This window comes from Mya arenaria, chromosome 9 (genome assembly GCF_026914265.1).
Source record: "Mya arenaria isolate MELC-2E11 chromosome 9, ASM2691426v1".
NCBI classification, from domain to species: Eukaryota; Metazoa; Mollusca; class Bivalvia; order Myida; family Myidae; genus Mya; species Mya arenaria.
Window position 1 is genome coordinate 45,404,494 of NC_069130.1, and position 66,303 is coordinate 45,470,796.

A 66,303-nucleotide genomic window follows, 5' to 3' on the forward strand; every position below is an offset into this window, starting at 1 on the left:
TGATAATGGTAAATCTATGTAATAAACGATGGACCAGTATTACATTATTTGCCGAGCAGAGATGACACATCAGGAGAGGCCATAAAGACCAATACCTCGCATTCCAATACACCAGTCCAATTAAATGTGAAAATACGTACAGTCGAAACCCATTGGCTCGATATCCCAGGGACCGGCCAAAATACCTCGACTCTCGAAAATATCTGGCCAATCGTGAGTGCTTAATATATAGAGACTAAAATCGGTCCTTTACATCAAGTTCGAGCCAACGAGGAAATCGAGCCAAGCAATATCGAGCGAACGGGTTTCGATTGTATTATGAACTTTTATTTGGATCTAAATATAAAAATAATTTGAAATACATGTATGTTTAATATTAATAGACAGAAATATGCCATGTATATTTTAGGTTTTATATCAATGTATCGAGGGTTTTCAAATAAACCTTAAAAAGGACCAAATTTGAATATAACATGAACATTAAAAAACGTATCAAATGAAATGAGGCATATTTTTTCTAGTAGCACAAGAGCTAGGAAGATTTATTATGAATAAATAAGCTACGCCAGTTTGAATATTTTTCTCTAACATGGGTTCTGTTTAAGCCCAATTGTTGGACATAGGTACAGGAAAATTTCGTCATCACCGCCAAATGTGAGTGACACCCTTATTCATAAATCAAGACATACACATTTATAACAAACATAATTTTGAGTGATGAACGTTTAACTTCTAACTTTAATTGATACATTTATTGAAAATATTAATGACTGATAACAAGATAACAAGAACGTGGATTTGAGAGCTGAAAACGCAACTAAAATCAACTGATTGGGTTGTGCGAAAAGATTTACTGTGATCTACTCCAGTTTCATAAGGTATAAATACCGTATTTCCTGTTCCTATCTTTCAAATTAAACTCTGTTTCCTTCATGAGCACCATTGTTTTCGATATTTATTCATCCGTTTTGATATATTAAAGGCAATCGCCACGGTCTGCCGACTTCAAGAGAATCTATAAATAGAAAAACGGCGAAACGTCTCTGATTGGCTGAAACATTCGCTGTTTGCATCCAGACTCGGGTCAAATGAACTAGAGTGCTGTATATAAGCACAGTATCATCGCTCTGGTGATGTAAATCAGTGAGTTATGCTCATATGCTAGTTTCATGACGTGATATGTTTTTAAAATGTAGATATTTTTTTCATGCGCTATATATTTACACGTATGAATAAAATTAAATAAAAATTAATATCCAGAAATCAAAAGAACGAAACAACATTTTCTTCTTTCTATTCATTTCCCTAATAAAGTTCATAACTACACACTTACTTAAAGAAGATAAAAGGAATCGGGAAAAGGCCAAATCTTACGCTGACACATGCACAGGATACCGGAACATGTCTCTTCCGGAAAACAATTCCGCGAGAACCCGAGTACTCGATCGGAAAATTATCCAAGGACTCGACTCGAGTTCCGATTGTACACTCGTTGTCAACCCTAAATTAAATACTTCACAGTGACTGTTACCTTGAACTATTTTTGGTTAGATAATAACCGAATCGTTTCAATTCCATTCATTAAGTGTTGATTTTCTCACACCATAATGTATGGGAAATGAGGTATGTATATGCATACACGGCATGGCGGCAGATACATGATTAAATTTAGAATGTAATACCCAACGGAGAGTCATGAATTTAACTTGAAATCTGACCTAGGTAAACATATATACGGTTTTATTCCTGTATATACAAATATCATGCTGTTTTGCTCGTTTGTTCAACTCTCCATATTTATATATACATAGGAAGAATTGATATTTAATAAATTCATCCTTTTTCCGGTTATATTCCTCTTTTTTAATTTGGAACTAAACTTGATTTGCGAAATGTACTTCGTTCATATATAATTCTAATTAATGTAAAACATAATTTGATATCATAAATATCCGATTCGGTGAATGTTTAATTTTCTGCATAACTTAAATCTATTGTACCTCAGAATCCTCAGGAATAGTTCTATATGACAGTGGTTGGGGATGTTTAGGTCAATGGTTGTTTTGTCTACCTTTTTAAATACCTTTTGGTGGTGTTTTGTCCACGTATACACAAATGAGCGGATTTTTGTCCAAAGCTCTTATACAAGGCGGACAGAACAGCCCCTCAGATAAAGATGTATGGACCTTAAAACTAGTGTTGACATGTCGAACTATAAGCAACACAATACAATTATAAAACAACAAGGTGTTTGTCAAACATTATGTTCCTGAGCGCCATGTTATCAGGAATATTTGGACAATTTTATATAATATGCATGGACCGAAATGCCAGCTGATTTGATCTGATGATCTCATAACCAGTAGGGTGTCACCTTATGGTCACACCTAACTTTAACGTGAAGTTTGAGGACCGCCGGTCCATGCATTGTCGTGTTATCACTGAGACAAGATTATTGCATTCAATGTTATCGTGACCCCAAAACCCAAATGTTTTATTCACTGGTCACATCCAACTTTAAAGACAAGTTTGAGGGCCATATGCCCTTTGCATTGTCTAGTTATATCTCGGACAAGCTTTTCGCATATAATGTCACTATGGCCTTGACTGTTGACCTGATTACCTCAAACTAGGGGTCATCTACTGGTCACACCCACAACCTTCATTTAAAGTTGTGGGCCATTGGTACAGGACTTGCCAAGTTATCATTAGGACAAACCTTTACATTCAATGCCACTTTGACCTCAAAATCAATAAAGGTCAACTACTTGTGTCATCCAACCTTATGTAAAGTTTGAGGGCCATGGTTGAAAGCAATGTCAAGTTGTTACTTGAACAAGCTTTTCGAAAGTAAGGACACTGTGTCGTTGCCCGATTAACTCAAAGTCAATAGTGAGCATGTACTTGTCTCGCCCAACCTTTAGGTCAAGTTAGAGAGTCATGGGTGCAGGCATTGTCAAGTTATCACCTGGCCAAGGTTTTCGCAATCAATGTCACTGTGACCTTGACCTTTGACTCGATTACCTTAAAATCAATAGGAATCATTTACTGGTCAGTCCCATCCTCCAAGTCCAGTTTGAGGTTCAGGCGTTATCACTTGGACAAGCTTTTTACATTCAAGCCCACAGTGACCTTGATCGTTAAGCCGATGACCTCAAAATCAAAAGGAATCATCTGCTGGTCACGCTAAAACCACCAAGTCAAGCTTGACGGCCATAGTTCCATGCATTGGCGAGTTTTCACTCGAACAAACTTTGGACTACCGACTGAGCGACTAACATGTGCAAAGCAATATACCCCCTGTTCTTTGAAGGGGTGGGGGGCATAATAACAGGAAATAGTAGTATTATGTGAAAAAACACATACAAATGACAGTAGACTACATGTGGCAGGGATTGCCCAACAAGATGGGTAAGATGCAATGTAAGTACACAATGCTTGCGCGACCTCTACGCTACTTCAGCCCCGATCAATGTCAAATCATTACATTACGTATTTTTAATGAATTTGCTTTAATGTTGTTCTGTACTTCGCTTAGTCTAAGCTCGGAAAATTTAGAAGTGGTTCTTGTCGCAGCTTATACGAGAAAAAAACGTATGTCTCTCAAAACACTATCTTATGTCATAGTTGCCGTTAAAATCAATTCCTAGTACACTGTTACATTTACAGCAACTAGTACCGCTTGATATCCGAACACGGACAGAAGACCTTTATCAACACATGTCACAAGTAATCATCAAATTTAAAACTTTCCATGCGCACGAGTTTGACAATGTCCTCATATTATAACAAGGGTCCATTTATTAAATATTTTAAGCTTAGTCGAACTGAGTCCCTCAAGTAAATAATTACCATCGCAAAATTCATTCCCGCCAGGATTTCAAGTTATTGCAATCAAATTTTCAAAGTTATTGTCATCACGATTTCAAGTTTTCTCGTAATGTGTTAAAATCAAATACTTTATTTTTTTAATTGTCTATATAAATTGTAAGGTATCCTAGATTCCAAAAAAATAAAGAAAACTATGTGTGAACTGGTGACAACCGATGTCCACGCTGAGGATGAGTAGACTGTAAACCATAGATTTTGTCCTAACGTCGTATTGCCCGGAAATAGTTAAGTTTAGCCCATGAAACACCAATGTCAGGTCATCTAATTGTGAACAAATCCTATCATAATACATTTTATTATTCCTCTTGGCCTGGCCTCAAAGTAGATGTTTCAACTTGCTACAGTGCTACACATACTAGATGGTAGGAAAACATTACCAGAAAATACCAAACGTTTCTCGTATATTTTAAACATTTGTTGGTCATTCAAAATCAGTCCAGTCCGGTCAAGTCAAAAGCTGTATGTCTAGCATTTTTAGCAGTTCATGCACGAGTTAGGACTCTAACAATATAGGTCATCAACCTAACGCCATTTCAGTCAAGTTCCATTAGAAAGATTTCACCAGACATATATGATACGGTTATACTGTTTTGACCATGAGAAAGACAAGGAAGATGGCATCAATTTTCTATAACTTGCAATAAGAGAATCTGTACAATAGTAACTTGGTTTCAGCCAATTTGAGCTAGTTTTGGGCCATTCTATTCTAGGACTTTATAACATTTGAAAGTAAGTTCCTTTCGGATAATGATCACACTTCAGTATACTTGCTTCATTATGTTTCTTAATTCCGAAACAAGATGTAAAAGCTATGTGAAGTTGCATGGTTCAATCTCATTATGTCACATAATTCTGGTTACAGCTTAATGTAACCAGCGTTATCGTGGCGTACAGTTCTTTTTTACCATACCAGTCTATACTACCGTAACCAGTCTATCACTCTAGAATCTATCCGATGACGTCAGCGTTTACATTGTTACTTCCCCTTTTCTTCTACGACTTTTGAGAAGGTAGCCCGTACATTTTTCTCAAATTCCTGCCCAGCCCATCCTCTTTACATGATTATAATTAACTATGTATATACATGTGTTTTTTAAGTTCAGGATTTGTGCGTATAGAGCTTAATGTTATCCATAGTTGTCAAATACCTTTCGGTATACTTGAAATGAGCCATAGCCTTATCTGAACTTCAACATAACATATGAAACTTTTAATTAAATGTGTTTTGTTTGCTCGCGTCTGTGATGTTTATTTTAGTCGAGCCACCAGATACCATTGCCATGAACGTGAACCCGAGGATCAGGACGTTTGTTCCGGGAAGGCGCGGTGGCGATTTACATTTAGTCAATACTTAAAATATTTAATACGCCTAGGCAGTTCAGTACCGCTGTTACCAGAGTCTATCTGTTGATGGTGTTTTTAGTGTGTTCAATACGGTGCGTCTTTATGGTGACGCTTGGAAGGGTCTATTATGGTGACCCTTGTACTTGATAGGGACGACAGGTTTTCAACCACCGCGTCTCCCGCCATTAGCCGTGCAAGTGTAATGCAAAATTAAATTAAATAAATGTGTTATTGCTATTGTTATTGTATATGTTGCTAAGTGTACGCGGGTCCCGTCTTTTTATACTGGGGTCCGTCGATAATGCATGAAGCAAAAGTTTGATGAGAATGCTTAAGAGAGTAATTTTAACCTGCAGATAATGCACTTGCTTTTCTACCTATACCTGGCAAAGCATTACATGCTAGATATTTTGATCCATACACTGTTGACAAAAAGGTCGGTGATCGCAGCCTACCGTAAAGTGAGTTGTGTGACTAAAACAACTCATTACCGATGCCGAGAATTAATGATTGCATAGTAAATGTGGAAAAAGTGTAATATGTGACGAAAAGGATTTTGGCCAGTTTCACTTTAAAACCAAGCTAATGATATATCAGCCTTTATATCACATTATGGTTTCTTCCATTACACGGTTATGCCATTTGTGATGAATAATTCACCAGCTACATTTCGGTGGCTTGTAAATATGATGATATCCTATTTTGATGTAAACATCGATAATGTCATCATCTACACCGACACATGGAATGACGATCTCCAGAAAATCATATCTTTCTTTGAACGACTTACTGAACCCACGTCGACCATCAATCTTGCAAAAAGGGAATGTTGTTATGTAACTGCAACATTCTTAAGTCGTTTAACGGATAGGGTCATGTCAGACTATAAATGCAAATGTCAAAGCCATATCTCTGATTTTCCTATGCCTACATGCAAAAGACAACTGGCTTGATATTATCGGAAAATCGAATAACAATCATAAGACAAATAACTCTAGAACAGAAAAACAGTGTCCTGCTCTTGTTCTTGCCGGTTATCATTTTTAAGTTTATATGACTTTTTCAATTGACTCATTTTTGTCTTAACTGAACACAACCCCTTTCAGTTTCTTACAAAAATTGAAGAAAAAAAAGTCAAAGGTTGCTGAGGATGAGTTTGTTGTTGTAGGAACATCATCATAAAACATAAAAAGGAAAGTTCATTCCAGATGCACTGTCCCGTTAGAAGTTTGTATACTCAATATAACGAAAGTAGGCGTATTCAAACCTTATGTTCTGTCTATGGACTTTCTTAAGTTATAACCGAGCCGACCCACTTTACTGAAAATAACTCATCCACACTAGATCTGATCTTCGCTTCAAACACTAATAGCTTAATATCTTCGGGTGTTGGGGATCCTTTTCTCCCATCCAATATTCGGTACCATTGTCCTATATTTGGAATACTAAAATTCGCTAAGTGTAAGACAACCTCGTTTCCGAGGCAAGTATGGTATTACGACAGGGGTAACTACGAGGAGCTACGAGGTCTTCTCGACAATACTGAATGGGACTCTCTTTCTGATGCAAATATTAATACATACACTAACAATGTAACTAACGCAATTTTGAATCACGCCAAAAGATGTATCCCAACTAAAACGGTCGTTATTCGACCAGACGACGTTCCCTGGAGGACTTTGCATTTAAAAAAAACTCATTCGCAAGCGTAAACGGTACTATAAAAATGCTAAGAGTAAAACTCAACTCTACTTTGGGATAAGTTTCGAAGTTTTCGAAACGAAACCACTCTGGCCATTCGGAGTGCAAAGGAAACTTACTATTCTAATCTTTCGGAAATGATTTGTTCTGGGTCTGTCCAATCTAAAGGCTGGTGGACGATTTTAAAGTATTTTCTTAATCCTCAATCTAAGCCATGTATCAATGCAATTCAAGATCCCACTAACGGAGAACTGTGTCTAGATGACGCTGATAAAGCTGAACTGATCAATACACATTTTAGAAACCAATCTTTATTAGACGATAGTGGTCATGTCGTTCCGCCGGTAAACAATCGCTACAGTAATTATAATCGTGATAATATAACTTTACTACCAAGTGATATCACATTTTAACCTCCCTCCCCATAAACAAAGCCTCAGGTCCTGATGGAATAAGCAACCGATTACTAAAAGAATGCTCGCACTATTTAGCTCGCCCGCTGTGTTCCCTTTTTAATACATCTCTTTCTACCGGTCAGTTTCCCAAGCAGTGGAAAGATGCCAATGTATGTGCAGTTTTCAAAAAGGGAGATCCGACACTTCCTGTAAACTATCGTCCTATTTCCCTACTTAATACAATGGAAAAAGTGTTCGAGCGGGCAGAATATAAACATTTTTTTAACAATCTTCGTGATATAAACTTTCTAACCTCGTTTCAGTCAGGCTTTCGGCCAGGTGATTCCACTGTTAATCAACTTACCTTCCTTTACAACACTTTTTGCAAGGCATTAGATGATGGCCTTGAAGTTCGAAGCGTATTTTTTTATATTAGCAAGGGGTTTGATAAAGTTTGGCACAAGGGTTTGCTTGTGAAGCTTCAAGAAACAGGTGTCCATGGCAACTTACTATCGTGGTTCCGTGACTATCTCAGTAATCGTAGGCAACGCGTAGTTCTCCCTGGCTCCATGTCTAATTGGGCCCAACTTGAGGCCGGTGTTCCGCAAGGTTCCATTCTAGGTCCCCTTTTATTTCTTATATTCATAAATGACATTGTTGTTAATATAGGTAGTAATATTAGGTTATTCGCAGACGATACCAGTCTGTACATTCTCGTTGATGAGCCCCTGAGGGCCACTGAAATAATACAGAGGGATGTTGATAGCATAAGTACTTGGGCTGATAAATGGTTAGTAACCTTTAACCCTGCAAAAACTATGTCAATTGTGTTTTCCCGAAAACGACAACCTCGTTTCTATCCCGAGTTAACTATGTATGGTCAACAAATTTCAGAAACTAACTCGCACAAACATCTTGGTCCTCAAACGCATATGCATCATGCGAAAGCTAAAATTCCGTTTGGACAGAAAATTGTCTAGAAATTATCTATTTTTCATACATTCGCCTAATTCTTGAATATGCTGACACAGTGTGGGATAATTGTACAGACTATAAAAAAATGAACTTCAAAAGATTCAAAATGAGGCCGGTAGAATCGTCTGTGGGGCTACAAAGCTAGTATCTATTTCCGGTCTTCACAAGGAAATGAGCTGGCCTACTCTTTCAGAAAGACGACTCAATCACAAACTATGTCTCTTCTATAAAATGGACAACGGCCTTGTACCTGAGAATTTATCATCCCTTACACCCCAAACTGTTGGTTCTCAGAATTATCCACTACGCAATGCATCTAATACAACTAGTAATTTCAAAAGAAAGATCCATAACATAAAACGATTTTTTCTGGAATATAGAGGTATTGTTATATGTACATGTTTTTGTATTTAAGATTTAGTACGTCATTATTAAGTTGTCTAGTTTCATTGTTGGGTGACCTACATTCACAAACATAAACTATGTTTTCAATTATTTGGTATATAAGCGCAAACTTATCTGATCTAGATTACAGGGAGAGAAAATTTAAAAGTTTCTATAAAATGTTCAGAGTGTTAAATATTTCATTCGATATCAGTTAAGATATTTTGTGAACCTTTAGAGTTTTGCGTTTAATATTCTTTACTTAAAGGGGCTGTACTCCGTATGATGAAATAGCGAAAAAATGAAAATTGTCGAAAGCTGACATAAACTTGGCATCGATATGTACAATGCATTGAAACTTACTAACTGAAGTAGCACATAGTTTACAATTAATTTATTTTTCGCAGTTTTTTCGTGTTTTTTTCCATTAACAAAAGATTACTAGGTATGTCTACCTAGTAGAATTCATTCCTTATGCGTGATTGGCTAGTCGATGTTATCACGTAAGCCTTCGTAGCACAGTGGATACAACATTGGACTGCAATTTTGGCGACACCGGTTCGAACCCGGTCTCTGACTTGGTTTCTTTTTTTACATTTTTGGTATTAAATCATTTTATTAAATAACTGTCCTGAGATTCGTTACAGAAAAAAAAACGTTTTTTGGTGCCAATCTGGTGTACAGTCCCTTTAAGGCATTTCAATTTTGGCAAAACTTATTCGAAATTACTTTGTTCAGAGTTTGTTACTGGTTTCTCTTTCACTGTCGTTTGGTGTGTGTGCGTGTGTTGTGTGTTTGTGCATGCAAGTGTACTAAAGTATTACAAACAAGAGATGTTTGTCAGACCTTATACTCCCCCCTCCACCACTATGTTTTCAGAAATATTTGGACAATTGAATGAAGTTAGCATGGACCGAAATGGCAGCCGATTTGTCATTGATATTGGGTGCCTTTGAGGCAGTTTTACGATTATGAACATTCAAAGTGTGATGATAGTAGGCACAGTTTTTAATCATGTTTAGATGATGACTGATATTTGCAGAAAAACAAAGAAGCAATGAATAAGTAAATATGACTCAAACTTTAATAACCTATATGAGGTGTGACGTTGACCGTTGACTCTATGACCTAAAAATCCATAGGGGTCATCTACTGGTCACCACCAACCTAAATGTCAAGTTTTAGAACCATGTGTCCAGGCATTGGTGAGTCATCACTCAGACAAGCGTTTTGCTTTCAAGGTGACCTTGACCTCAAAAATCAATAGGGGTCATCTACTGGTCAAGCCCAACCTCCAATCTAAGTTCGAGGGCCATGGGTGCAGGAACTGTCCAGTTATCAGTCGGACAACCTTTTAGCATTCAAGGTCACGGTCACCTTAGACCCGAATACCCTTTAAATCGATAGTGGCCATCAACTAGTCAGGACAAGCCTCCATGCCAATTTTGATGACCATAGTCGAGTTATTACTCGGACAAGCTTTGACAACCTTTTCCTGATAAAGGTCTCTGTGTTCTTGACCTTTGACAGGATGACCCCTAAAATCAATATGGGTCATTTCCTGGTCACGCCCAACCTTCATGTCAAGTTTGATGATCAAAGGTCGAAGTATAGTCCAGTTATCACTCGGACAAGCTCTGGTCTATCAACGGACGGACCAACTTGTGCAAAGCAATATACCCCTTCTTTTTCGTAGGGGTGGTATAAAAAGAATAGCTTGGTTACTAGTTACAACGCCGTATTTAAAATTGTATGCATTTATTCATGTATTGAGTTGTACTCTTTGTGAAAAAAAGGAGAACAGAATACAATTGTTCACAATAAATATTTATTTCATTTGCAATGACAACTCTGCACCATACATGTCATAGCTTATACACAAACAGACAATGAACAAATAGTTAATAGAAATTATACAAATGACTAGACAATTATGTTTTAATTTTTCTTCTTCTTTGATTTTTGCACTGGAGCGGTGGTGCTACCAACTTCTTCCGGTTCCGGACGAGCCTTCTGCCATTTTAAAGAGGTTTTCCTGAACATGGGCCATGGTGGAAGGGTCAACTAAAGAAGAGAACAAATAAACAAAACATTACGGTAACAATTTATGTTTATTGCATTGCATTATGAACAAGCAATGACAAGGTCTGACAAGCTTAAAAAGCGACAAAAATTTGCCAATGTCCTTATCATCAATGAAGCTTTGAATGGGGGTCAACCTAGGACCCCTGACCCAGAGTCTGATTCGTTAATTTCTCTGCCACTGATAAACACATGTGCATAGTTCATAGTTTTGTTCTAAAAACATACATGTTTGTTAATCTTAAACAATGCTTTTTGATGTATGCCTTGCAGCGTTTGTTTAATTTTGCATCTTCACCTCTGTTCTTACTTGTATGAATATTTGGTAGGGTATTATCAATTTTCAAAAGCACTTGCAAGTATTTTATCATATTGATTGATATGAGATCATCTGCTTTCAAAGGACAATTCATTGCATCATTGTTTCATTGTCTTTGTTGGCTGTTAATGTGGAATCTGGTTTTCGTTAATGATTTGTTCTTAAAAAAAGTATTAAAAACTGTAGGGACAAGTGTGAGATAAAGCCCTTAAAAACTTGTTCAATCCCACAATGAATTCTTACTTAAGTTTTCACTGACCAGGCCAGGCCCTGATTTCTTGAAAATTCTTAAGCCTAACAGACATTTAAAAGTGGCTTATTTTGTGTAGCAAAATTTCTAGCTTTATTTTTGATAAATAAAACTTAGTTTTTCATGATTATCAGACAGATAACCTTAATAAACAGTTATAAAAAAAATCAAAAACCAAAATATTTCACAAATCGTAGAAGAACAAAAAAGTGAGATTAGCTTAATCCTGTTATAAAAGACTTAAGTAATTTCGAGAAATCAGCCCATGGACTCTTACCCCAACATTTACCAATGCTGGGCTTGTCCCTGTGGTTACCATTGTTTGTTATATGGATGAACTTGGATAATTAAAATAAGTCTTGGTAAAATTAAACCTGTTTTAATACATAAAAGAGTCTCTCTCACTATTGCCTGCTTTATAGGGTCAGACTAGGGGCACCACTTTGCATAATGTGTACTGTGAACAAAATACTTGTAACAATTTAGAGTCATTATTTGAAGTTATCAAAACAGTTTTTTTTATCATTTTAGCTATGATAGGTTATGATGAATACTTGTTGAAAAGTGTAAGTAATACTATTAAAATTTGTGTGATTCATATTTAAATTTACAAATTTGTGTTTAAATAGATAGTTGTCAGTTACAGTTTGGTAGATAGAAAAAATAAACTTGATTACATATTTAAACTAATGTCGCCAACATCTTAACTGTGAGAGAATCCCTTTAACATCATTAGACATTTAATAATTGTAGAAGCATTTGTGTGGAAAAGTCAACAATAATGACAGATATTGCCACTCACCAAACATGAGATAACAAATCCTGTGATGAGAATGTACATGGTCTGAGAGAACTGTTGACAGATGTAGCCCCATACCAACCCTACAGTCTGAAATAAAAGAATGAAGACATGGATTTATTTGTGAGAAAATACCATTAAAAACCATCTTATAACTGTAGAATACTCTTCTAGATTGAATTTTACTCTGAAGTTCATTGCATAGTTTATAAATGCCAATTGGTCTGTACTCCTGATTTCACTGAATAGTTTAATAGAATTTGCCGTTTGGTATTCACTTTTTATCTGAAATGTTACAGTAATATTGTCTCCCATTCAGTCATTATTTTTTACTCTTTATTTCATTGCACTTTCATTGCAATGTTTAATAATACCTGCTTTTTGGTTTTTACTATTTAATTCATTGAAACGTTTAACAATATCTGTAATTGGTATTCACTATTTATTGCATTGCAAAGTTTAATAATATTTGCCATAAATATTATGTCTCTCCTTACAGCAAATGAAAGAATTATTGTCTGGAACATTCTTTCTGCCTTTTGTTGCCCTGCAAAGTCCTGAAGCAAAAAAACACTCTATGTTATATGAAATCATGCCAATCAACATATCTATCAGTAGGCAGATAGAACTTGGAAAGGAGTTGTTTTAAAAACAGTCAAGATATTTCATTTGTTTTTTTTGGGTAAAATTTCACAATAATTGCCATAAGGTAAAAATATCTCCATAAACAGGTCAGCCTAGTTGACATAAAACTATGGGAAAATACATAAGTTTTAAGGTGGGGAATGGGGCCAAATATTGACTCCAAAACTATATGAATAACAGCCCTTTTGGAATTTATTGTCAAACACATAGTAGCTGGAGTGCTTGACAAGTATAAATGACTCTAGTTATAATACAATGGCAACAGCTGGCTACAAAAAAAACATGTTTGTAAAGAAGAAGAAATGACACATTCCCACACATAAATATAGAAACATTTCCAAGGGTAAAAGGTGACATTTACCATTTTTTAAACTCTCAAGTTATGGTTTAGATGATCAAATGTTTATACCAATTAACTTTGGCTTTCACCTAATTTATAATTTATTTTTAGAAACAAACTGACACAAGTTATGCTTATTCCAGTAACATTTGTAAAGCCTTTACTAAAATAAGAAGTTAACTGGAATAACCTTTAAGATACTTGAAATTCTAGCCAACAACAGTTGAACACACCTGGACAACCCTATAAATAATTCAGCCCACATTGAAATTGAATATTCATCTCACAAAATAAACAATCATGATCACCATTATCAGACTAACTGCATCTGTGTTTGATACCTTTAGAATGTTAGTACAAATAAGAGCTTTTGTTTGGCTGTGTAAAATTTTATTTGTGGGATGATGTCTTCAAATTTGGTAGGGCTTGTCAGTGATATTTTTTGGTGCAATTTACTGCATTTTAAAGGCTGTTTCCCCTTGCGAAAAACTATCATTTTTCCCAAAAAATTATATATATTTGTGCCAATTTGATAAATGTCCATTACATTGATGAATAAAAAAGCAATGAATTTCTTAAAATATAAACAAAATCTTGACAATACTTACTCTTTCACAGCATTATGTATGCACTAAAAATTTAATGCATGTATATTTGCCATCATATTAGCTATTTTGACCTGATTTTGTATTTTCCCCAAAGGCAACAATTTTTCCCAATTTGCAAGGCACAGGCAGTGAAAATATTTCGAAAAAAAAAAATCACTGCTTGTTTAAAGTTAGTATTTTGAAATTGTGTTGGTACAACTGCTCTTGTAAATGGTCAGACTAAAAGCAAAAATTGGTCACTCCAAAAGCAGTAATTAATAAAACTAAGATTATTGATAAGGCAAATCCATCATGTACAAATTGTTCCCTAAAGTGGTTAGTTATTCCAATCATGATTCCGGGTTTAAGCATATTGTTTCTATAAAACATCATAAAAACAAGCAATATTACCAAATAATGATAATTTATATTAGTTCCGTACAAAAAAAAAAATATCCAACAAATTATTATGAGTTTGATGTGTTTTTATTCATTTCCAACTGTCACAACATAACAATATATATACATGAAAGGCAACTGCAAGGTTGTGGTTCAGTTTTTCAACAATCGGAACACCTGGGCCATGGTGGAGTAGTTACGATTGAATTTACGAGGTCTATCACAAAGCTTACCGGAGATGATGGAGTTGTTACGCTTGGCATAATTGTTGTCTGTGTCAGTCAAGTTTCGTTTTATTGGCAAGTTTTGTTTTATTGTTATTGTTTGTTATTATTATCTATTTCAAACATAAGCATGTCCGTCATTGAGTATCCAGGAACTCTAATAACAAGCTTTGACATTGCAATTTGAACAATGTTTATCAACCATTTTCCAGCAATTTTAAACAGTTTAGCGTTTAACTTAAGTAAAACATGATGAAGTTTCACAGTACCGTATGTTTAACAAGGCAAAAACTACATTTTAATTCAAGCGTGATTGATATTTTAGCGGAAAAAAATGACAAAAGTATTTACAAAGAATGTATACCATATGTGTAGGTATCTTCTTTATGCATTCAGGGAGGTATTTAGCGATATCCATGTTTAGTTGCTGTAGTTTGTTAAATTTCGTACACGTATCGATAAGACCCGGAAGTAAATATAGTCTAGATCATCTAAACACTAATGTTTAAAACGGCTAAATTTAAAACGGTCACGATAACCGCGCTGCAGTTTCGCAATGAGTTGCAACGTGAAGCTTGAGATGTATAATATAAACAATGTATTTCAGATAAATGTACCGTATACCTACATACATGGGTGTCCAACACTTGTTAAATATGCAAACCCAAATCTATGGGCGCTCAATAGCCGTCGCCAGTCCCTTAAACGTGGTCAATTTATTCCACTACAACCATCCCTGAAACGTCCCCACAACAGATGTATGCGCTAAGATATAATACGAACACAAAACAGACCAGTTTGCTAATATGGGCGACTGTTAGCCTGAAATGAACAAAGGGCTTCTCATTGATAGACTGGATGGTCGTTTCTCTGATTGCAATCATGAAGAAAGAGTCCGAGTCTATCTATCTAACCGTATCCATACAAAATATGCATAAACGAGTTTATTCCTATACTGACCATTAACGGTGCGCAGTAAACTGCGCACATATATGTACATGTACAAGATGCCATCTCAAAATCTTTAAGAATTAAACAGAATGAACTTTTTTTAAAACCTAATACCTAGCTTATATTGTTATTAATAAATGGACCAACACGTGCTATTCAAACCACTTTTTGGTAACGATTTATGTGTGTTTACATAAGGATGGAAAAGCAGACGGCCATGTTAAGCGTATCTCGAGCAATTCAGTTCTCCAACGAGTTTTGATCAAGCTCCGGATAGCATTAAAAGGCCTAGTTTAAGGAATGTTTGGCATGACAATCCACTAGCTGCTGTGCATACCCTGCTAATTGCACTGGTGTAACAGTAGGGGTCATTTTCCTGGGTATTTGTTTATTGGCTCATGCAGTGCTATTTAAGGTCCATTTCTTTACTAAAACATCGAAAACTGCACAGCAGGTTACTCAGATCAGAGATCCGATAAGACAAATATGCAATTATATAAAGATCAATACAAAGAAGTTGTGTATTATACACGATTTTCTTATTATTATTATTTTTTTTTTTTTTTTTTTTTTTTTTTTGGGGGGGGGGGGGGTCACTTATAGGAGGATTAAACTAGGCCTTTAACTAGTGCCGTGAGCCAGTGTTCGTGACAAACATGTGTGGCGCAAAACAGTAGCACTGAGACAGCGAGTTTGCCAGGCCATCAATAATAAAAAAAATACTGAAATCGATTCTCAATCTCAACTTATTTGTCCACAGTATTTCACGATATGATCCAGCAACTTGTCAATTTTAATTTTTCTATAAGCGTTTTTTTTTTCAGATATAAAACTGGCATTCGGAATTCCTCGGCCATTTTTTTTCAAAAACAATCTCGGTTTTTGAAAATAATGGCCGAGGAGTTCCGAATGATAAAACTGGGCGATACCATTTCCCCATCTCTCACCGTATTATCCGGTCTCACCCGGTCTCCTAATTCCCGGACCACTAGGTATTGCAATAATTTATGGCTTCATGCAACGGATTGTGTTGCCGATGTTTGTAAAACAAAATTGACAATTTGCTTTTAATAGGAGTTTAAAATTTTGTAGATAATCGAAAGAAAAATACCCAGGGCAAGAACTAGAATATGCATGAGCATTTGCTCAAAACCAATGTGTTGAAATCAATTACATTTCGTGCTTATATTTAAATTATCTTTTTCCGAAAATTGACGGAAACATTTAAAAAATAAATAATAAAAATTGAGTTGAGACTGAGATTGAGATTCCACTTATGTTTTGGTGTAATACTGCGGTCCAGTTAGTGCGACATAAGACCGTTGACGGTCTGTTACCTAGTCAGACAATTATACATTTAAACTTCATACATTGTTCGACTGTGCTAAAAAAAACATTCCTGCTATGCATTGCGGAAAGGGTTGGAAAGGCATGAAACCGTCGCCTGATACTTTCCCTGTTCGATATTATCGGCCAGAATGATTTCAAAATCTTAACTTTATCTCACGTAAACACTACGTCGTACAACGTACAACATGGTATTTCGCTGCAGCACACATGGTTAAGCACAAAACGTGTTCGTGGTTAATTAAAACAAACTAAAACCACTGGTTGTTACACTGAGCTTGCCCGACATTATCCACTTACACGCCAAAGGTGGCAATATCTGCAAATACAAATCAAATAAAACATTATTGGCTCGTCCGAGATTTTAATCCGGGACCTCTCGCACCCAAAGCGAGAATCATACCCCTAGACCAACGAGCCGCCCTTATTACGTAACGCTTTTCTTATCATATATAAACATGATAAGTCTGTGACGGTGCGCATTGTGATTCATTATCAAGCTTACTGACGCCAAGCGCATATATACACATACTATTTGTCCACGATGGATGTAATACCGATACTGACAAGTAAAATACGTCAAAGGCTATATACTTCATGGCATAGGCAATGGCTTATATCGTGAAACAGTGCGGTAATTGTATTGCTTTTTCACTAACGTCAATCATTTATATTAGCATGCGATTAGGATTTTTTTCTAGATTCGTTAAAGGAGGTTTAGGTTTTACCCATTTGTACATCTTCTGACCGCAAAGGACCAAATATTTATATACCTATTTCAATTATTCTAACTTTGTCCAATAAAATGAACGACAGTTGGCAAATCAAATTAAAACATATTTACAAAATACGGATAAAATGCGCAAATTTCGAGATCTGTTTTTCGAGAAAAGCATTCGTGTCACACAGCATTGATAAAGACTTGATGGAATATGCAACGATCAATGTGTACATGAAGATTCCCTCTTTCTTGATCTACGTAAAGCATTTGATTTAGTTAATCACGAAATATATCCACAGAAAGCAAAATGCATGTTGTTAGGAACATATTCAAAGTTAAAAATATGCAAATGCTCTTCATTCATATGTAAACAACGTTCTTATCGATAATGTAAATTTTTTTTATATCAAATCAATTCAAAATCCTTCCATTGATTTTTTTTTTTCAAAGAGTTACGAGACGAAAACGAAAAATGGTTATATATATCACGAACCTATAAGGTTTGTAGGTCCGTGTATATATTATGTGTGTCTGTACCCATATGTGATACCTTGTTCTGGACGGTACGTGGCGGGATAATGCGCTCTGGCTGTCGGCTCGATGTTAAAACATGTGTTGTGCCAAATTATATATATATTTTTTAAATCGTTCCTTTCCAGTGACTGGGTTATGGTGCTGATACGAAATGAGGACGGATAGAACCGGATAGATATATATATATATATATATATAATATATAACAAATTAACATTAGCTGCAAATTAGAACATGCAGAATTTGATACACGTACGCAATCTCATTAAAATCAGATTCACAGAAATCACTTCACGACGTACTTAACGATAAACAGCATCCGGATTAAGTTTGCAAATCCGGAATTTTTGCAAACTTATTTTTTTTATTTTTCACCCAATGTTTTTTATTTTTGTATTTTTAAAATGTGTTAGGTAAAACTAATAAGAGATATTTTTTGTTTCCTGAAATTTAATTTAGAAATATGTTTTTTTGGCATTTAAAGTCAACTTTTCCAATGGGAGTCCCATTGGAAAATGGCCTTCCCATTGGAAAATGGCTTTTTCAAGCTTTTCCAATTGGAAAACTGGCTCTATTAAAATTGTGGGAGAATTTGGAACATAATTTTTAAAATTGAAATTGACTGTTTAATTAAGAATATTTTACACTCACTACATGAAAAATAATATATTCATTAAAAATGAAGAACCGATAGATTCATTTAAGGCATTTGTTTGCGAATCCTTCCCATGAGTGAATCTTTCCAATTGGAGGATTCCCACATTCAAAGTGGGAAAGTATGAACATTGGAAAATTCCAATTGGAATATTTGGTTAATGGGAAAATTCCAATTGGAGAATAAAGTTCAGTTTTAAAATGGGAAATTTCCAATTGGAAGGACAGGTAAGATTTTGTAATGGGAACATGTAGGAAATGGGAATAAAGAAAAATATTGCCATATTTAAAGCAAAAATTAGCAAAATGACACTTCTTACAATGTCCTTACCTGTCAACTGTCGACTTATCCATATTCCTCATCGCTGTTATACTATACAATGGTTAGCATGACGTCTAACCATCGTATTGCTTCATTAACCCTGTATCAGATACTAGTACAATTTTTTATCCGATTGAAAAAAAAAGACAAACAAAAAAATCCACCTTTCATCAATGTCACAAAAACGCTGTCGTTAAGCTTGATTACAAACATCTTGCCATTTAACCGATTATTTTCAAGGTTAAAGGCAACTAAAATTTGGTCAAGAATTAGCATTAATGAAGTTCTTTGAAGTCGAAGATATAAACTTTTTTACACTTCTATCTTTGTTAAAGACCACATGATTATGATCATATATTTACACAAATTATAAAGGAGTCGGAGAGGTGATGGAGATCTATTGTATGAAAAGGCTTAATTTATGGTATTTATGGGTAAAAATAGTGAAGGAACGACTCGCCATACTGTCATTATTTCATGTACATTGTGCTATATGAAATTATTCTCGTTCACCAGAGTGATGGTGCCATGCGTTACACATTTGATTTATCACTATCAAACCTATTGTAAATGAGAATGTGTGAATATGGTGTTGATAAATCAATGAATGGTTTAGAAAATAAATTTTGAATTTTGAAAAAAAGAAGCCTGAACTTGAAGAATACTGCCATGACTAATGAGATGCAATGTGCCAGGCCGCAAAAGTTTTATCAGTGAACATATTAACAGACAATTAAGATATTACATTCAAACAGGGAAAAAGTAATATGAAAACCTATCGCTGTCGCTAAAGTAATGCACCAGTCAATGGTAAGCATCCCCCACCCCCACCCCAGGTCCGGGGGGACAGTCGGTGGTTTTGTGTTCGCGCCAAAATAGCGGGGAATTGGCCTTGGACCGACTGTGTAGCTCAAGGAATTTGGTCGAAGCGCTAGCTGTTTAAGCGCCCGGCTTGCGCCACCTCTAAAATAATCGGAGTTTACTGTTTTCATCAATATCGGAGAAACAAAGGTAATAAAATAAGCTCATAATGCACCATTTCCGACTACATACATGAGGGAGTAACCCCAAATTCCCGTAAAACAGTTTATGCCATATACTTTCGGTTCTGAGGGAGGAGCACATGTCAAAAGTTGCGCCCCTAAGTTACTACCCTCTAACATCAATTCCTGGATCCGCACCTGCGATGTGCCATGTTTCCGCAACCTGGGAGATTTAATAAAAACGCTTCTGTTTCTGGGGCTGTGATTACGAAGTTCGTAATCACTGCTTCTGCTGTAATAAACCAAGATGATACTTGACTTCTACTACTACAAGTTACCTAGATTCACGTGCATTATTTAGCACGTTATTGCTATGTGTTTCACAAGATTTATACCCTGTGTACTGCTAATATTTAGCATTCTCAAACATTTATTGTTGAATAAGATTTTAGCTGATAGCTATTTTCTATTTGTCTGAAGATGATGAAAAACATAATCTTATATATTCAACCTCAAGTCAGTTTCCTAGTCTGAATTTTGAGAGGATACAAAAAGTATTCCTGGTGGGTACAACCTTTAAGGTAAAAGACAGACACAAATACATGCATGCCATACTTTTGAGAGGCTTTGCAGTGAATTTTAGTCTGAATTCCAGGGAATATTGGTCTAAAGTCCAGCGGATTTTGGTCTTAACAATATCAACATTTATTATTTAAGACTAAATACAGAAATTTGAATGCATATTTACTTATATTTATTTAACGATCTAGAATACATACAATAAAAGAATAAATAATATATTATGAAATTATAATCAATTGTCAATGCATATGATAAATAAATAATACATAAAACAAGAGGACCATGATGGCCCTAAATCGCTCACCTGAGTAAAAGAGTTTAACCTTTGTTATTAATATAGCTTGTTTCTCAAAGAATATTGAACAAGAGCTGTCAAAGTATGTGACAAATGCCCCCCAATGTGACATTGATCTATGAACAAGTACATAACAAGAGCACCGCGAAACGGAGCATTATACGCCCGAAGAAGAATCGGCTTGAGGTCCTTTTAATGTAGTGATGATTTGTATAAAGTTATTTGAAAATCGCTTTATTAGTTACCAAGTTATGGCCCGGACACGGAATTGCTAACGGACGAGTAACAAAGATGTGGCCCGGACACAGAATTGCTAATGCCCCCCCATGGTGATTCTAGTCTTTGAGTTATGGCCTGGACATGGAATTGCTAACGTCCCCCCATGGTGATTCTAGACTTTGAGGTATGGACCTGGAAATTGCATGTGACACATCCTTTTAATGTAGTGATGATTTGTATGAAGTTATTTGAAAATCACTTTATTAGTATTAAAGATGTGGCCCAGACACAGAATTGCTAACGCCCCCCCCCCCCCCATGGTGATTCTAGTGTTTGAGGTATGGACCTGGAAATTGCGTGCGACACATCCTTTTAATGTAATGATCCTTTGTATAAAGTTATTTGAAAATGACTTAGTGACCAAGTTGTGGCCCGGACACGGATTTGCTAACGCACCACCATGGTGATTCTAGTCTGTGAGGTATGGACCTGGAAATTGCGCGCGACACATCCTTTTAATGTAGTGATGATTTGTATAAAGTTATTTGAAAATCGCTTTATTAGTTACCAAGTTATGGCCCGGAAACAGAATTGCTAATGCCCCCCATGGTGATTCTAGTCTTTGAGGTATGGACCTGGAAATTGCGCGCGACACATCCTTTTAATGTAGTGATGATTTGTATAAAGTTATTTGAAAATGACTTTATTAGTTACCAAGTTATGGCCCGGACACGGAATTGCTAACGGACGGACAGACGGACGGACAGACGGACAGACGATGGAGGCCATAACATAATACGACCCTTCGGGCGTATAAAAAGTTTATCTTGCCTTTATGTGTCAAATACATATTGCAAGTTATATTAAATTGCCTCTGAGCAAAAAAAAAAACAATCATACTAAATGACAGCCAACACTCTTTATGTCCTCATATTCAGCATTCCATTGTGAATAAACACTTAGTGTATCTTTCACCTTAGAGGTAGGGACATGGGTCTTGCACACGACACGTTGTCTTGGTATGTTGAAAACATATGGCATTTTCATTTTAAAATCTGTCCATAGAAGAGAAAGTCACAGCGCGGACACGACAGCCTATAATTTCCTTCAGGTTGCCATGGCAACCAGAGTTCTGCAAGGAATTAATTTGTTTTAACAATTTTGAAAAAGCACCAACCAAGGATCATTCCTATGAAGTTTCATCAAAATTGTCCAAGTGGTTTAGGAGAAGATGATTGTAACCAATTGTTGACACTTTTCCTTTAGGTTGCCATGTCAACCAGAGTTCTAAATGGAATTAATTTCTTTGAACAATTTTGAAAAAGCACCACCCAAGGATCACACGACAGCCTATAATTTCCTTCAGGTTGCCATGGCAACCAGAGTTCTGCAAGGAATTAATTTTTTTTAACAATTTTGAAAAAGCACCAACCAAGGATCATTCCTATGAAGTTTCATCAAAATTGTCAAAGCGGTTTAGGAGAAGAAGATGATTATAACCAATTGTTGACATTTTCCTTTAGGTTGCCATGGCAACCGGGCCAAACAAAATTATGTGAACAAATTTAAGAGAGGTCCATGCAAGGACACTTCAAACCAAATTTGCTGAAGATCTATCAAGGGGTTCATGCGAAGAAAATGTTAAGTTTTTTTACTAATTTTAGCTCTGGTGGCCCTTAAAAGGGGCCAAACAAAATTATTTGAAAAGACCTGACAGAGGCCCATGCTAGGATGCTTCAGACTTGAAGATCCATCAAGCAGTTAAATAAGATCAAGTTGTTTAAAGGTTTTTCTATTTTTTGCTCTGGTGACCCCTAAAAGGGGCCAAACAAAACCATTTGAACAAAGTTGAGAAAGGACCATGTAAGGATGCTACATATCAAGTATGGAGTCATTCTGACCTTTACTTTCAGAGGAAAAGATGTTCAGTGACAAGACAATGTAAAAACAAATGACCCCTGAGCAAGGCCAATTTGACCCCGGGACAATAATTTGAATACGTTTGGTGTAGGTCCACTAGGTAACACTATATACCAAATATGAAAGCTCTAGGTCTTAAATTTTGGAGAAGAGGATTTTTAAAGTTTTATTATATAAGACTATATAAAAACAAATAACTTTCAGGGCGGGGCCAATTTTGACCCTGTGGCAATAATTTGAACAACTTTGATAGAGGTCCACAAGATGATGTTGTATACCAAATATCTAATCTCCTGGCCTTACGGTTCTGGAGAAGAATATTTTTAAAGATTTACTATATAACACTACGTAAAAACAAGGACCCCCTAGGCGGGGTCAATTTTGACCCTGTGGCAATAATTTGAACAAATCTGGTAGAGGTCCACTAGATGATGCTGTATACCAAATATCTAAGCCCTGGGCCTTACAGTTTCGGAGAAGATTTTTAAAGATTTACTATATAACACTATGTAATGAAACTAGTGACCCCTGGGGCGGGGCCATTTTTGACCCCAGGAGAATAATTTGAACAAATTTTGTAGAGGACCACTACATGATGACACATACCAATTTTCAAGGTTCTAGGCCTTGTGGTTTTTGAGAAGAAGATTTTTAAAGTTTTCCCTATATAAGTCTATGTAAAACAAGTGACCCCCGGGGCAGGGCCATTTTTGACCCCAGGGGGATAGTTTTAACAATTTTGGTAGAGGACCACTAGATGATGCTATATACCAAATATTAAGGCTCTAGGCCTTGTGGTTTTGAAAAATAAGATTTTTAAAGTTTTTCCTTTCCGTTGCCATGGCAACCAGAGTCCTGCATGGAATTCAATTCTTTGAACAATTTTCAAAGGGGACCACCCAAGGAACATTCCTGTAAAGTTTGGAAGAAATTGGCTAAGCGGTTTATGAGAAGATGTCGTTTAAAGTAAAAGATTACGGACGGACGGACGACAGACGGACGCCGGACAAATTGTGATCACAAAAGCTCACCTTGTCACTATGTGACAGGTGAGCTAAAACCATTTACTTATTAATTATTATAGCACTGTGCATAGTAATATACTTTTCATTTTTTCATTTCCCCCCCCCCCCCCCCCCCCCCCCCCCGGAATATATGGCATACACAAACCAAACTTATACTCTCAATTGTTTCAAATTAACATTATTATTTATTAACTAGTTTGATTCAATTAGCATTCACATTTAGTCAAGTCACCATGATTTGCATTTGAATTTTTGCTATTTGTAACATTAGACATACCTTATATACTTCATTTGTACCAAAATTAAACAAATAACGATCTGTATTATAAGATAGCACAATTTGAAAAAAAGAAAAAAAAATCCTTTTATTACTTAATTAATTGCTTAAACAATAAACATACATTTTTCCATCCTTTTTTATGAAATTCAAAAGCCATTGCATTACTCTTCATATTGACAAACAAGAAATAAAAATAGTTCATGTATGTAATCATCTATTTTATTTAATTTAAACAATCATTTGATATCATTATAATTTAGTTCTTACAAATCATGTAAGTAATTTCACTTTCAATAAATTGAGAGTTAATAAACAGTCACATGACAAATTCCTTTTATTGGATCTTCAATGTCAGATGGAAAGCTATTATTAAGGACCCAAGTGATGTTTGTTCCTGCATCTGAACTGCCTAAATGCAGCCAATTAGAAATTTTGCATTGAATGTTACATATTTGGGTTAATTAAGGGCTATAATCCCTGTCCCGACAATTTTGAAGATAGAACTTAAGAAAAGTTATTGACTGGCTAAAAGAAAAATATAAATTGAGAAATATAGGCAATGTAATCTTTACAGATATACAAAAATGATTCGCAGATACATATTTAGACTTATCAACATTTTACTTAATATCAAAAGGTTCTTACAAATTATTTATAATATTATTCTTCATATACATACACATTATTTAGTAAACAGTACTGTTTCAACAATTCAAACAAATACATAGTTACAAATCAAATGTTGCTGTATTATGGCAAACACTTGGTGTTCCATCAGTACTTTAACTGAACTGGAACCTCAGATCAACCCATAAAGAAATGGAGTCTAGTAACTTCCCACTCGCCTGCCTCTTGGAACAACTGGGCCATGATTTTACCAGTTACCAGTAAGTGTTCTTTTAGGCCATCATGTTGGTCAAAAATGTAATCAGACAAATCAAGACTGTCCGTAACTGGAAATCGGACCTGTTTCAATACATAGGCCACACTTTTTTTATCCAACTCCTTCCAAATGATGGGTAGTGACATGGACATTCCTCAATCTAACTTCTGCAGTGACTTCATTCATTCCTTTAGTCAAATACGGACAGTGTGAGCTGTTGAGATAGACAGCTCATGTGACATCACATTTTATTGTGAAGAATGTCCAGCACAGATGGCTTATCATCTAATGTAGCTAATATGTCCGCCCGGTCAGCTCAATCGGTAGAGCGTTGGACTCTGAATTGGACAACCCGGGTTCGATTCCCGGGCGTACCAGGTCACCTCTGTTGTGATTGGTTATGAAATCCTTTCTACGACCATTCGCACTGTACCACTGCACCACTGCACCTGTCATGTACAGAAGTTGTCAGTTCCTTGCAGAGGTGAAGGCACGTAGTACTGGTTCTGCCCAGGATAGGTGTGCGATGGTTGAACTGTCACTCAGGGACCCTTCAATGTGCCCACGCCGGGACCCGGAGTTTAAACTACTAACACCACCACCTGGCAGCCTGCTCTGAAGCTTGTCCATAGCCCCATATGTGTGGCCAGTCATCCATTATCCCCATTTTAATGATAATCTGAAAATAATCCCAAGCACATTTATATGCATATTTATTATATCATATCCGCTTCTATACACTTATCTTCTCTAGGATGTTCAAACAGGCTTGATGTGACAATACAAAATGTGAAGACAAATAAACAGTGAGATACAACAAGTATATTGAATGTTCTGTCTGATTTAAAATGATTTGTAATATATACAGGACAGGTGAAACTTCCTATTCGACAAATATCTTTTTTTTATTGTCATTTCCAAGCATTTTTTATGATTAGATTATTTAATATTTCACAACTTAAATACTATCAGGAAGTCATAAGATTAACCATCTATATATATATAATAAATCATATATATATATTTAATATATAAAAACAAGTCATTATTCAATTGATATACACAAATTAAAAAGGTATTTATACTTCTGAAACACTGTTGCACAAGCCACTGCGCACAAAGAGGTTGATGAAGGTTTTCCTGATGCCCTTTGAGGTTTCCCCACAATAATGAGAAAGATGACCTCTGAGAGAGATGGTGGTTATTTCCTGAAACATTAAATTTATATGTATGTTGTATATAATTTAAAAAAAGGACACTTGACAATATACAGAATGCTGTACATAAAATTCATAAGTCCTATAAATAAATGCTTTTGAAAAATTCCAGAACGTATAAACAGCAAAACCCAAAACCTCTTGATTTTGTTCTCAATTGGCTAACAGAGGAAGTTTTTTTTTTCAAGAATCCATGAAAACCAGTGATATAAAACTGCTGACAAAAAATTAGATCATGCATTTTTCGTTAACTGTTAGTAATAGTTTAACCCACAAAACATTGGCTTTCAAACGAAAATATGCAAATCTGCGATATGATCTATGTCAGCAGTCTTATCATTGGTTTGCAGATACTATTAAACCCAAAAATTTGCTCTTTCCAAGACAAAAAAAATAAAAAAGTTGTAAAAACGGTAAATTTGTGAGAGTGCATGCAGCTTTAATAATAATTAATATATTCTTGTAATGAAGCTGTTATGTGCTAAAAATAGAACCCAATGAAAAATAAGCATATCCTAATAAGCCTAGCTTTATATGAAGTATTTACTGAATCAAATAGACATATATAGGCAAATGACTGAAAAGCTACCATAATTAAAGCTGCACTATCACAGATTAAACATTTCGACAACTTTTTAATTTTTGTCTTGGAACAAGCCAATTTTTGCTACAATCCATGGAAACCAGTTAATAAGACTGCTGACAAAAAATTAGATCGCAGATTTTTATATTTAAGTTCATAAATTGATGTTTTATGCATTTTTCTTAAACCGTTAGTAAGGGTTTAAGCTCTAAAACATTTTCGAAAATATGAAAATCTAAGATCTGTTTTTTTATCAACAATCTTACATCAATGGGTTGCAGATATTTACGCAAAAATTTGCTCTTTCCAAGACAAAAATAAAAAAGTTGTAAAAATGGTAAATCTGTGAGAATGCAGCATTAAGAGTATTTTTTAAACTTATAATGAAAGTCATTTGCATTTATTTTATATAAGCACGAAAACTAATGTGTTATTTATTCTGAACTCCTTTATAAAAATGTAGGACAAAACATCCCATGTCATTTTTGACTAAGGGGACAAAACACGTCCAACCCATTTAGACAGGGTTGACAAAACAACCCAGATCATTTTGACATGGTGGACAAAATAACCAGGAAAATATTGGCAGTTCAAAAAGTTAAGACCCCCCTCCCATCCTACCAACACTTGAAAGATTAAAACTAATTGGCCATTATCAAGATGTGTTTTATTACCCCCAATAAACACCCTTTTTCACTTAATTTATTAGGTTTAGAAATGTTACTATAGAGATCTTTATCACAGCATAAGGAAGACACAGTGACTTTAATCATAAGGATTTGCTACAAAGCTACAGTACAATATTAAGTTCAGCATTATGATAATCCTTACTTCAAAACACTCTTCTTAAAAAGGTGTTCAAGGCCAAAATCTAATATTCATATTCATTACAGGCTGCTTTGCATGACAATTATTAATTTCAGATATTTGCTTTAAGCAATTTATTTTTAATTGCCTTATAAAAACACTTTCTCATAGTTTTCAGTTTTCATCTTCTTTTTGATATTGACATGTTAATATTAAAGGGGCCTCATGTGTTTTTAATATTTACGTTAGTCTTATATTAAAGCTGCAACCTCACAGATTGAACGTTTTGACAACTTTTTTTAAAAAATTTGTCTTCGAACAAGCAAATTTTTGCGTAAATATCTGCAAACCAGCGATAAAAGACTGCTAACAAAATATCAGATTGCAGCTTTTCATACTTCCATCCAAAATTGATGTTTTATGCATTTTTCTTAAACTGTTAGTAGCAGTTTAAGCTGTAAAACATTAAATTTGGAATGGAAATATCAAAATCTGAAATCTAATCTTTAGTCAGCAGTCTTTTATCACATAAGCAGGTATTTACGCAAAGAAATTCTAATACATAAAGTTTAAACAAAAAATAAAAAAGTTGGAAATCAATACATACACAAGTTGACTAACATACATTTTGAATAATAAACCTTAAATTACTTTCCAAAGAATGCATTTAAGTTACTTACTGAAAACAAGACTGTAACAATGCATGTATTTTAAAGTGAAAACGCATATATATTATGTATTTTAAAAATGTAATCCTTTATACTTTTTACTCTTTCTGTTTTTAAAAAGGATGTAACCCTAACCAAATCATTTTATTTTTGGCCCTACTATAACACAATCAAGAATTTAGCCCCACATTCCAGAATGCAGGGCTTAAATTGTGTTATCATTTTGATCACTGACATGACATCATTGACAAAATAAGGATTCAAAAATCTTTGTTTCCGCCCAACTGACCCTATTTTTATTCTTTTGATCCTTTTTTGTTTTTGGTGTTTTGATCAATATGTGCTTTTTTAGTAAAGACCTTAATATTCCCTGATATAGGTCAGTTTGCCAAAGAAACATAGTCCTAAAAAAAACAACAGTTACCGTATGCCTACCTTTTTTGATATTTAAATGGAAACTATGAATACTTTTTTTTGGCCTAAGCAACAATTTTTGTTTGAAGCCAGATGTGCATACTGTGTATTTTTTTACTTAATTACATTGTATTGTCTGCGAATTACCAATATCAAATCCATTGTCCTATTTAACAGGATAATGGTTTTGATATTGGTCCCATGTATTATCATTATAAAAAGTGTAGGAATTTTATTCAAGACCATTTGCAAGATGTGTCATGTTTGGTGTCAATATTATGCTTGAATTATCATATTTTATATTTGTCATTGTTAGATATTTAATTTGTATAAAAAAATGAGCAATAATAAAACCTCTGAAGTTTTTTCCTCAGTTGGTAAAAATTACACCTGTTGTTGTTGTTGGGTTAATAAAAGTCTGCTTGCCTATGGCTCCATTATGGCTTGACCCTGTCACACCCCCTAGTGTGACTGAAACATATTTGTGAGGCCAAAGGGGGATCTATCTTCATTGAATGTCAGTATTTATTTTAGCTCCACCCCTTTTACTTGACCTGGCATCGCCCCTTTCACTGAACCTGACATCTGATTGGCTGAATGAATATGCCTTTTAAAGGTTTCCTTTTGACTGACAGCCCCCACCCCCCACAGAGAAAGACTGGTCATTTGAGACAATCACTATCATATTTTGAAAAGGGGGTTATATGCATGACTATGAATTGGCTTGTAATTGATTTAAGATAATGATCATTATCTGCAGTTATGCACTTAAATTCATAAAAAATTCATGTTCCTTATACTATGAAAATTTTGGAAGAAATACATGACTGTCAATTTAGAATTTAACTTAATTTCCATGTTAATATCCTTAAATTGTATAACATGTCGAAGGCAAAATGTAGATTTTCACAGATTGATACAATTGCTAAAAGGCATGTTCATTTTTTCAAGATAATGACATTAATAGAAAGTTTCTACTTTGTGTAAGGTTTTCTGAATTTAAACATTTTTTTTTGTCTTCAAGTCTCTTAACATTACCAAATAAAAAGAACTGTCCTCCAGTTTGTATTATGTAGAATAAGATGTAATTTGGAAGTAACTGTAATTTGTTACAAAGATGGTTTAACCAAAACTTAATGAAAATCCCACATTGATTTCGTGCATTTATATATATATATATATATATATATATATATATATATATTAATACATATAGCCCGGAATAGTTGTAGCCCGGAATTATAGCTATTCTGGTTTTTCCGACTTAATCCTCCGGTACAAACAAAATTAAACCGTTGTAATATACACACATTACTTCGGAAACAATAGAGTCATTGGACTGTTACATGAATTTCAATAGCTCGAAATTCACCTTTTATTTGTTACTTCCGGGCTATATGTATTAACATAACAGGGTTTTCCCATGCTGGTACAATAAAAGGCGAATTTCGAGCTCTCTTCCTTTTAAACTCTAAAATATCTTTAAAAATAAAATAAAATACATTTAAACCCATTAAGATTTAATTAATTATTTAAACAGGCCAGTCTGCACTGCTTTTTCAGTAAGGATTTTAGTCAAAATCATATCTTCGTAAGAACAAGACAGTACACCATAGGTAATTATGACCCCCCCCATAATTATGCATATTTGTATACATGTATTAGCTAGACAATATACAACGATAAGTGTATTGTATATATTAGTGAGCAAATAAATGCATTAATAAATAAATAAATACAGACTGGTAAATAGATTTATAAATATAAATATTTTAGGAAAGATAAACATTAGATAAAAAATATTATCAAAGCCTTTTTAGCCATATTGTATTGGCTGGTGGGGTTACCGTACTCAAAATTACCGTGCATGGTCCGCTTACAACCAATTAAATATTTTCAATAGCTCTGAGAATGATTCATACAATCTTTGATATGATGTCAGTTTTTTTTACATGGCATGGCTTGACTTGATCAATATAAATTTTATATTATATGACTTGCACAATTCACATGACTTTTCATATATATCCTTTAAGTTTTGTGTGATAATAGATCTTTGATCTAAATTTGTGATTCAAAACTTAAAGATATATATATATATATATATATATATATATATATATATATATATATATATATATATATATATATATATATTTACTGCTTCGGAATCACACTTTACACACAAGACATGTTAAAATAGATTGTTGTACTCACTGTTTTTTAATTTAAGTTTATTCATCAAACTCTGTCACTCTAGCTGTCTCTGTATTATCAGCATCACACATCAACTAAAAAAAATAAATAATAAGAATTATAACAAGAAAGGTTCAAGTAGTTGAAAAATATATGGGCTGTCATTGGACATATAATATAACAATTTACCATGATTCCATGAAATATTTTTACAAACTAGCAAACCTGAACTCTTTAGTATTTTTTTACATCTTTGTGAGATTTTGCATAAAGCATCTATCTAATTCTTTGTTAATTTACAACATTAAAATTAAAATATATTGATTAACTGTACTTTCATTTATTTTATAAATATCTTATATGTTGTGCACCAGTCAATTGTAACCCTGGCGCCCCCAGGTCCAGGGAATAGCGGGGACTTTGACTTTCGATCCAGCCAACCCTGGGTCTAATCCCCTCCCCTGCGGAAACGAACTGATGGTAAAACCCCGGCCAAATGCCCCTGCACACCAGAGACTCTATATAAGGCCCAATCTCGGCTAAATTTGGCTCAAAGACAAAACCACTGCGGTCACCCGGCCCTGCGTGGCCACATAGAAAGTAAAAACACGGCCCATTTCCCGACTATTCCCAGTATACCCCCGGACCGGGTGCATTGGTTATAATAACTGAGAGGCCTCAAAGATGCTCAGACTGTGACATTTTGACCTTTTAGCAGATTAGAACAAAATAAGGATTTTTAAGAAATATACTCAATGAAACAGAGTGAAACTTTATTCAGGGGCTATACACCGTATGATGAAATAGCGAAAGAAGAGAAAATTGTCGAAAACTGACATGAATTTGGTATCAATGTGTACAATGCATTGAAACTAACTAACTGAATAACCACATAGTTTACAATTAATTGATTTTTCACATTTTTTTTCCATTAAAAAAGATTACTAGGTGGGTATACCTAGTATAATTAATTTTTATGTGTGATTGGCTAGTCGATGTTATCACTTAATGTTACCAAGCTAGGTATATATTAAATCAAATAAACAAATGTAAACTTTCATAGCAGTGGATACAACACTGGACTGCAATTTTGGCGACCACAGTTTGAACCCGGTCTCTGTTATTTTTTCTTTACATTTTGATATTTTTTTACCAATTATGATATCAAAAGGATAAACATTTTATTGAATAATTGTCCTGTATACTGGGACTGACCCTACTGTTTGTATAGTCCATTGGTTAAAGAAAATAGATTAAAAAAGAGAAAAAAATAATTGTAAAGTGTGTGTTTAAGGTAGCACTACCCTAATGAAAACCTCCACTTGAAATGCTTCATTTTAATGTTTTATCCTTTATTGTTAAGCACATACCTACACATCTTTTGTGGGTTCATGTGAGCAGTTCAACTTCAAAGCAACCCAGAAGCTGCCATATCCCCCGGAGGGGGAAAAATCCCCCGGAATTTCGACCCATCCCCCGGTCTCCCGCGGAATTAAAAAAAGTGTGTTTAAAATTACGCAAAATTATCACAGGGTTTAATTATATATGCCTGTTTACAGTTATAATGCCCTTCTTGTCTGAATTGGATTATCAACTGATGGTGTGTTTTAACAACACCAACTGGGTGACACTTAATAAGTCAGCATGGCACATTTCATGCAGTTGTTTTGATTGAAACTGTCAGAATTTGCTTAAGAAATGTCAATTAGACTGGTCAGATAAAAGGACGATTTTCATTGGTTAAAACTATAGGTTTTATCCAATCAGAGAGGATGTAACAAATTAAAGTGTTTAAACATGTGTCATTGTCATCAAAATGATTTATGATTTAAAGGTGACAGTACATTATTTGGTAAAGAAAAGGATTAAAATAACTAATAGACAATGCTGTTCTTTGTTATGACCCACTAATATGTTTACATACATGACATGACCTTCATCTCAAATATCGGAAAATAACAGAACTTCCAGAAGAGAAACTGAAAGTAGACAATTCGGATGAAATGACTTTTATTTATTTTAATATTATGGTGGTGATGTTTTTATTTTTTGATGAATGCCAAAAGATGATATGTTTATGAACTTAAACAATAAATTATGCATTTGCTTTTTATCAGAAGCAAACAAATCTGACTATTTGGGAATTGAAATGAAAAATATTGATAAATCATTCCATTCTCTCTATTAGTCTGAAAGTCATCTATGATCATAATGAGCAGATTTTGTATCCAATTTTAGAGGAAGGTAAGCCCATTAAATTGTCTCTGAAACATATTTTTCTGTGAAGTATTCTATTTTGCAAGTGAGTGCTTTTGTTATGCAATATGGCTGTGTCTCATTAAAATATAGATGAAGAGCTGGTAAAAGGGGTAGACAAGGTAAATTGGCACGTGTGTCATGCCCGTAATGCTACATGGCGATGATGAAAATTCTCTGGTATGTGACCCAAATCCCCTTAAATTCTGGACATAATCCCCTCGGGAGTCTTGTTTTTTTGTACTTGCGTCTTAAAATACTTTGAAATTTTGTCGAATTAGACCTGCTACAAAAAACGCCTGAATACTACCAAAATCCCCCTGAATTTTCAGACTTTTGAACATTAATCCCCCTGAATGGTCTCAAGAAAATATGGCATGTTTGGAAGCATCTTTTTATTTTCCATTTCATTAGCTTACATTTTTCAACAGTAGTTTTATTAGAAAATAGTTATTTTCTTATGTACCGAAGGTAAAACATACTGTTTTTTTTTTGCATAATGTTCCTAAAAGTTTAAAGATATTTCATATTGATAAGGAACAGGTCATGAGTATTTTTTTAACTTGTTGATTTCGCTGTAAAATGACCTTCACAAGCTAAATCTTAGTAGACCAAAGAATTGTACGTTTACGGATTTTTGTATCTTTTTTGATATGGCAAATCCTTCACATACAAATTGTTTAGTATCAAAAGTGGGTAGTTATTCCGATATGGATTCTGGGTTAAAGCATTTAACATCTCAAAAATATCATCAAACAAGAAATATTACCAGATTATGTAATTTTATATCAGTTCCATACATAAAAATGTCATATCCTGAGAATAATTATGAGTTTGACGTTTATTTTTCATTTCTTGCTGTCAAAACATAGCGATATATACATGAAGGGCACCTGCAAGGCTTCAGGGCACAATTTTTAAACAACTGGAACATTTCGGCCATGGCTGAGTTGTTACGATTGTATTTACGAGGTCTATCTAGAAGCTTGTCAGTGGTGGCCGAGTTATTATGATTGGGTCGAGTTGTTCCGCTTGGCATAATTGTTGTCTGTGTCAGTCAACTTTTGTTTTATTGGAAAGGTAAATAATGTGTTTTAATGCAAAATAACTTTTCACTTACATGGTAAAGTATGAATATAAACCTTTATGATCAATTTAAACCATAAAATACTTCACTTAATACAATTTCAATATTTTTCAAAACACCCCCGGTTTTTGCACAAACCCGTTTAGACGTTACTGGCTAAGGTCACAAATCCGAACACTTTCTGATGTTTTTTACAATTATCTTGGAGAGTTTATGTTGTAGTAAGTTAAACTTTCGTCTGAAACATCTTTGGTTCATGTGAAAACAGCTGTCAAAGTACAGATTCACGATCTCGTCAATATTATGTCGAAAATCGTTCAATTTTATGGATAGTAAATCACCCTTCAAAATACGCTATGGAGGGCACAAATACTGAACACTTGAAAAGCGAAAATACATGGTCATACAATTATAATTAAAAAGTATGCTATATTAAATAAATGGCATTTTTTAGAAAAATGCTTAACAAAACAAGATGAAACTTCGCAAGTGTGACCAAGGCAAGCCTCTGTATTGATCTAGATCATCGAATAATCGATCACGGTAAACAAACGCATGTTTTAGCCGGTGTTCAGGATTTGTGCCCTGTTAGGAAATGTACCGTCAACCCAGGATTGGAAGAATGTATTACACGTATATAATTGGACTGGGGGGCGGGTGGGGGGGGGGGGGGGTTAGCTACAATAATGAGCGATTAGGGATACTTTTTTTATTATTTTGACATTTCATGTGTATCCTTGTAACTGCCATAGTCTTAAAATCGTCAAAAGACCCATTGACGGTCATTTAGGTGGACTATGGGGGGGGGGGGGGGGCATGGTTACAATTGACTGGTGCAATCACTGGGACACCATTTTTTATTATTTTGATATTTCTTAAAATACTCGTTGACGGCTATTTAGGCAGAGTAGCCCCACTCCCTGTCGAAGTGTGGATAAGAAGAGGACTGTTTCAAGTGAACGTTCTTTACGAGATGTCCTACTTATTGACTGTTTATATATATATTCAAAAATCAAGACAAAAAATTAAATGGAAAAAATAAATGACTTACCAATGGGTGTTTGAGATATCCATTTGGCACCACTTTAGTGCCATTCATCGCTCTTCAAAGCTCCATAAAACAAAATCATTTGTCTAACACATTCCCGACATCTTAACACAGATGGTATTGATTACTGTGACATGTTTGTGTTAAACCGGTTTGAAGGTGCATTCACTCGAGTAATAAAGTCAAAGATGCACTCTTAAGTACTGCCAGATAAGGTTTACCACAATTAATAATGTTGTTTCAATATTCCTAAAAGAATAAATTAATGTCGAAAACAATGGTTCTTATGAAGGATATCGAGTTAAATTTGAAAGAAATGAGCATTACACACGGTATTTCTACCTTATGAGACTATAGTAGACCACAATAAATCTTTTAGCATTTACCAATCATTTAATATTTTTTGCGCTTTCTGCTATTAAAAACACGGTTAGAATCTTGTTATCAGTAATAAATATTTTCAATAAATGCATTATTTAGTATGTAGTTAAAGGTTTATCAGTCACAATTGATGTTTGTTATATATGTGTATGTATTGATTTTGAATAACAGTGTCACTAAACAAAAAATAAACAAATTTACGCAATTTCACAACCTTTTTTCCAGTTTTCTGGATTACCCTGTATCCCCTGCCTCGAAACGAAAAGTAACTTGGACGACATCGGTACGTTGTGGTTGGGGGGGGGGGGGGTCACCCCCTCCCCCTCCTTCTGGCCACTAGTGCAATTGCAAAATTAATTTTGATGCGTGAGGGATATACTTAAGCGACGATGTTAACCATTGCTTCAATATTTATGCATGCATATGTACTTGTTGGCATTTTGGGTGCCTCATTTCTACATCAAAAATGCTCAACCAGGTATGAGTTTATTGTATAAGTTATAGCTCGTAGTTTGTAAAATGTGGTTCTTTAGCAAATTTGTTTTAAATACGAAATAAAAGGTGTTGCTTCCAAGGTATGCATGATAAAAATATCCATAAATTATGTATGAGTCCCTTTTGCTGAGTGGTTATGCTATTTATTTGTCCATGACGTAAAAAGCGTAGGTTCACCCCTGATTAAAACAAGACTTTATTTTCATACTTTCATTGTATTTTGTTCTGTAATTTCAGTATCAAAGAGTTAACTAATTATTTCAGACACATTACCTGGAAAATGATTATTTGGTGCCAATGAGGTACGAGTCCCTTTAAGAATGACAAAGTGTTTTTACAATCAGCTAGATAACAAGTTCATTTTTTTCCACATATACAAGATGATTTACAAGTAATCATCATATGTGTATTTTTGCTTCACTGCTATCTTGTAGGATGACTGGCTTATATACTACTACCGGGTATGTAGTAAAGCAACATGGCATTAATTACCAATAGCGTTTATTTTGTAATGCAAAATTCACCAGCCTTACATTTTTGTACAGTTCGATATTTTTTTCTAAAACATATACTAGTATTACTGTTTGAGGAAGGCATTGGCACATGATGCATGTTAACATTCTAAAATGCCTTGCAGCATTTTTAATGGTGTTTAGCTTGGACCAGCTCAAAACCAAATAATAGGGGTTGGAAAGTCTTTGGTTTAGGAGTTAAAAAGTCTTTAATATGGTTATTAAAATAATTCAACTAGGGGTTGAAAAGTCTTTGTTATAGGAGTTAAAGAGTCCAAACAGGTAGGGGTTGAAAAGTCTTTGAAATAGGGGTTTAAAAGTCTAAGGGTTGAAAACTGAAAAGTGTTCTTTTTTAGAAGGGTTAAAAAGCCTCTTGGGGTTGAAAGGTCCTGCTCCCCTGCAGAACAGTGTGTATGAAATAAACTATTATCTTAGGTAAAACATTTCATATGGATTTCCATCAATTAATTACCTCTTCATTAAAAATCAAGAAAATGGTACATTTTCTGTGCAAAGGTACTGACAACCGAAATAACATTTTCAAGCGTAAAAGTGAGTATAGCTTTGAAAAAATGAATAAGTTCTTAGTCGTTTGTAACCTCAACTTAATCGATTAAAAATGGCGTCTGAGGAGATGAAACTAGTGTAAAGATATTTAAAAAAATGGAATTTGTGTCACTGGTTGAGTAAGAATACTTCAGGTAATTTTTGATATGATTTATTGCATTCAAATTCATTAAAAGATGCTTAAATCTTATCGCTAAGATATCAGCACAAAAGTATTAGCTTGGAATTGGATGGATACAATGTCAGGACACAGGTAAACAATTAAACAAAACTTCAAATATATTCCTAAATAAATAAATAGGTGTTCTTTTAAGAGATTTAGGAAAGTTGAAATATTTTCCCATTAAAATTTATTGCCAGAACCTCCAATTGGATTAAGCCCATTGCCAATGTTACCAATTGGAAGATTCCAATGGGACAATGTTCCAATTGGAGTTTTCCAATTTCCTGACTTTTCCCATATTGAATTGTGGGAAATATCCAATTGGAAAAAATGGTCAACGGGATTTTTTTTTACAAAAAATGATAAAAAGTACTATAAACGCACTTTTTCTAGATAACATTATAACCATTAATGATAATGATTGTTATTAATCACTAATTCCTTTTTTGAAAATGTGGGAGAATTTTCCAACAAAAAATGTTGGGCTGATTTTCCAATTGGAAAAACCATTTTTCCAATGGGAAGGCCATTTTCCAATGGGACTCCCATTGGAAAAGTTGACTTTAAATGCCAAAAAAACATATTTCTAAATTAAATTTCAGGAAACAAAAAATATCTCTTATTAGTATTACCTAACACATTTTAAAAATACAAAAATAAAAAACATTGGGTGAAAAATGAAAAAAATAAGTTTGCAAAAATTCCGGATTTGCAAACTTAATCCGGATGCTGTTGATAGTAAAAATCACATAGTAACAGTGTTGAAGGACTTGATCAAGCTGTGCATGAGAAATATGAAAATATCACTGTTTACAAAGGGGGTATACAAATATACATATATGTTGAATTGTTGATTAATTCAAATAGACACCAAACGGTGACATATCGAGTACGTTGAAAGAGCATTTACACCGAGATAATGTTCTTCCATGCAATTGCAACACAGAATAAAGATAAAGATATACTGCCCGAGTAAAGCTAAGTCCAGAACAGTCCTATCAACAGTACTACATGTATTTTGACTTTTGACCTCTAAGTGTGACCTTAATCTTTTTGTTACGCTTACTCACCATGGTACACCTTTAATGCAAGTTTTTTTTTGTCGTGCTAAAAGGCTGACCAAATGGGTGCCAATATAGATATAGAGGGAAAAGGCTGACCAGGCCAGAAAAGGCTGACCAGAAAAATGAGAATGGATTTTTTTTAAATATTTTATTATTTTTTTGTTGTTTTATTTATTTCTGTGTACTATTTTTATTATTATAATTGATATATTATTAATATATTATAAATTATAAGAGCGTTTAGTTGAAGATGGATTACTTTTCGTAACGTTTTTGTAAGAAAAAGTATCCATTGATTGATTGATTGATTGATTGGTTAAATAAATGGCATATAAGCCACAATCTATTGCATTGTCTTGTTTTTGGACTGTAGGTACAACGATATTCAGACAGTCTTCATTTTTCCCATAAATCTGCGATAGTTGAATTTTTAGCCCATCCGGAATAATTCTATCATCACGTCGTTCGTTTCCCATGCTGTCGATTAAATAAAGTTTATTCTTATGCTCATATGTCATTAAGTTTCACAAATGATCAACTGTATCCATCTATTATATCATACATGTATTAACATTACTTTTTAAATATTTTCTTTCCGAATTAAACAACATCTACTATCTACTATCGTTGTTAGTTAGAGTTTGAAAAAGGCGGACCGTGATAGTCAGCGAATAACATAACAAATACAGGCTGACCGTGTTTGTCAGCGATAAGATATAATGCTATGTAAATGCTCGAAAAAGGCTGACCAGGTTGGTCAGCGATAAGAAATACATGTTTCCAATTACATTATGTCATTAAGTTTCACAAATGATCAACTGTATCCTTCTATTATATCATACATGTATTAACATTACCTTTTTAAATATTTTCTTTCCGAATTAAACAACATCTAAGATCGTTGTTAGTTAGAGTTTCGAAAAAGGCGGACCGTGATAGTCAGCGAATAACATAACAAATACAGGCTGACCGTGTTGGTCAGCGATAAGATATTACGCTATGTAAGTGCTCGAAAAAGGCTGACCAGGTTGGTCAGCGATAAGAAATACATGTTTCCAATTACATTATGTCATTAAGTTTCACAAATGATCAACTGTATCCTTCTATTATATCATACATGTATTAACATTACCTTTTTAAATATTTTCTTTCCGAATTAAACAACATATACTATCTACTATCCTTGTTAGTTAAAGTTTCGAAAAAGGCGGACCGTGATAGTCAGCGAATAAAATAACAAATACAGGCTGACCGTGTTAGTCAGCGAAAAGATAAGATTAAGTTTCACAAATGATCAACTGTATCCTTCTATTGTAACATAGATGTATTAATCAACATCCATTAAAATTATATAGATTGCATAAGAGTGGGTCTTTTGAAACATTATCAAGTAATTTGAACATGATTTAAATAGTCTTTTAGCTTCATTTATGAAAAATAAATCGTTCACTAATTCAACATTAGTACCCAAAACAATACAATTTCATACCAAATATAGTACATCGATTTCACACCCGGGGCGCTAATTGCTCCTCGTGGCAGTTTTATTGTCACTTAGTGACAATTTCTCGCTTGATTAATCATAATGGAAAGGATTGTTGCTCACGAACAACAGTTTGCATATCTTGTATTTGTTATTCACGAATAAAACAAGACTATACAACAGATTAAAGAGATTAATCTTCTAATTAAATTTGATCAATTAGGAATGGGCAAACTTCAAACACCTTTAATATGTTTGTTTGAAGTAGAACAATTTTTCACAAGTTGTAAACATAACTTTTTCTAGCAAAGTCCATAATTATATTAATTATTTAAATATTGAATTGACTTAATTACGATAAGTTATAACAAGGAACAACTTTAATAATATCGTGTAAACTTCTCACACATTCACCAAACCCGTGCAATTGCTACCATGAAAGTCACTTTACTTGAGGGGTTTGTTTTGTTTATTTCAATTACTCATATTTACAGATCTATACAAAGTTATGCAAAGCTGTACATATTTATATCAATTGTTATCTATAAATTGATAATTTAATAAAATAATGAAATAAAATGTATCGCATCGACTTGAATTATTGAATTATTCGATATCAATACAGTATACTGTAACATCACGATTTCTTAACTCATTTTTAAAAAAAAGACATATACAAATACAATTCTCTAAATGAATGTATACTTATTAAAGCATAAAAGTTTTTTTTTATTAAAAACATCTTATCAATTCTATTTTATTTTCCTGGTCAGCCTTATCTGGCCTGGTCAGCCTTTTCCCTCTATATCTATATAGGCAGCCATTTGGTCAGCCTTTTAGTATTGACCGTACATCGGTCAATCGAATACATTAATGTGGGATAGAGACAAGCAGCACAAAATAAGGTAATATTTATTATTTAGAGTTACTTTGTTAAAAATTACATTTAAAAGAACCATTCGGAGCTCCTCGGCCATTTTATCGAAAACAACCTCGGATGTATTTGGACGGTTTACACACTCAGAAAGTGGTACGTTTAAGTCCGCTGCAAGTAGATCGCGTAGTAATTTTATTTAGCAGTTAAACTTTGTGACTTAGCTCTTCGGATTCTTCATTATGTTTGCTATAATACAATTCAAAGACAATAAATTTAAACTTAGATCAATCAATACAACTCTAAAACACTACATTTAACTAATGATATAATTCAAAATTTTACGAACTACTTCAGCAGATGTACCTGCATACATCCGAGGTTGTTTTCGATAAAATGGCCGAGGAGTTCCAAATGTTAAAAGAACCTCGAAAATGCATGACAGACTTTATCAAAGTTGAGACATTGTCAAGAAGGGTATCTTAAAACTCATGAGACCAAATGGAAGCTTTAGATATAAAGAAAAAATACAATACAATAATCGATTTTCCTCACATGACCTATTAATTGAAACGGGAAGACATCATAACATCCCAAGAACAGATAGAATATGTACCTTTTATAATATGAATGCCATCGAAAATGAATATCATTTTCTTTTAGTATGTCCAAAATATCATAATCTTCGAAAACAATTCTTTAAACCATACTTTTGCCATTGGCCAACAAACAAAAATTTATTACCCTTTTGTCCTCAGACAGCGGAAAAACTATGCACTGTGTTAGTAGGTATTTATATCATGCATTTTTGTTACGGTCGAGAACCTAATTATGTTGAGAATTGATATGATATATAGTATACTTCTCTATTGACTATGTCTTTGCTCTTCACGATGATTTGTTTCATATGATTTATTTCATATGTTTTGCATTTTGGCTATAGATGATATGTCATTTAATGCTGAATAAATGTTATGTTATGTTATGTTATATAGTGTAACTTTTTATCTCAACAATTAAAACATAAAGTTAAACACAAATAATAATGATAAAAATGCATAACAAATACACCAAAAGTGCAAAAACTAACCTGTATTGCACGTGCGGTGCTGACATCTCCCGCACTGCTCGCATTCCACTCCATGCTGCCTATGCACCTCCTTCTCACATTCTACACAGGGATAGTCCATTTTGCAACCAAACACTCACAATTAATAGAAATGATATGACTTACCGGTAATAAAAATGAAAAAAATCCAATATATACACTTAAAAATTGTCAATACGACTTAGGCCACACCAAATTGATTTCTAGGTCATCGGATTTCCCGCACGATTTTTTTTTAATATCAAAAAAATATATTTCAATTTGCCTTCCGCCCGCATCATTAAAAATATGTCAAAATGCATTTTTTGGAGCGGGCATTTTTCCGTCGTATCGAACACAAATCGCCGACGTTTTTCACATTTTAGTGCTTTGTAACCTATAATCGATTAGCCGTACATCGGTCAATCGAATGTATCCAGAAGAAAGATGGCAGCCTCCATGAAAATTGTTATCGCGTGCATAAATCCCGGAAAAGTGGGGAGCAGGCGGCTTGCGGTACAAACAGCAAAGATTGATAAATTTATTGACATATTTACGAAAGCGAACACACTTGCCAAGTTAAACTATACCCCTGAATCGCTTACCTCAATAAGAATCCAGTACGTAATGTGACGATGTACGAAAAGATGTCGTTCTTGCCGGAGCCAACACCAGATGCAAGTGGGGAACATTATTTGCCATTTAAGGAGGTAAAATGTTTTGTAAAACATTACTCTATAATAGTCTAAATAGTAACAGGGAATATTTTTTCATTGTTGAAAATAATCTTTCACATTAAGTTTAAAATGTGTGGTTAAAGAAAGAAAAATAGCATTGTTTATTTGTTTAAATTACACATGCTTTTAAGGTTTTAGTTTTATGTACCACAGCTCATTGTGTAGGCTCTTAGAATTTGATTTTGGAGCAACTATAGTCAAAACTTGAGCATTGTAGATAATGAGACACATAAAAAGCCTTAATAAATGGGAGACAATAGCAATAGTTCAGTACCTATACTATCTGAAGAAGTTTGAAATTCTAACAGTTTTTGTATTGTCACAAGTGTTTTACTGAGAAAGTATTTGACTTATTCTAACTTGTTTAATGTTAAAGGTGTACGGAAAACCTTTGACTGTTAATAATTCCGTCCCTCGGCTAGAAGCACGGACTTCGATGATGAAGCTGTTGAACAGGACAAGAAGAATAGAGAAATTCTAAAGGTATTTTACCAGTAGTAGCAACTGACAAGAAACTTGTTTGGCTGTAAAGAGAAACTACAATGTAAAACTTGTCCATAAAAGTGTATCATGTCATATGTTACAATATATATCACTGACTGTAAAGTTATTGAGGTTTGAAAGGCATTAATTTTTATGCATGCCTTGTTTTGAGTTCACCGGTTTAAGATCCTCATGTATAAAATATTCACTTTTTCTTTACTAAGTTGGAACGATGTTGCGCAACAAGAGTGTGGATTGTGATGTGTTTTTGGAAAACCAGAGTACCTGGAGAAAACCCACTTTTCTGGCTTGGTTACCACCAACAAAACACATGCGCCCAGGCCAGTAATCGAACCCGGGTCGTCTTGTATGTAGTGTTCGACACTAACGGGGTCCCGAGGACACCAATTTTTCAGGAGGGACACATGAACTTCAAAGTCCGGTATTCCGTCGGGACACTTAAATTTATGACTGATAAACGCTAAATATCAATAAATAAGTAGCATTTAATTAATTTATTAGCTAAATTCGGGCTCCCCTAAATTTCTTGACAGCACATGTCAAAACGATATTAATAATTATCATTATCAGACTCATCAAAGCGAAAGTATAGCTGACTATTTGACTATAGTTACGTCATGAATCTATAAATAAACGATTTATTATCGGTAAAATACTTATGTGGAATTGTTTTGCTAATGTGTCAGAACCGCCCAAAAAGATGCCAACTCTGGTGATACCTTCTATATAATAAATTATGATACGACCTTTGAGTATTTACAGTAACATTTACGACACAAAAGAACAGCATCCTACATTCAGCATTCTTTGTTAATTGGCATTCAACTTATCAATATTCTTTGTTAATTTTAAAGACATATATTTGATGCTTTGATGAAAAAATAATAGAAATAAAATTTGCAGGGTTTTATTCATTAATTCAATCAAATTATTTTTTTTTTGACTTTTTGGCGCGAAAATTAACATGTATACACAATTTTTGGCCGTCTGCTCTTCCAGTATGCACTACGACTGTTAGGCAGTCTGATTGATTTATCAACAGCTCGACTAAATATTGATTGGAGTTTTCACAAGCCAGATGTAATATTCCTACAGTTTCTTAATGAAAAACATTTGACAAGACCCTGAACCATGATGTATTTTATGCGTATTTTCCAAAAATCTAAAAATAGTAACAACATCAAGTTTTTGTTTACATTGTATCCATCTCTGTTTATGCTTAGACATTCTCCCGCTTTTGAACCCAATCTACCAACTTAGAGACCAAAATATACCTCACTGCCATTCAGTGATACTAACCTGTCATTACATGCTGCTAAAAACATGTATAATATGGTGGTGTATACTTGCATTACAAATTGAAAAGTAAAAGGATGCTGAATTTAATATTAAAACAGACTCAACAATGAAAAAAATGTAAAAAGTGGAAGGGACTCCTAATTTCAGGAAGAGACACCTGATTTCAAATGTTGGTGTCCCTTCGGGATCCCTTGGGAAAATAGTTAGTGTCGACCCCTGTGTATGGTAAGCATAGATTTACCAGGCGTATGTGGTTGTGACAGGTGACAATATAGTGACATTATTCTGCTGGTTTCTGTTAGATCCAGGTCTTTTTTCTAAGTTGTTATTGTTCTCATGCAGGATGCTCTACTTCGAAGGATGAAAGAGGAGAATCTGTACGTATGTGGTGATCCCATGGCAGATGATTCAGGTCTGGTCACACTGAGGGCGAGTAACTGCACGTCAGATGTTGAAATTGCGTATTACAGTTCAGGCTTCAGCAAAGTTGTGCCACCAGTATGTTGTTATTGTGGAACTGAAGATGAACTATTGGATGACAATCATGTCTACATTCAGGATATGTACACAAAATTCTCCAAAGTGCGTCCACTATGTAAATTATGCCATGAAAATGGCCGTGTTGCAAAAACTTGGGGAAAGAAATTCATTAGGAAGAGAAGGATGTAAAAACATTTAACTCAACTGCAGTGTAATTAATTACTTCACATTCTTGATTGTGTACAACAGTTAAATTTAATTCTGACAGATTGTATTGTAATTGTCATTGCTTAGTTTTTAGTCATCGGTTGATACAATGTTTTACGTTTGTGAGCATATCATGCTCTGTGGCATTCATTTTATGTATAATGGTTCTAGTCATGAGGCTAAAGTCAATGATTAAGTTTTGATGTTGAACAGGATTATTATGTTTAGGTTTATTGAAAATCTAGTCCCCTTAGTTTTATAAATGTTTGGTGTTAAGAGGTGAAACATTTTACAAACTTGTCAAGTATTAAAACAATAGATCAGTGATACATGTATATGTTTAGCTCAAAACATTTTAGTGACTTAAAAATGTGCAGCTCATTCAAGTTCTATTTTTTCCAGCAGAGTCTGGATTTTTATTATCTCAATTTTGGTGATTTCATTTAAATTTTGTGGATTTTAAACTTAAAATACTGGAATTTAAGATGATTTTCTTTCAAAGTTTGTCATTAATGTTTTATATTTTCCAGGAGTCTCTCGATTTGTATGATTCCAATTTTGGTGATTTTATTTAAATCTATTTAAAGTCTGTTATAAAACTAAGTTTTATTCAATAATTAATATTGCTGTACAAAATAAGCTTCTTAAGCCTGTTAAGCTTAAGTTGTTTCGAGAAATTGGGGTCAGATTTTTAAAGGCAGATTTCCTTGAAATGCATTTTAAAAAACTTAGCATGTATGGTGATTGGGCAAGTTTCATTCACTTTTTTTAAGAAAATGTGCACATATTTGGGTTATGTTTGGAGAATTGGCATAAATTGGATGATCAGATTGTTTGAATAAAATGTTTTTATTCTAAAATGTCAATTTGTTACTTGCAAGTCAGCATTTATTATACTGCATTCAATCATAAAGATAGACGATTAAAGAAAATTGATCGAACAAAATGTACATTGACTTGCTTTAATAGTTGAACATCAAAACTTACATGAGCAATACAAGCTAAGCAGTAGCTCGTTTGGAAGGACCTTTGGTGTATTGGTCAAGTCTCTGACATTCATTTCATGAATTTTTGCTTTCATTTAAGCATTAAGTTTTTATTCAGGAATAAAGTAATGGCATTGTATAGACATATCTTTTTTATGTTCATGTGGCATTTGTACTATGTTTAGGTGCAAAAATATTTTTTTTTACCAGATCGCCTGTGTGAACCCACAGGTGATAATTTAGCTGCCCTATTTTCTATAATTAATAATTCTTTAATATGTGCAAGTTATTTTTATATGTTTAAGCATTTTTAATATCAACAGATGTAATTGTTTGGTTAGCAATTATGTAAATGCAATGGATCTTAAAAATATTACATCTTACCTTCATATATATATATATACAAAAATCATGAAAATATTACAACATACCTTCAAATATACATTCAAATATCTTAAAAAATAATACAAATTACATTAAAATATTTTAAAAATATTACAAGTTGCCTTCAAATTTAATTTCAAATAAAAAAATAGTGGGGGCTATTTGACCAAAATGGGGGCTATTTGACTTGGGGGCTATTTGACCAGGTACCTCTGGAGTTCCTTCCCCTAACACTATCGTTATCGGGACATACTGTATGGAATATCAGTAAGCAGGGAACCAGACTACAGGACTACAATAATGTCGGAGAAAATCATCTGATGCAGCACAATGACTGCAAAAAGTAGAAACATTATAATTTTACGGAGCTCCCACCATATCAATTATACATTTACCAATCTACCAACAGATGGGATTCACGCAAAGCAATTTAAGATGCAATTTTTCTATCAATAATATAAGTTACTAAATTTAATAAAAAAAATATAGCATCTTTAATATCATTTAGCCTCACTATAATAGTCCTAAATGGTACATTCTGGTGTAATTGATGCATATTTTTCTGCTACATGTTTGTATTTTAATATGCAAACTTCACTTGGTTAATTTTATGGGGTGGGGGCGTAGGAAATTATGATGATTGTGGTGGTGGTGATGGTGGTTGTGGTGGTGGTGGTGGTGGTAGTGATGATGATGATGTGTGTGCTGATGTTGTCTTTTCATGCCTGATGCAGATAGCTCGCGTTGGCCAAGTATCGCGAGGCGCACGTTCATTACATACTCATCAGTGCTTTAGTTACACGTTAAAGCTGGGTTTATAGCAGTTGCGACACACTACTTGTAAGGGTTCGTATACCTATGGGGTATTTTGTGCACTACGTCATCAATATATGTGTACATTGTATAAGCTTGGAATGACCTGTCTGACGTACGACGCAAGAGGGAAGTGATTTATTCGAGTACCAGCGATGTTATCAGTAAAATGAACTGCAACCTTTACATCTACGTGTACCCACACGTACAAGTACACGTGCACTTTGAGTTTCTGCAACCTCTCTATTATGGGTACATTATTGTGACAAATTTATGATTGATGAATTTCCGAAATATATGGCTTGTGTCTCGGCTTTTTTCATGACAATACACTGTTACCAGTAGAGTACGTACTTATCAAACATGCACTGGGTTGAGTTATCTTTGAATCCCGGCTCGGGTGTTGGGTTACCAGTAAACGTACGTTATGACGTATTCGTTTTTCACCTTCAAATATGTACGAACCAATCGCACGTTAATATTTCTGATGACGTCAATTTCACACGTTATTAAAGGTGTTAAAGCTGCACTCTCACAGATTGAACGTTTTAACAACATTTCATTTTTTGTCTTGGAATGAGCAAAATTTTGCTTAAATTTCTGAAAACTGGTGATATAAGACTGCTGTTAAAATCAGATCGCAGTTTTTAATATTTACGCTCTAAAATTGATATTTTATGACTAAGGGCGTTACTAACGCTTTTAAACAAAAAGGAAATTTCGGCAGTTTCCCAAACAATTGAGATATTTCATATTGTGTGTTATCCTAGCTTACTGATTTGAAAACACTGACGTCAAAATCAGCTAATTCCGAGACAAAAAATGATAAAGTTGTCAAATTTGTCAATCTGTGAGAGTGCAGCTTTAATACCTACGTCTACATGTGACATACTTCGCGCGTCCCCTCTAAACTGTTTCAAGATTACCTTTTAATTTACAATGGGAGGAAAAAAGTTATTATATACGTTAAAAATGCACCATTTCTAAATACGAATGATAATAAATTGCTTGAGGGAGTAACCCCAAGCCCCTATTCAAACAGTTTATGCAATGAATAATCGTTTCCGAGGGAGGGGTGCATGACAAAGAGTTATGCCCTAAGTAACGCCCCCTTTAAAGTAAATTCCTTAAACCGCCCCTGTATCATGTGTTTCAAATTCCAGTTGAATACAAGCTGTGCTAAAGCAGTAGGTGCAAAGTCTCATTGTAATGTTTAGTAGTTTCCATGGCAACCAGTTAAATACAAGCAGTGCTAAAGCAGTCGGTTCACTGTCTCATTGGAAGGTTTAGTAGTTTCCATGGCAACCAGTTAAATACAAGCAGTGCTAAAGCAGTCGGTTCACTGTCTCATTGGAAGGTATAGTAGTTACCATGGCAACCAGTTAAATACAAGCAGTGCTAAAGCAGTCGGTGCAAAGTCTCATTGGAAGGTTTAGTAGTTTCCATGGCAACCAGTTAAATACAAGCAGTGCTATAGAAGTCGTTTCACTGTCTCATTGGAAAGTTAAGTAGTTACGATGGCAACTAGTTCAATACAAGCAGTGCTAAAGAAGTCGGTTCACTGTCTCATTTGAGGGTTTAGTTGTTACCATGGCAACCAGTTAAATACAAACAGTGCTAAAGAAGTCGGTTTACTTGGAAAGTTTAGTAGTTACATGGTAAGAGATCAAATACAAGCAATGCTTTATGTGTCAGCTCTGTCTCAATGGTAGGTTTAATTGTACCAATGGCTACTGGTTAGATAGCAAAAAAGCAGTGCTTCAGTTGTTGGCATTGTCTCAATTGTTGGGTTTAATGGCTACCACGGCAACCAGTTAAATACAATTGCTTAAGGTGTTGGCACTGTCTCAGTGGAAGGTTTAGTAGTTATCATGGCAACACTTTAAATACAAGCAGTGCTTACTGAATCGGCGCTGTCTCAATGGTATGTATTGGTTACCATGGCAACAGGTTGAATTGAGGCAGTGCTTGGGGTGCAGGTGCACTGTTTCAATGCTGGGTTTACTATGGCAACTGGATTCAAAATCATATGTTTAAGTAGTGTTGACACTGTCTTGAGGTTAAGTAGTTTCCATGGCAAATGGTTTGATATTCATTTGTTTACCAATATATTGTCAAGTTATGCAGTAATGCACATTCGGCAAAATCGGCACTGTGCTCACAGGTTAAGTAGTTGATTTTTCAGCATAAGCAGTTGCAATTGTACATGCATATTGTGGGAGCTAATGGTTGGTTCAATTATAGCTGAACATGAGACAACATTTGTATGTCATGTTTGTAGATATTCATTAAGTGTTACACATTCAATGTTGATCACGTTGTAATCAGTTATGACAGTTACATTGGCAGACTGTTAATTACCATAAAAAACTATTTTAAATTTAGAATTGTTAAAAGGAGTGGAAACAGCTTGATTTCACGTGCACTTCAACTTTAAACAAAGCTATTCTGTTGGTCATTACAGGTTTCATACCAATAAATATTGTAATCCTGCATCATATAGTTAATTATATTATTCTTTTATTTCAGCCACACGCCGTGAGGACAATGGGTTATCTGGTCAGCCTGTTGTCTGGTTTGTCTGACCAGGCCTCTCTTGTGGTCTTCCTGCAGGTAACACACAACTAAATTCTGCTTGGCTTTGTTTCATTATATTATATAACACTATGTCAACTGCAACAAGAAAATATAGGTCTCTTCTGAACCTTTTTCATCACCTTGCATTTTATAGAAAAATAAAAAAATGAATATTCATTTATCTTTATGACCTTCAATACATGTAAAGGCATGGGGGGGCTTCATTATGACATCATTTACTGCATACGTCATATTTAAATATAAGACCATTTTAAATTACAACCATTCTTTTGTGTATGTGGGATGATGATACACAAACTGGTGGGATGGTTACAACCTCAGGTATACATTTCCAATGGTTTACAGACAAAGCGTCATGTATTTTCAGGAGATAAAGGCCCTGGGCTTGATACACCACAGTCTATTGGCTGACCACATGCAGGAGATCAGTCGCCTGTCCCAGAGTGGATCTAGCAGTGTGCGAATCCTTGTCCATCAAAGGAAGGATGACAGTAAAAAGTAGTATGTGTACCGAATTTTATTAATTCAGCTTGAAACTTAAGTCAAAACTTCAGTCAAAAGCTTACCAGACCTGGGGCTATTATTACAAACAGTCTAAAGTGTAAGTCAAGACATGTGTTCCGGATATATTAAGTCAGCCTGATATTTTAGTCCAAAGCTTTACTGGCCATGATTATGAACAGTCTGAAGTGTAAGTCAAGACATGTGTATCGGATATATTAAGTCAGCCTGATATTTTAGTCCAAAGCTTTACTGGCCATGATTCTGAGCAGTCTGAAGTGCATGTCAACTTATATTGTATCCTTTTAACAACCTATAGTATGCCCTCAATCAATATTATTTATATATATATATATATATATTAATGTAGTGTGCCCCTTTATATTTTATAGTTTGGCACTTTATTAACATATATTCTGACCTTCAACCTATAGGGTGTCCCTACATCAACAAATAGTGTGTCCCTTAATCAACCTATAGTGTGTCCCTTTATCAGCCTATAGTGTGTCCCTTTATCAACCTATAGTGCGTCCCTTTATCAACCTATAGTGTGTCCCTTTATCAACCTATGGTGTGTCCCTTTATCAACCTATAGTGTGTCCCTTTATCAACATATGGTGTGTCCCTTTATCAACCTATAGTGTACCCCTTTATCAACCTATAGTGTGTCCCCTTTTCTACCTATAGTGAATATATAGTGCCCCTTTATCAACCTATAGTGTGTCCCTTTATCAACCTATAGTGTGTCCCTTTATCAACCTATAGTGTGTCCCTTTATCAACCTATAGTGTGTCCCTTTATCAACCTATAGTGTGTCCCTTTATCAGCCTATAGTGTGTCCCTTTATCAGCCTATAGTGTGTCCCTTTATCAACCTATAGTGTGTCCCTTTATCAACCTATAGTGTGTCCCTTTATCAACCTATAGTGTGTCCCTTTATCAACCTATAGTGTGTCCCTTTATCAACCTATGGTGTGTCCCTTTATCAACCTATAGTGTGTCCCTTTATCAACCTATAGTGTGTCCCTTTTATCAACCTATAGTGTGTCCCTTTATCAACCTATAGTGTGTCCCTTTATCAACCTATAATTTGTCCCTTTATCAACCTATAGTGTGTCCCTTTATCAACCTATGGTGTGCTCCTTTATCAACCTATAGTGTGCCCCTTTATCAACCTATAGTGTGTCCCTTTATCAACCTATAGTGTGTCCCTTATCAACATATGGTGTGTCCCTTTATCAACCTATAGTGTACCCCTTTATCAACCTATAGTGTGTCCCTTTATCAACCTATAGTGTGTCCCTTTATCAACATATGGTGTGTCCCTTTATCAACCTATTGTGTACCCCTTTATCAACCTATAGTGTGTCCCCTTTTCTACCTATAGTGAATATATAGTGCCCCTTTATCAACCTATAGTGAATATATAGTGCCCCTTTATCAACTTATAGGGTGCCCCTTTATCAGCCTATAGGGCGCCCCTTTATCAACTTATAGGTTGCCCCTTTATCAACCTAAAGTTTGCCCCTAAATTGTCAACCTCACATATTTCTACTCTAGCTCGGGTCAAAAGGAGATGCGGTCCGTATCCAGCCAGACGGAAGGGACAGTGACCATTATCACTGTTGGCAACCCAGCCTACCCCAGTAATGTCTTCGGTGTGAGACAGCAACAACAGCAGCAGCAGCAGCAGCAGCAACAACAACAACAACAACAAGTCCCACACAGCAACACATCCAGTCAGCTTAGTCTCACACCATCATCAAGGTTGGTACTTTTCTTATCGTATGCGAAAGGAGGACACATGCCTTTGAAAATAACTTATTAACAAAAACTATATTTTAGTATAATGTATTATCGCTGACAAGGATAGCGTTCACTAAAAAGAGTGAAGTTAAGACAAAAATAAAGAAAACACTTTTATACAACAAGATACAAGTAAATTTCTGGCATTTAAAAAGCATTATTCAATTATAAACCTGTATGTGCATACCACAAATGTTTTTAATTACTTTAGAACGAGTATCGCCAACTCGAGATCACTGAGTGAGCGATTTGTCAGCCCGACATCAACCCTGGATAGAGCATCTTTAAACAACGCACTCACACTGAACAGCAGTTCAGGACTTCCGGTATGGGCCACAATTATCTAGAAAGTGCTAATGCATAACAAGCTGAAGTAGATTATTTCATTAAACCAAATACTTAATTTGGATTTTAATTAACAAAATTAATTTATCATGACTATCTAAAAGATATTTTTCTTTCAAACTCCGAAATATTCAAATATTACACAAATTAAACCCAAAGTAAAATATTAATCTTAGATTAATCCTGTTGTAAAGGATTAAGGATACTTCAAGGAATGAGGCCAGTAACCCTAAATATTATATTTCTAGAAACCTTTTATGAGTGTCATGGATTCTATAAGCAATATGTCCATATAATTGAAGAATTTTAAAGTTTTTATAAATGAAACGACCTTTAGTCAAATACTGAACAAGTCATTACAGTGTCATTTTTTTAATGTCTTACCTGCATGAAATGATCCTGCCATTCAAATCTTGCCTGTTGTTTGAATAATAACAGTAAGGGTATTTTGGATGGTCCTCATTATTGAAGTGCAACAACTTGAACCATTGCCATTACTCTAAACTGTTCAATACATTCAAACATCGGTACAACTTAGTCCTCATTTTTCAAGAGACAATATGCAAATGAGAAGCAAGATTGATAACTCTGCTTTTAATGATTGTGGCGTTTATTGCCCTTTGTTTGGATGAACGAATAACAACCAACACAAGACACCCATTGGTCTCTTGTTTACAGTTCAGTAAAAGCTAACACTAGGCAAACTCCTTTTCCAGCCTGAGCCACTTCGAGATGGTGTTCAGCACTTCTGCGAGAAACACATGGACACTATCAGGAAGTTTATCAGCAGTCTTTCCGCTAGGATCCCCCTACCAGCCAAATGCAGCATTGTGGGTAAGGCAGGACAAGTTCGTACATGTTGAACATGTACGCCAATGTACACCATATGGACTTATTAAGGATTGTAGTTACACTTGGGCAAAATCACAAAATTTGCCAGTCAGGCTTCCATTGCCTGCCTGGTATACGTATAAGTAAGACACGGTAGATTGTCTTATATGAAGTAATTAGATGGAATAGCCTCGGATAGGACCCATCCTTGTACAAAATACGGCATTGTTGGTAAAATTGGATATGTTGTATGACCAAACTCCTCCATGGACAAAAAACAAGTCCACCAATTTTTCCAATGACCTACAAAGTCAAGGTTGAAGGTAATCAATCTAAGTTGTTTGTGAGTAGGAATGTGAACATCTAAATATAGTACAAGTTATGCAAAAAATATTAACATATTGGGGTGGTGGAGAACTTTTTCCGCCGTAACAAATAATGGTGGGGGGAATTTGTCCACCTCTGCAAATATTGGTGTTGGAGTATTTATCTGCCTATGCACATATTCGTGGTGGAGAGATTTGACCGTCTATGCAAATATTTGTGGTGGGGGAGTTTTGTCTACCTATGTAAAATTTTGGTTGTGGGGGGGATTTTGTCTGCCTATTTGCCAATATTGGTGGTGAGAGTATTTTATCTCTCTATGTTAATATTGGTGTTGGGGAATTTGACTGTCTATGCAAATATTGGTAGTAGGGGATTTGACCGTCTTTGCAAATATTGGTGGTAGGGGATTTGACTGTCTATGCAAATATTGGTGGTAGGGGATTTGACCGTCTATGCACATATTGGTGGTAGTGGATTTGACTGTCTATGCAAATATTGGTGGTAGGGGATTTGACCCTCTATGCAAATATTGGTGGTGGAGGGATTTGACTGTTAATGCAAATATTGGTGGTGGATGGATTTGACCGTCTATGCAAATATTGGTGGTGGAGGGATTTGACCGTCTATGCAAATATTGGTGGTGAAGGGATTTGACCGTCTCTGCAAATATTGGTGGTAGGATTCGACTGTCTATGCAAATATTGGTGGTAGGGGATTTGACAGTCTATACAAATATTGTTGGTAGGGGATTTGGCCGTCTATGCAAATATTGGTGGTGGGGGATTTGACTGTCTATGCAAATATTGGTGGTGGGGGATTTGACTGTCTATGCAAATATTTGTGGTAGGGGATTTGACTGTCTATGCAAATATTGGTGGTGGGGGATTTGACTGTCTATGTTAATATTGGTGTTAGGGGATTTGACCGTCTATGCAAATATTGGTGGAAAGGGATTTGACCATCTATGCAAATATTGGTGGTAGGGGATTTGACTGTCTATGCAAATTCTGGTGGTAGGAGATTTGACTGTCTATGCAAATATTGGTGGTAGGGGATTTGACTGTCTTTGCTAATATTGATGGTAGATGATTTGACTGTCTATGCAAATATTGGTGGTGGGGGATTGACTGTCTATGCAAATATTGGTGGTAGAGGATTTGACTGTCTATGTAAATAATGGTGGTAGAGGATTTGACCGTCTATTCAAATATTGGTGGTGGAGGGATTTGACTGTCTGTGCAAATATTGGTGGATGGGGATTTTGATTGTCTATGCAAATATTGGTGGTGGAGGGATTTGACTGTTAATGCAAATATTGGTGGTTGGGGATTTGACCATCTATGTAAATATTGGTGGTGGAGGGATTTGACCGTCTATGCAAATATTGGTGGTGGAAGGATTTGACAGTCTATGCAAATAGTGATGGAGGGGACTTTGTCTGTCTCTTGTTGTACACAATTAATCATGCGCCCAAATATAGCTCCAGCAACATGAATCAAATAAACAATACAACTAACGCCCAGAAGTTGGAAATAGATATTTTATAAAATGAATCCAAATTGTATTTTATTGCATAATGTTTAAATAATGTATTTTCAGACGGCAGACATAAGCGCTATGTTCCTCTCAATTTTCAGTGTGGAATAAAGGGGACAAATTGTTTATATGGCAAGCAGTTTTTCATCCTAAACACCAAGCTTCCAAAGACCTGGATCCATCTCATGTTCCTGGCTGTCCAGGTATGAAGTCATTGGTCATTGAGTGAAGTTATATGAAGAAATTCACACTTGTTCCTGGCTGTCCAGGTATGAACTCATAGAGTGAAGTTATAGTGAAGTAATTCACCCTTGTTCCTGGCTGTCCAGGTATGAACTCATAGAGTGAAGTTATAGTGAAGTAATTTACACTTGTTCCTGGCTGTCCAGGTATGAACTCATAGAGTGAAGTTATAGTGAAGAAATTCACACTTGTTTCTGGCTGTCCAGGTATGAACTCATAGAGTGAAGTTATAGTGAAGAAATTCACACTTGTTCCTGGCTGTCCAGGTATGAACTCATAGAGTGAAGTTATAGTGAAGAAATTCACACTTGTTCCTGGCTGTCCAGGTATGAACTCATAAAGTGAAGTTATAGTGAAGAAATTCACACTTGTTCCTGGCTGTCCAGGTGTGAAGCCATTGAGTAAAGTTATAGTGAAGAAATTCACACTTGTTTCTGACTGTCCAGGTATGAACTCATTGAGTGAAGTTATAGTGAAGAAATTCACAGCGTCAACCCTGGGCCAGCAGGATTTAAACTCTATAGTTAGCAAAACTGTTTGATATCCTATCTGTTTATAGACCGAGTCAGCGTCAACCCTGGGTCAGCAGGATTTAAGTTCTATATAAAACAACCCTGTATGATATCCTATCTACATATATACCAAGTCAGCGTCAACCCTGGGCCAGCAGGATTTAAGTTCTATATAAAACAACACTGTATGATATCCAATCTATATATATATACCAAGTCAGCGTCAACCCTGGGTCAGCAGGATTTAAGTTCTATATAAAGCAACACTGTATGACATCCTATCTATTTATATACCAAGTCAGCGTCAACCCTGGGTCAGCAGGATTTAAGCTCTATAGTAAGCAACACTGTTTGATATTCTATCTGTTTATAGACCGAGTCAGCGTCAACCTTGGGCCTGCAGGATTTAAGCTCTATTGATAGCAACATGACTTCCTATCTATTTATAGACCCAGTCAGCCTCAGCTAAGAGTCGGAAGGATTTATGTATGAGCAGCTGTTTACACTGCTTAGCAGAAAGGAAATGGTGGCTATAAATAGAAATACTGTATGATATCCTATCTATTTACAGGCCCAGTCAGCCTCGGCGTTAAGCCAGCAGGATTTAAGTGTGAGCAGCCTTAAAACATTGTTGGGATGCGCTCTACCCGGAGAAAGGAAACAGTGGCTATATCACACTTGTCACCTCATCCTTCCCATCAGCAAAGGTAACATCCCTAATGATCATGTATTGGCGGTAAATAAAGGAAATATATGTGAATGTCTTTGGTTTGCATATGCATGTTATTTAAATCTAATTAGATTTAAAAAAATGTTTATATCTGTTACTGCTAAAAAAATGTTTGTCCAAAAATAGATATTTTATAAGCAAATATTGAATGTACTTGTATTCTAAATTATACATAAAAGTTCTCTCAACTTGAATGCAGTTTTACCCAAACATTTTCCAGGACCAGGATGCCTTGCTTCAGGAGCTCCATGGTGACCGATACTGATGTGTTCGAGTTTAACGCCCCTCGCAAGTACTGGGCCTGCTTTATGTGTAACCACCCGGAGAAAATGTATGAACTGATGCCTGATGGAAGTCCAGTCATTGCTGTATGTTAACAGTTTTTTTAAATATTTGAATTTTTAAATCATACTTTAATTGTACTGGTGATTGATGCACGATAGCAATCCAGGCATGATCGTTTGTGAACACTTGAATCTTGCCCGATTTTACTGCCCGCTGGCAGCCCAGTCACGGCTCAGCTGTTTATAATTTGAAATATATAATATTTACTATTCTCTATTGGACAGGGTCAGTTGAAGGAGAAGAAAGGGCGCTGGAAGTTTCTGGAGCGGTGGAAGACCCGATACTTCACTCTCTCCGGCAGCCAGATAACCTACAGCAAAAGTGATTCGGTATGTTACACTTTATATTCACTGTATTTTAACTCACATTAGACATGCAGGTAAGTGATTCCATATGTAACACTTTACATAACCTAAATTTAACTGACATTAGAAATTATTCCTATGTGACTTCAAAGTCTAACTGGAATTAGATTGTGTTAGCTGAAGGTAAGGGCATGGTGAAACATATATCACTTTGAGATTTTATTCCACTCTGTATTTGTTGTGTCTGCTTGAAGTGAGATAGACATAGTTACCACAACAGCGGTCAACCAGGTGCATGCCAGTGCGTCCAGTTGTATGTCCATCAGTAAGTCCAACTTGATAATGCACTTGGTAATTTTTAAGTGATTTGTCACAAATGTTCATCATGTGAAGCTGGCATGTTAAGTGCAAGACCAATGACTTTTCGTCAAAGGTCAATGTCACAAGTTAAGGTCATTGGTCAAAAATTCCATGTCAAGGTCTTATTTAAGGTGAAAATACCTTCATTTTGTCTTGGTCTGGCTGGGGGTTTTATGATAACACAAATGTTCTCCACATATGAGAAGGAGGCATTTCAACCCATTTTGTTTGGTCAAATGTTAAGGTCACACCGTGCGGATTTTGTTCAAACATTCGCTTGTTTGACATCCCTGTAAATAGAGTGCTAATCAAACATGCAGTGCCAAGTAGATATCTTATTATGAATGTCAATGTGATAACTTACATGTTCTTGTATAAGGAATGAAAAACAATATTCATCTTAAAATATTCACCTCCAATTTAATTAAATTTACAAATTAAAAGGATGTGAATGTTACAAATATACCGATGGTCTTGTTCATCTATGTGTGGTGCGGTGGCAACCAATTTTACTATCAATGTAAGCTAAGGCTTAGTTTAATAAAAATAAATCTGCGTAAACCATCTATAATATCATGAAATTAATTTGTTTTTATAGAGAAAAGAAACGTTACCAGTGCGAGAAATACAGAGTGTGAAAGCTGTACGCAAAGGCATTCGTGATATTCCAAAGGCTTTTGAAATCTTCACAACAGACCAGAACTATGTGTTAAAAGCAAAACATTGAGCCCTGGGTACAGTGCATCCATCCATCTAGCTGTGGCCAAGGCTCAGAATGATGGAGAGTGTACTGTTGTGGAAAACGTCACCATACCAACCATTCCAACTAGACCTCGATCTGCTGTACGCGATACAAAGTTATAGCATTTGTGACACAGTGCACACGCTGTGATAGACAGTGATATTAAGATCTTCATAACTTTAGATGTAGAATTGCTGCAATTATAACAAAGTGTACATATCTGAATTAATAAAAATGTTTGCATTTTGACTAAGTGCATATACTGTGATACAACAATTTGTAGTTTGTAACCAAGTACAAACATTATTGATGAAAGATCGTGGACCATTTGTGTTCACTTTCCATTTTTTGGTGTCTTAACTGCTGGTTTTTTTGATGGCTCAGCCTGTTTCTCTTTTGTTTTATTGTAGTTTATATTTGTTGTTCTATGTTTATACATTTAAATACATTTATGGATATATTTATGTGAATGTTTTTGACAGTGAATTTTATAATGGTGATATGGCCATGCATTTATCAATGTTTATAGGTAAGTTAGTATTGTATAAGTCCACATTAATGAACTGATAATTTGAAAAAAACATACATGTACAAAACCTTTTTCCAAAAAATGATAATTACTTCAAAGCTGTATTTTCTTATTTCAACAAAACGTGGCGTTTATGGCGCAAATGGATTACCATAGTAAAAACCCATTGTAAGTTATTTTTATGAATACAATTTAAAATTAGTATTAATTGATATGCTGTTGATTGGAAACATTGTTACACATTTATCAGAAAAGTGGTGTTTACATGTAAATATGTGTTTTGTTGAAGTATACATTATTTGTTTTATTCGTATCCGTTTATATATATACAAAATTATCAAATGTGTAAATAAAAGCATACATTGAGGCAGTAATAACAATATTGATGCCAGATTCAGTTTTGTTTAATTTATAATAAACCAAAGGCAAATGTTATCACCAGAAAACCACAATGTTGACATTCATGTCATGTTAAGAAATGAAAATATTGAATATTCAAGTGCATAATGTTACATCAAAATCATCTCCAGCATTGTATTACACCTACTTTCATGAAACATCATTGAAATGTTGGTTAGCATGGGAAATTATAAGACTTCATAGGAAATTTGGTCATCACGGGCTGTTGCCACCTCTGTCCCATTTTGCTCTGTCTAACAAAAGTTGAGTGCCCTTTAATTAGTAAAACAGTGTATTAGTGTCTAATCGTAATTAAAAATACTTTTAAGATAATATTTGATAGGAAATTGTCATGAATGCATAAGTGACCATCTGCTAACATGTCAATGTATTTTTCTTGTTTACATCAAGTGTGTAGCCAGTTATTATCATAAGAATTAAATAAAAACAAACTGATTATACGAAATGTCCAATGGCGTTTTAAGTATTAAGTGTTGTTTCTATTAAAGACAAGACCATTTGCCTATGTTTTCATAATTACAGTTAATTATTTCGATTGCTGTATTAATTTTTAGTAGAACAGGGGCTGTATTGCAGAAATTTCTTAACATTGTTTAGAATCTTTTAACTAACATGTGAAATTCTAAATTGTTAAATTTCTTTCAAAACCTAACACTTTCTATAGTTTTTTTTAGTTTTAAAACTTCAGTTTCCATAAATTAATGCCAGAATATACATGAAGCATACAAGCATCTTTTAGAGTGCAACACAGCAAATTAGGAAATTCTTGACTCTAAGGTAAAGGAACATTCTTTATTAAAACATAAATAGTTCTGTAATAGGGCTTCGTTTGTAGACGTAGTATTAAAATGAATCAAGAATGTTTTAAAGCATTTGAGAGTACTGCAGCCATATTTAACACACATTGCTATCACTATGAGGCTTGACTGTCAGGAGTGTAGCTAGCCTTATATTCGCGTGGATTGATTATTGGGCTAGGCGGTTCGGGAGCATGCTCCCTCGGAAATATTTGATAACCAGAGTGCATTCTGGGCATTCTGAGGTGTGTTTTTAGTGCTGGAAAATGGACAGTTTTAGGATCAAGTAGTCAAGTACGCATAGTGCAACTTTGGCTGACTTTTTGTCAAAATCATGTGGATTCAGCCGCGTACTCGCGTATAGTCAGCTACGCGCCTGACTTTCAACTATTACCCTAGAACACCTGTGTCATTGTTACAATCCATACCTTTGTCGTTTTTTGTTAATCCTTATACTAACTATACTGGTTATGGAGCCTGACATTTATTTTGGTATTTTCATCTGTCACCAATGTCAACAAATTTTCTTGACATAATAATTGTGATGACGTGTTTTCATAATAAAAAAAGCATATTCAAAAGTCGTGTTTGTAATTGATTGGTCTTAGATGTAAGAATTTTTTATATCATAAATGTTATAATAACAATCAAAAAGATATGACGTTACATCATCAAAAAGTATTAAGCGATATTTTTGTTTTATTTTAGCGCTGTAAATTGTCTATAAGAACTTATGACATAAATGACCCAATATTCGGGGCCATCAATTTAGAAAGCTCGTTTAAAAAACCCGTATTAAATGACAACGAATGTGAACTGCATAAAGATTGTGCTTGCTGAAGGTTTAACCTCAAAACTAAATTAACAAAATTGTAACATAGAACCATTTTAAGCAAAGGCCCTTAAAACCAACTTTTTTTTAGCCTATAACTTTATCATTTTGTTTATAAAAGCAAACCTATCAAAATTAGTACTTAAATTTTGTGTTTACCCTATTTATATTGAAACTCATCAACTTGTTTATTATGACTCACACAAATTAACTCCAAAGCAAAACGTATGCTTGAGTAGTTGTTAAGAAACAAGGATTGTACCTAAATACATCTTTGACTGTAAAAAAGTATTCCCTTGGGATCTTGACCAAAGTCATACTTCAACATATTCTATGATAAAATTCCTTTTCAAAGGTGTAAACTCATATGTTATTTTCAATAACTTCTGATGCTGGTAAAATGAGCTGAGATTGAAATTTGACTGAAGTGTTTTCGTGTTATTGGGGCCTGGTGTGATCTCACTTCTTCTCAAAATAGGCACCGAACCATTGTAAACAACGTTTATATCTCTTTGGCCATTTGTTGAAGATGATATCCCGAATGTACTCTGCCGGGTACTGGTGTATCGATGCGTTTGCAGCTGTCTTTAGCTCTCGTTAACTTTTAAATCGGAGAACTTTGAGGTGGGACTTGAACTCCGGGAAAATAGCAAAGTCAAACGGGGCCAGGTCAGGTGAGTACGGCGGATATGGGAAAACCTCCAGCGCTAGGACGCTAATCTCATGCTGAGTGGTCGCCGCAGTATGAAGTGGGGCATTATCCTGATGGAGGATTATACGTATATATAATATGTTTCCGGTATGGATAGAAAAATCCCACCCGAGGGCACGCGCGTAAGCCGGTAACGACGCTTGCCACGCAGCGTGTCCGAGTGTCGGATTTTTCGATCCGGACCGAAAATATATAATTGATATTTTCTTGCATATCTAAAATAATGAATTTGTGGAAAAAATGACGTAGAAAACGCCCTTTTGAAGATTTCACAAAAAGCGCGTGCGACGTAGGGTACCCAGGGTACTGACGTCAAAAGCGCAGGATTTTAAAATCACTATTGACGTCAAATAGTTCCTCTTAAATCGGTTTTACGATTATCTATTTTCAATTTTTGGACTAGGGCGCGCGCACTTGTGGCCTAGTTCATAGCCATAAACGCGCTATCTGCATTCTCAAGCCGCATCTGGGGGTTCACTGACGAAATGTATTCATATGCTGTATTTTGATTGGATTGCCGTTAGCGAATTTGAATAATCAAAGTAGTACCAGAACTGATTACAATGAAAACATCCAATAAAAATGGTTCTTCTAACAATTCAAGCTAACTGTATGTTCTTTTAATGAAGCACAAGAAATTCATACGTAGCGAGTGAGTTAATCGGGTTAACTACATGAATGTTCTTGCATACGGTCAGATTATATGCAATAAGAATATGAACATATTGGAAAAGTACGCATCGAAATTTTTCCGTTCAATGCTCTGCATTGATAGACTAGTACCCTCTTTCTCTTTTATCCGAAAAGAAACCAGTATCAGCTAACCGCGGTTCCCGTCGCGCATTCGAAATATCTTGTGAACTCATACGTAAAGCGAATAAAGCGTGCGGTCTTAGTAGAAAACAACCAGGAAAGTTGGTTAAAAAAAGTATTGTTATCCTTTGTATACAATGTTGGTATTCCGAAGTCGGTCCCTGTTCTTTTCTTCGACATAATTTGCATGTTTCCGTGATAGTTTAAAGCTACCCTCTCACAGATTTACCGTTATAACAACTTTTTTGTGTTCGAAAGAGCAAATTTTTGCGTAAACATCTTCAAACCAATGATATCAGATTGCTGACAAACAATCAGCTCGTACTTTGTCATATTTCCGTTCCGAAATTAATGTTTTATGGCTTAAACCGTTACTAACAGTTTAAGAAAAATGCTTAAAACATCAATTTTTTTAACTTTAGTATAAAAACCTGCCATCTAAATTTTGGTCAGCAGTCTTATATAACTGGTTATTATGGATTTTCGCAAAAATTGGCTCGTTCCAAGACAAAAGTTGTCAAAATGAGAGTGCAGCATTAAATTCATACCGTAATAAAATTTCACTTTTTAAATAAAAACTACTTCCTAATAGCATTGTGTATGCAGTCTGACATAGGTGTACAATGTAGATGTCTTTTACAAAGATTGTTCAAAGTATGGCTCTGCATTTGGTTTAAAGCTCCCCTAAAAAAGAGGTGACAGGTTTTCTATATAGTATATAATTACATCATTGAAAATCTTCTCTGAAACTGCAAATAACAGACCTTTGATATAAAAGGATTTGATCAAATTAAAGAAGTATGTGTGCCGACCACGTAAATTAATTTGTACAAGTCTTATTTAACGACTTTCAGAAATCCAAAAGAACTATGAGTTTATCTGATTTAACGCTTTAGCCCCCTCCCCCACCCCTCTCACTCTACACACACTTAACTAGATTTTTCAAATTTCCTTTGCAGCTTGCAAGCAGTTTTAGTCTAAAGTTTAAGCTAGCCCATTAAACAGTGACCCCTTGTGATGTGAGCCGATTTTTTCAATGCTTAGAACATGGTTGTCAACATTCCCCTGAATGAAGCCCTAGTCCATCAGTGCTTTCAGCACTTTGATAATTAAAAGTATTGCATACTTATATTTCTGATTGCGCTGTTTTGAAATGGCATGATATACTTTTTACCAACCGTTGTTGCGCGTGACTCATTTTATATGGGGGTGTAAGACGACTTTTTCTGGCTAGGCATTTCCGGTGAATTCAGCCGTATAGCACCCCCCCCCCCCCCCATTGCCAGATGAGTCACGCGCTGTGACGTAATATTGTAAATTTCTTTTATTACATACTTTATGTAACCATTAATATGATATTTCAATAGATGAGGTTCTTTAACATGAACTTTTCAAAAAATATTCATCGGAAAGAAAACAAAATAACCCTTAAAAGACGTGAAACTGACGGGACTTCTTCACATAAGCAGTGAATAAAAAATACGGCGCGTCATGACGTCAGTAAACATCATCGCACGCGCTTTTTGGGTGAAATGTACCAAAATGCGCTTTTCAAGATGTGCTAGAAAAAAATCAATTATGAGTTTCTGTTCCAGATAGAAAAATTCGACCCTCGGGCACGTTGCGTAGCCGGTAACTAGGCTAGCCTCGTTACCTGGCAACACAGGTGCCCTCAGGTTGACCGGGATGTCACTCCTCTTCTCTTCTAAGCGCCCGGATGAGATCACGGCCGAGTACCTGTTCACAATGTTAAAAATGTTTTAGGAGTCATACTGTTACTTTATATAGTTAGAAAAATGGTCGGTGGTCAGATTTCTGTGTGCGGTTCCACAGCCGTCATTGGCAGCCTCTGACAGCTCTGTAACGCCGCATAGCGGCATCGCCGCATAAACGTGTTTTTATTTCGTTTATGAGGTGATTTTCAACGCGTAAACGTTTATGCGGCGACGCTCAACGCATAAAGCAGAAATTGCTTATATGGGGTGCAACTGTGCCTTTTTGCCACATAAAGAGGATTAACCTAACCATTAATTATAAAGCTAAAAAATATTTCAACAAAACGATGGTGATGACGATGATGATGATGATGATGATGATGATGATGATGATGATGATGATGATGATGATCAAGATGATGATGATAATATTTATGATAGTTATGATGATGCTAGCGTTGGTAATAATGATGATGGTGGGGATGATGATGATGGTGGTGGTTGTGATTGTGGAGATAATGGTGGTGGTTGTGATTGTGGAGATGATGATGGTGGTTGTAATGATGATGATGATGATGATGATTATGATGATGATGATGATTGTGGGGATGATGATGGTGGTAGTGGTTGTGATTGTGGTGATGATGATAGTGGTTGTGATGATGTTGTTGATTATGATGATGATTAAGATTAAAGAAAATATGAGAAAAGTTGGCATGCAAGTTGAGCCAAAATGGAAGTTGAAAATAAACCCTTAGAGTGTTCAAATGACTTGTGCATTAAAACACAATCAATGAAAGAAAGAAGTCCATGATGACCCTATTATTAGTTTAAAATGACGTAGAAACTATGTAGTTAGCGGCCTCTTCTTCTATTTTTTTTATATGTATTTTCTGTGTTTATGCCCCAATTATCACTCTTAAGCAATTATAAACTTTTTCTTAAAAAATTGTCGATCGAGCACTTCTGCGGCCTAGCGGCGTGAAGTTAGCGGTCTAGCAGCCTAAAATGGAATGTATACATGCGTTTTCTTCCAAAACAATGATAAATCTATGGCTTAACAATTTTGCTAAATACAAAAAATAAAAATGCTGATATTCGCTATAATGAATTTTTTAGGCAGCTTGGTCGAGTTTTAGGCGAAATGCAGACATTCGTTAAAGGATGGTGATTTGTGAAAGAAACAATAACTTTGTCATTTTTTAGAGGAGGAAAGGCATGCATAAATAGTTTATATTAGAAACCAATTTTAGGCCGCTAGGCCGCTAGGCCGCTGAACTGCTTGATCGACTATTTTGAAAAAGAAAGTTAGTTGCTTAAGTGTGATTATTTGTGCACAATACAGTAAATATATCATTGTTTTAGAAGAACATGCATGTGTATTCTTTAAACTAGTTGACTACTTTATCGACATTTTTGAATTTTCGTCAGTCTGACAATAAGGCAAGAATATATGTTACGTCATAGGACGATTCAGTTTTCTGAATGTCCCTAATGACGGTGTTGTGCTTTGTCGTAACATTTATTCCATCCTTTAGTCGGGTTTAACGTCATTTCAAACGTTTTCGCAGAAAGATCAATTGGTTTGGTTCACATTTGAACCGATCTTACTAAATCTTTGTCAAAAATTACGTCTCTAAAAGTCTAGTTCAAAGCTTGTTAAGTGGACATAAAAAACTAAGACCGATCTTGATGAAACTTTATCAACCACATTTGTACTAGTATGTGTTTTAATTGCTTTTTATGTGGCGAAAGTGTGCCTTTTTGCCCCATAAAGAAATCCTTTTTTATGCGTGAAATCACCGCATAAACGAAAAAAACACGTTTATGCGGCGATGCCGCTATGCGGCGTTGCACAGCTCCCGTACAGTCACTGTGCAGTCCGCTTTCAGTTTCTCTTCAATTGACGTCACGACTAACGGTGCCATTTGAAAACAAGCGC

At 35.0% G+C, this 66,303-nt stretch overlaps 1 protein-coding gene, 1 long non-coding RNA gene and 1 pseudogene across 2 annotated transcripts; 1 reads left to right on the forward strand and 2 right to left on the reverse strand.

Annotated features, from left to right (window-relative positions):
* Positions 1 to 10,499: 10,499 nt before the first annotated feature.
* Positions 10,500 to 14,832, reverse strand: LOC128203062 (signal peptidase complex subunit 1-like). Its single transcript, XM_052904318.1, has 4 exons — positions 14,700 to 14,832; positions 12,638 to 12,697; positions 12,144 to 12,230; positions 10,500 to 10,754 (listed from the first exon to the last, which is right to left on the reverse strand). Exons 1-4 carry the CDS (start codon positions 14,751 to 14,753, stop codon positions 10,629 to 10,631), a joined length of 327 nt encoding a protein of 108 aa, XP_052760278.1. The 5' UTR covers positions 14,754 to 14,832; the 3' UTR covers positions 10,500 to 10,628.
* Positions 14,833 to 24,025: 9,193 nt separating this feature from the next.
* Positions 24,026 to 35,441, reverse strand: LOC128203236 (uncharacterized). Its single transcript, XR_008255899.1, has 4 exons — positions 35,331 to 35,441; positions 30,958 to 31,031; positions 26,137 to 26,259; positions 24,026 to 25,730 (listed from the first exon to the last, which is right to left on the reverse strand). It is a non-coding gene; the product is annotated as an uncharacterized LOC128203236 (long non-coding RNA).
* Positions 35,442 to 42,400: 6,959 nt separating this feature from the next.
* Positions 42,401 to 59,278, forward strand: LOC128203794 (protein melted-like; annotated as a pseudogene).
* Positions 59,279 to 66,303: the final 7,025 nt, after the last annotated feature.

Excerpts from the sequence above, each read along its gene's own strand:
- LOC128203062 (XM_052904318.1), bottom strand. The coding sequence starts at position 14,753 with ATGGATATCGCTAAATACCTCCCTGAATGCATAAAGAAGATACCTACA. Across the intron at positions 12,698-14,699 it reads AGAAGATACCTACACATATG|GACTTTGCAGGGCAACAAAA; the intron begins GTATACATTCTT and ends TTTTTGCTTCAG. Across the intron at positions 10,755-12,143 it reads GATTTGTTATCTCATGTTTG|TTGACCCTTCCACCATGGCC; the intron begins GTGAGTGGCAAT and ends TCTCTTCTTTAG.